The 54,477-nt window shown below is 37.7% G+C and overlaps 1 protein-coding gene across 6 annotated transcripts; it reads left to right on the forward strand.

Moving 5' to 3' along the window:
* The first annotated feature begins 8,197 nt into the window (after window positions 1–8,197).
* Window positions 8,198–35,975, forward strand: UBE2D3 (ubiquitin conjugating enzyme E2 D3). 6 transcript variants are annotated; one of them, XM_047798383.1, is made up of 9 exons: window positions 8,198–8,309; window positions 9,618–9,772; window positions 23,960–24,023; window positions 24,109–24,140; window positions 28,802–28,879; window positions 30,067–30,172; window positions 32,234–32,327; window positions 32,754–32,803; window positions 34,473–35,975. In XM_047798383.1, the coding sequence occupies exons 2-8, from the start codon at window positions 9,749–9,751 to the stop codon at window positions 32,800–32,802; spliced, it is 447 nt and encodes a 148-aa protein (XP_047654339.1). In that variant the 5' UTR covers window positions 8,198–8,309; window positions 9,618–9,748; the 3' UTR covers window position 32,803; window positions 34,473–35,975. The 6 variants fall into 6 exon arrangements, with proteins under 6 accessions (XP_047654339.1, XP_047654344.1, XP_047654340.1 ...); XM_047798384.1 differs by lacking the exon at window positions 8,198–8,309 and adding an exon at window positions 8,392–8,519; XM_047798382.1 differs by lacking the exon at window positions 8,198–8,309 and adding an exon at window positions 8,702–8,829.
* The last annotated feature ends 18,502 nt before the right edge of the window (window positions 35,976–54,477 follow it).

Genomic DNA, 54,477 nt, shown 5'->3' on the forward strand with positions numbered 1-54,477 from the left:
ATTAACTTTGAGATTTAACACACTTTGATGATGGAATCTCTGAAACTGCCATACTTCTTCAACACCAAATAAGCCAAGTTCTTTGGTTTTTTTAGATGTAATGGAATGTTTCTTAATAAGTTTCATTTTTTTTTTTATGGTGCCATGTGTTAAATCACTGTTTCCTTGCAATGTAAAAAAATCAACAAGTACCATATAGTTAGCTTTAAAAAGCCAGAGCTCCTGCTGTGGCGCAGTGGGTTAAGAATCTGACTGAGCTCAGGTCACTGCAGAGATGCAGGCTTGATCCCCAGTCTGGTGCAGTCGGATAAATGATCCAGCATTGCTGCAGCTGCAGCGGAGGTTGCAGTGGTGGCTTGGATTCAATCCCTGGCCCGGGAACTTCCGTATGCCATGGATGCAGCCATAAAATTTTTTAAAAAAAAAACACACACACACACACACACACAAAGCTTCATCTGATTTAGGACATTAGGAAACTATAGTCCATTCAATAAATGGTGCTGGGTAAACTGGATATTCACATGAAAAAATATTAATTTCTAATTGTACAAACATTTTCTAATGGTAAAATCATTCATGCTTTTAGAGAAAAATGTGCTGTGACGTCACTGAGGCTCAGATTCATATCCTGGCCTGGAAATTTCCATATCCCTCCGATGTGGCCATTTAAAAAAAAAAAGCCTCAAGTGAGTGGCTCCATTAAGCCACTTAGATACTATATAGATCTGACTCTTTAGAATCACTTTGTATGTACAACATTCCCATAATCACTAACTTAATGTTCTTTCATAGAATTTTATATTTATCATCACTATTTTACTGAAGATTTCTCATGTATATTTAAGTAATCAAACTCAATATGGGTAAAACTGATCATTTCTGGTATAAATCACTTTGTATCTCTTGTTTACTTTAGATTTATTAGACTATTATTGAAACAAGAAAGATCAGCATTATTGTGGGAAGTAATTTTAATTTGAATTCCTTACTTTTATTAGGTACTTTTAAAGTTAATTTGTCTACTGGGACCCAGCCCACCCCACAAGTCTAAATCTACGTCAGCCTACACTTATATGAAACATCTGTCAAGGAACCTAATATATACCAATCACAATCTTCTAAGTTAGCTTAGCTAGCTCACCTGCCTCTAGAAAACAGGACCTGCTGGCCTCGCAAGGAAATCCTTGACCTCTTAGGCAATCATGCCCTAGTACATCATTACAGCTTCTAGAGCACTCTATAAAACTCACTCTTTCTCAAAATCCTTCAGGAAGGGAAAGGGTGGTCCGCTGCTTATGAAGACACTTTACACCCTCAATCCATAGATTGTTTACCCTTGAATAATGGACATCAAACTCATTACTAAATGGTTTCAGTGTTGTCATTTGACAGCACCTAATCCTCAAATTTCTTACCTAGATGATCTACCTACAATTTTCTTTCTTTTTTTTTTAAAGGCCACACCTGTGGCATATGGAGGTTCCCAGGCTAGGGGTCAAATTTGAGCTGCTACCACAGCTCACAGCAATGCTGGATCTCTGACCCACTGAATGAGGGCAGGGATCTAACCCACATCCTCATGGATACTGGTTGGGTTCGTTACTGCTGAGCCACAACAGGAACTCCTCTTTTCCTTTTTTCTTAATGGCTACATCTGTGGCATTCGTTTCTGGGCCAGGGACTGAATCAAACCCATGCCTCCACAGTGGATTCTTAACCAACCATGCTGCAGCAGGAACTCCTCCAGTTTTCAAACTACTTGAATTTATTTGAAATTTTAAAGAAATTATTCTACATTTAGAACATCAAAATCATGTTTTCTATTTCTGATATAATTATGAACTTCAATTTTCAATAGAATACAATGCTATTAAAATTAATTTTTAATCATTGTTTTATAAAGCAAATAATATTGATGAAAACACCTCCAAATTTAACACTGACAGCACATTCTTATCATTATATTAAAACAATCTAAATTAAACTGTTGTTTGTATTGAAGGAAAACCCTCTTGCTGGCTTCTTTTAATTCTATAATGTAAATACCATATCTCATTTATCATCAGTAACCTGGAAAGTATGAGACATTTAGCAATAAAGTTCCAGACTGATCTCACATACTGGTTCTAATTCATTGGTTTTAAAAAAAATCTACATTGAGGAGTTCCCATCGTGGCGCAGTGGTTAACAAATCCGGCTAGGAACCATGAGGTTGCGGGTTCGGTCCCTGCCTTTGCTCAGTGGGTTAAGGATCCTGCGTTGCCGTGAGCTGTGGTGTAGGTTGCAGATGCAGCTTGGATCCCGCATTACTGTGGCTCTGGCGTAGGCCGGTGGCTACAGCTCCAATTCAACCCCTAGCCTGGGAACCTCCATGTGCCGCGGGAGTGGCCCAAAGAAATAGCAAAAAAAAGACCAAAAAAAAAATCTACATTGAGATAATTCACATACCATAAATATCCACTCTTTTAATTAAATACAATTAAATGGGTTTTAATATATTCACTGAATTATGTAATCATTACCATTATCTAACTTTAGAACATTTCATCACCTCCTCCTCAAAAGACCTCATACCCATTAGTAGTCCACACTGCATTCCCCCTGCCAACCAGTAATCTACTAGCCATTTCATACAAATGAAATCATACAATACATGGCCTTTGTGTCTGGCTTTTTTCACCTAGAAGAATATTTTCAAGCTTCAAGATACATGTTGTAGCAATATCAGTGTTTGGTTCTTATTAGCTAATACCATTCCATCATATAGATACCTCACACTTTATTTAGCCATTTATTAGCTGATGGACATTTGGGTCGTTTCCACTTTTTGGCTATTATGAATACTACTACACTGAACATTCATGTATATAAGTTTTTATGTGGGAAATGCGCAAATTTATTTTTAGCTTCATCATTTGTGCATGGTTTATTATGTGCCAAAAATCATCGTAATTTAAAGTCAAAATTATGTTCCTAGCATGAAATAAAGTAGTTTCCTAAACCACACTAACTTCTCATAAAAAATGAGATTCTAAACTGATAAGGTACAGAGACTAATTTGATTTTATGTAAACAATAGGAAATAACATTTGGTTGAGCTGGGCTCCGTATTACCTATTCCAAGCAGAAATCGTAAACATACATTCTGTGAATTCATAATTTTATATTAAATCTGAATTTGAATTGTAAGTGTTATGGTTACCAAAGGAGGGAGGGGTTGGGAGTTTGGGATAGCACAGGGAACTATATTTGATAGCCTGTAATAAACCATGATGGAAAAGAATATGTATACATATGTATAAGTGAATCACTAGAACCTAATACATCATTGTGGAGTTCCCATGTGGCTCAGCGAGTTAAGTAAGTATCTGGAATTTTCACGACAGTGGCTTGGGTCACTGCTGTGGTGCAAATTTGATCCCTGGCCTGGGAATTCCGTGTGCTGCAGGTGTGGCCAAAAATTTTAAAAAGGAAAAAGAAACGAACACAAGATGATAAATCGACTATTCTTTGGTAAGGAAAAAAAAATGCTGTGACAACGTTAGAAAGATTTAAAAATATAGATGCAATATTAACAATATATGTACTGATGTATGTTAACTACATTTATTCACAAGTACCTTTTAATTAACCCCTCTACTCACAATATTACAATAATGTAGCTTCACTGATGCATTCATATAACATTAGGACTTCATAATTTGGATTAGTTATTCCATTGTTACTTTTATGCTAATTTCTTCATTCTTTATATTTTTCTCATGTTTTATGTCAATTTATGCAAGAAAAACTGATCTACGATAATTATAGACTTCTATTCAATAAGGAATGGATTCGTTTTAGCTCCTATCGTCAACATTTTTGTTATCTTTAATTTCTGAATGTAAATGTTTCAATATATAAAACCATAACTTTTCAACATATTGCACACTTCAGTATTTAAAATGATTATTTTCCTACCTTTTTTCCAGATGGAGACATTTCTATCATCATAATTCAAACAGGTCAAATGCAACTGTAAAGTGGGTTCTCTATACTACCAGATATGTGAATAGTGTTTTAAAGTTTGAGATAATTCTAAACCGCCATCTAAAACATCAAAATACTCCAGGCCATGGTCCTTTTAATTTTAATCTTAGGAAAACTGAGTAGAAATGTAAGTTTGTCAGTGTAAATACAAACAAACAGAAAGTGTATCAACCAGTAAATTCACTTCAGTGCCAAATAAAAATGAATGTTCTTCCATTAAGTGTGGATAATCCAGAACTTCATATATTAGGATTTTACATGCAATAATTTCTTGTACATGACTTTGATAGTGGCCAATATAAAAAATAGCACCATTATAACACAAAGATTTAATTTCAGATATGAAAATATATTTGTAGGGCAAGGAAAGGCATGAGTGGATTTCTTCATCTTCTAAGCAAAACTCCATTACAACAAAAATTTCTGTAAAACAAACTATTTTCCATTCCCAACAGGTAGCCCACTTATTTTAAAGGCAGTGTTGGATATAAACAATACCACAGCAAAGGAAGAATTCAGAAAATTCCTTTTTAATACTGGGTAGGAATATTTTGAGGCAGCAAATATGTATTTGTTATACTAGTGGGCAAATTAATGTTGACTAATAGTTGAAGGGTAAAAAAACATCTTAGTAGTTAAAAGTCAGAGCTTTTCAACTATATCTTAATTTTTAAAAGAAGACAGCTTTGAGATCACATTACCTAGATTTAAATTCTGGCAACCTACTTAGTGACTGTATGACCTTGAATGTTTAATCTGTGTAATGGGGATTTGTTGAGAGAATTAAAGGGCCAGGAGTTCCCGTTGTGGCGCAGCAGATTATGAACCCGACTAGTATCCATGAAGATGTGGGTTTGATCCCTAGTCTCCCTCAGTGAGTGGGTCTGGGATCCAGAGTTGCTGAGAGATATGGCTTTGATACCATGCTGCTGTGGCTGTGACCAGCACCTATAGCTCTGATTCGAGCCTGAGAACTTCCACATGCTGTGGGTGCGACCCCGAAGAGAAAAGAAAAAAAAAAATTAAAGGGCCCAGCACACACAGATGATAATTACTACTTGTTATTAAGAATTTAAAATATACAGTATTTTAATTTTTCATTTTTGATTATAATTTTCAGTTCGCAACTCTCCCACCATTGTAAAGCTGTATAGTAAGAGTGATACCATAAAACCTAAGTTATTCAGAATGCTTGTGAAATGAATCATTCTGGGTAGGTAAATTTTCTATAGGGTACCTTCATAGGTACCCCAAAAAAAGGAAAGAAATCAACAAATGGGATAAATTTATTTCCTAAACCTATTACTCACTTCCATGCCTTCTTAATAAGACTATATTGGTGGTAAACTTTTTAATACATCACTATTATTATGAATATCAATTATATTTCTATGTCAAAATTTCACTATCCCTTCAAGGCTTACCAACAGGAATATGCCTACTTCATTCCACCCCAGATTTTTTAATGGTTTTATTTTTAACTTAATTAATTATATGGCTATACCTAAGGCCCGCAGAAGCTCCTGGGCCAGGGATCAAACCCACGCCACAGCAGTGACAATGTCAGATCCCTAACCATGAAGCCACTAGGGAACTCCTCACCCAAGATTTTTTAACATTAAGTCCATGGACAGGATTCGAGTGGTGTGTGAACTTGAATGGGAGATAAATTACATCTCTATTTTTACTAATCTCTACCTGAAAATTAACATTTCCTTCAGTTCTGAATGGAAAGCAACAAACAGCTGCACTTCTATCTGTATCTCCTGGGAGAATCACAGATTACTTTATATCACATTACAACTGTTGCAAACTCTGTAAATTATATATTCATCACTATTTCAAAAATTTGGTCTTTATTAGGCCCATACTAGATTTTACTATGTTAATAAAGCACATATATTCCTATATCAAAAATTTGCCTTTAATATTTTGAAATTCTATTTCAAATTTTTTTCTTTTGTAATGCTATGAATTTTATTTCAAACATTTAAAAGTATAATTCTGAGAAGAGTCCAAGGCTTCAACAGACTGCTAATGTGGTCTATGGCACAAAAAAAGTTAAGAACTCTGACCTCAAATTTGTCCCAGTCCTCTGTGCCCTGTTAATTCAGAGCATTAACATGGTCCATTACACTTTCATACTGAAGCTTGTTTAGATTAGGGGAGTACAAATCAGCTTCTCTGGCACTTTTCTTCATGGACCTCCTGGATATTGTGAATTCCCTTTGAGTAAGTAAAAATGTTTGCTACCTTGGCTTCTGAAAGAGAAAAGCAAATAGAGGTAGAAGTCAGTCAAGTAAAATAGTTTATACTTTCAGCATTGAAAGTAGAAATATAAAACATTCTACTCTCCTACTTTCTAAATTGAGACAATAAATATTCCATTCAGTAAATACTCTGACGTCAACTGCACGTATAGGCTCAAATTCTACTTCTGCTATTTATCAGCTCTGTGACCTTGGGATAGTAACTTAATCTCTCTGTGCATCAGTTTCTTTATTTGTAAAAGGAAGTTAATAAGCACTGTATCTGGTACACTATAACGTTCCATAAATACCACTTATATTTATTATTATTATTCTTATAGCTTTGTTTCACACTATGGCCAATTAATGTTTGGTTGCTTTAATAACTCACATTTATACAGCATTATAGTCTACAGTGCCCTTTCACATACATTATGACAGTTAAACCACATAATAATCCTGTGAGAAAGGTCAGCTATTATTACGCCTACTTTAGTGTTTGAAGAAACTAAGGAGATAAGTAACCACACCAATACCACACAAATGGGAAGAAATGGAGCAAAAACTCAAACCTGGATTTCTTCCTCCACTCCAACTGCCTAATCCTGTTTCTCCTAGAGTAGACTGGTTAAAAGAGAACAAAAGAAAGCGTATGGGGGATGGGGGACTGGGCAGAGGTGTCCAGTAGGCCACGAGGCGAGCACTTCCGCGCTGGGGTACCCAGAGAGTGGTCCTTTCAGTAATCTACATCACCTGGGAGCTTGTCAGAATTATAGACTCTCAGGCTCCAGCCATGGCCCAGTAAATCAAAAATCAGCATTTTGAACAAATCCCTAGGTGATTTGAAGGTGTTAGTTTAAGAAGCATTAGTTCACTAATTGCTCTAGTGATTCCATTATGGTCATTAATTGAACAACGCCTATTTTTCATAGGCCTAAAAAATTTGTATTAGGTAATACTTTCTTATAACTGCTGCTTTCCTTATTTAAAAGTTAAGTATATTTCAAAGAACATTTATATTTCCATTTAATTCTTAAAGATCTCCACTGTCTTGAGTAATTAAGGGGGGTAATTAAGGAACGTTAGAATACTTTAAGCAGGTCAGTGCTTACCTTTCAATTCCTTTAAAAAAAGTAATGCCTTACTACCCTTTACCTGAAAGATATACTAGAAAGCAAAATCACTTCTCCATTCTCTTCCCTAGGAGATTAAAAGAGGCAATCCTATCCTTATATTTACTCAAGTAAATACTGAGTTTTTCTGACCTCTTCAGTTTTGCAACTTTCTGGCTCTAGGGACTTTCAACAGGAAGAAAAAGGTATGAAGCCGATTCCTATACATAAACCTTGACGGATGGTGACTGTTGATTAGAGGCAGAAAAACAGCCCGCCCCAATCTCCCTATCCTCCACCCTAATCAATCCACAGCCGAGCTAGATCTCTAGGATGCTCTAACTCTGAGGGCTGGTCAATGGGCACTCTTTTCTTAGGGTTGACCCTCTAGGCCTCCAGCGTCCGAACAGCACTAGGTTTCCGCACGTGGGAGCGTTGATCAGCGGTCCGCCCGGTTCTATTTAAAATGAATGTTCCCATTTTGAAAGGCGCCTCCTCCCACTGGTTAACTAGCCCAGACCAGCAGGCGAGTTAATATCGCTCACCTGCTCCACCGGAAACTTCAAAAGCCGGAGTCAAACTAGACTAAAGGTATCTAGTAATTAACCCATGGTACCTCCCACCGCACATTCCTGATTGGCGCGTGAGAGACGGATGTGTCGGCGCGCGCCCTTACCAGACAGGGGAATTCCATTTCCTCTCCCTCCCACCTGCAGAAGCATTCAGGGGCGGTGCTTCCTCGACGACGTCCCGCCCCAGCTCGAGCCGGTGCCCCAGTGCATCTCGCGAGAATTTGTCGATTGGGGGCGGGCCCCCATCAGGAAGAGTGCACAAAACTGCCCTTAAGTCATTGCAGCGCTACAGCTCCGGCTGGCCAGCCACGAGACTCTCGCGAGATCCGCCTCCTCAATACCAAGTGAGGAAATTGGGGGACGCTTTCGGGAGGGGCGTGGGGCTCGACCGCGCAGCTGCCGCTTCCATTACCTTCCTCCCATGGTCTCCTTCCGGTTCTCGATGCTTCTCTGAGTCTAAGGGTTTCCGCCGCTCGTCTACCCTTCCCCCCAGCCCATGACCCGCCTCCGGCCCCCGCCCTCTCAGTCCAACCTCCGATCTGTTTAGTAAGAAGGTGCTGTTCCGAAAAGAAGGAAAAGGGTGTTGGCACAGATAGGCTCGGCTCTGAACGTGGGGAGCAAACCGCTTCCTTTTACCCTTAGATTCGTCCCGTGCTCGCGACGGCAGCGTTGGCGGACTGATACGCGGCGGTGAAGAGGCAGGAGGAGGGGGGAGGGGCGGAGCGTGGCAGCTGGCAGTAGTTCCGTCAGAGCGGACATCTTGTGGCTGTATCGTGCGCGTGAGCCCCGTAGGGCCGGGGAGGCACCAGCTGCCGCGCGGGGAGGAGGCCGAGGCCGCAGCTTGAGGGAGGCCCCGGCCCCTCTGTACGCGTGGGTGTGAACGGCTAGGGGAAGGGAAGGGAGGCCGGCCCTCTGGCCGGCCGGGTAAGAGGGGGAATACAGGCTCTGGATGGCTTGAGTGACCAGCCTGTTGGGTGGGGTGGGGTGAGAAGGCTGGAGAAGCCGGGGCCTCTTCTGCTTAGGGGGAGGGGGAATGGGCGCGTCCTCGCGTCTAAGCCGGAGCCTCAGGGGCTGCTCGGGCGCGTGGTGGCGGTGGCTGGGCGGGCGCGCGCGGGAGCGCGCTGGAAGGCGGAGTGTACGGTGGCGTCAGGGGCGATCCGGAGACTAGCTGAAGCTGCGGGGACAGCAGCCCACATCAAGCCTCTCTTTTATTTTCTTCCTCTCCCCGGCCGCACCTTTGAGCAGAAAGCGAAAGAAGCCCGGCGACGGTCCGGAGTCTCCTGTTCCCCCCTCCCCCCTTGCCTTTCTTTGCCCTAGTGACGCCGGCGTAGCGCCGACTAGGCCCCGGCTCCTCCTCTGCCGGGCCCCGGACCCTGCCCCGCACCCACCCCTTTCTCCTACGCCTCTTCCTCTCCCACCCGGGTCTCTTCCTTTTGAGAGGCCGGGAAGTCAAACTTGAAGCCACCCCCACCCCCACCCCCCGCTTTTCCCGTCACCCTCGTCCCCTGTTTGGGCCGAAGCGCGGCATAGAGGCTGTCGGTGGCTTTGCCACCCCACCCACCCCGGATCCGCGACCGTTTTTGAGGGACTTGGATTCATCAGGGTCTCTGCGGGGCCTGTGCGAGTGCTGATCTGCTCCGTTTTTGCAAAAGGCGCCTGTGTCTGGCAGAACCGGTGTGAGACGAAGAGACAATCCTTCCCAGCTGCCCGGATAATCAAGAGTTTTGGCCGGACCTTTGAGCACACACCGAGATAGTGAGGAGCCAGACGAAAAGCACAGACTATGGCGCTGAAACGGATTAATAAGGTAACCCGAGGGGCTGAAGAGAATGGAGTCGTGAGGCGAAAGGAAGGCTCAGCCCGCCGGAGAGCGTTGGGATGGGGGTGGTGTATTTAGGAAAATATTTTTTCTTGGGGTGACTTCTTTTGGGGAATGGGGAACGCGGGTATACTTAATGAAGAAATGCGGTTTAAAATGGGGAACAGAACATTTGTGGGAAAAGAGGTTTCCATGGAATCGGTGCAAATTAAGGATAGGGGAGAGTGATTGCAGGCGCCTCGTTTCTGCTTTTATGAGAGGGGTTAGTCCTGTTTGGAGTCAGAATTGCTGAGAGACGCTCCAGCAGATGTCATGGGGTTTTCTATTCTCGGTGCTTAAACTTCCCTTAGTTGCAAGACCAAGGTTCTGGGCCTTGTAGAGGAAGAAACGGGGGAAACGAAGAGGGGAGAAGATCTTCGAAGTCCCGCGGGTCCCGAACTTTGTTAGGGGTCGGGTTAGAAGTCAGACTTGCCTGCTGAGGAGCAGTGAATGAGTCTAGGCCGAAACTGTTCGTCGACTCGGGGCAGCTTGGGGTGGGGAGGAGACGGCCTGACACAATGTTGCCACTTCCTGTGTTTTTGTAATTGGGGCTTTTCACCCGAAGCTGTTTATCAGAGGCACACCGGGAACTGATGTAATTTACTTCTGGAAGCTCCCTTTTTCTTTGGCTGGTGGTGGGGATAAGGAGTGTGGTGGCCGCAAGAGAAGGCTAGGTGTACCTATTTTTGCCTCAATCCATCTAATAACACTCTCCGGGAAAATTGTTTTGCTATTTAAAATGAGGTTTGATGCTGAACTGTGGATCCAGGTTGAAAAAAATAGAATTTTTCAAGTCTCGGGGGGTGAGCGGAACCTCTACCTCCGGTGGTTTAGTCTCATTTTCTTGCTCTAACTTCTGTCCCGCATTTTAAGATGGCGCCTGCTTTAACTGGTTCAGGCTCTTTCCGGCATCTCCTTTCATAATTATGTGAAATAATAATATTTGTTCAGTGTTCATTTTTACGTCAGGTTGTACACTGCTCTGAGATCTCCTGCTCAAGACTTAACCTATATTCAAACGCTCAGGCCTTATTTTCCTTTTTTGTAACTTGTGTGTGTGATGTGTTTGGTTCTTGCACAATCGAGGAGGGTGGAGTATTTACAGCTAACTTGAAAAAAATGCCACAGAATAAATTCAGCCTTACTAAAACTAGGAGACAGAGTTTGGTGGGGTTGCAAACTTTGGTTTTGTGGGTTACTTTTTAAAAAGAGTTCATATGGAAGGAATGGCAAGGAATTGGCTTTTCTAAATCCTTAGTTTTATTAAGTGTGACTTAGGGATTTATTTGGCAGAACCGGTGTCTTAGCAAAAATAAAGGTATAGATCTTCATAATGGTGTTGAAATTGCAAATTTTGTTTTAGGCCATTGTTGTATTGTCTTTGTGGGTTTTGTAAAATAGAAACTTAGGTCTTTATAGTTTGGAGATGGAAGAGTTTAGGAACTAAAGTAAAATGGATTATTAAACATCTTTCTGTGACCACTTTGAAAGCAAGCAGCACATTGGAGAAACATGTTTTTCAGGGATAGTTAATACAAGGAACATGACGTTCAGCACAAATCAAAACCTTTTATCTGTGGAAATTAATTCAGGCCCCTAGGTGTGGAATAATTTCAAATCCATAGCTTTTTATGCCATTGGACTTTAAAGGAAGGTCTCATTGATTTTTTTTCTTTTACAGGTGGTACCCAGCTGCTGTGACACCACTTTAATGATTTAAAAGCTCTAGAGAGGCAGTGTCATAGTTAAGAGTGAGAACTTTGGAGCAAAAAGGCTTCAGTTAGAATTCTAGGATTAGGCGAGTTTATCTGTGTGCCTTTATAAAATGAGTATTTGTTACGTATGAGCTGTAAATAATTGAGTGCTTATTATGTATCAGGCACTATTCTACACCCTAGGGATGCAGCCTTGAGCAAAAAAAAATTTTAAATTAAATAAGTTAATACGTGTCTTTGAACAGGATCCCTAGCACATGGCACTTAAATTACTTCTGCAACTTTAATACTACTATTTTACTTTACTCATTTAGTACTCTTCATTAATACCAGATTGTCTCTTTTTGTAAATATGTTGAAGATCTGTAAATACAGAAACTTGACAGAACACTTTCCAAACTGCTAAAAAAAAAGTTTATGTGGTATATTATTAATTCAACCTATAGAAAAGTTTCATTGTCATGTGGTTAAGTCTCCAAGCAATTTTAGCAAATGGGCAATTAGGATGGTCTTCATTCTAGGCCACCTCTCTTTTAGAAACATGAGGTCAAGTAGGTATTGATGTTAGTATAGTAATTCTTGTGTCGTGTATGTATTTATTTTGAATTCTTACCTGCAGCCCCCCACATTCTAAATGTTAAGATATACATCTATTCTTCAGTGGTATTTTATTGAAATGTTTATTATTATTGGAATATTTTTAACCAATAGTAGTTCATTTGATTAAACCTTTTAATTTGTTTTTTTTCTAAAGCTTATATTCTTATGATTTTTTTTTGTTTGAGTGTTTCTTAGACCAAACAGCCTTATCAAACAACCCTATGGTTTGTTTTGTTTTGTTTTTCTCCCTCTGTTTTTTTATTTGGAAAAGCTTTCATCTTTTAAACAAGAATTAAAAAATGGGAACTCCCAATTTGGTTGGTGGTGTTAGGGGGCCATAGGCAATTTTACTACTCTCATTAAACAAAATGGCCACAGGTCATGTATTTTTGGGGAAGTTTAGAGAGAACTTTCGCTTTATATTTTATATAACCAGGCCTAAAAGAACAGCTCGTGCTCTGAGTGTTTGCATTGTTTCAGAACGGTTTGAAAGACTTGTATTAATTAATCTTATAACAACCCACGGAAGTGTAGGTCCAATTACTCCTCCATTCTTGAGATTAGGAACCTGAGGCACAGGTTTAAAAAAGAAAACCCAGGGTGATATGGCAGAATTGGTATTAAAATCTAGGCAGTCGAGCTCCACAGTGTGTGCTCTTAACCACTACATTGTCATGTCATCTTTTTAGGGTTTTGGTATTCAAAAAAATTTTCTTTTGCATGTTATTTACTAACAACCATAGATAGGACTTAACTTCTACTGTGTACCAAACACTTTCTAAGCCCTTTGTATCACCTCGTTTAATCTTCACAACAAGCATATGAAATGTATGTTTTCACTATTCCATTTTACATATAAGGAAATGGGCAAAGAGTAAGTTATTTGTGTTTGGTTAGATGGCTAGTAAGGGACTAAGATTCATATGGGATGGTCTGCCTGAAGAGCTCAAGCTCTTAAACTCCATGCTGCACTGCTATTTCGAACCATTTCAATTCCTAAATTTAATCTTGCTTCCTAAAATAAGCTTTTCTTTCCTCTCCCACCTCACGTTTGAGTAATCGGGATCTAACTTTATTCTTAGGTTATAGTTAGTTTGTGAGTTTAGCTAAAGTAAATTTTGAAAGTAGGAATGAATTTCTTTTTGGTTTGTCTTCAAAGACTGAGAACTATAGTGTGCCAGCTAATAACTAGGGGCATCCTAAAGTATGCTTGTTTCTCCTGTATGCACTATGTCTTACATGTTTCTTTTGAGAGCCTCAAGGCTTATCTTTAGCCAGCTAACTTAGTTTGTAGGATTGTTGTTGACTGAGAAATGTCAATCATATAATGACCTCAGTTTTTAATTCATTTGAGTAGGGGTGTCTTAGGCACTGTATACTTGGCTTTCATCAGAATTCTCTGCAGGGTTAATTCTAGTAGTTGTTTGTACAAGTGGAAAGTTGAGTATTCTTGTTAACATTGGAGAAAAAACTATCACTTGATACCTCTTCGTTATATTGTCTGTTGAGGATTTTTCAAAGCATTTCATTATAATCTCTTTATTAAAAAAGACACCAAGTTCCTAGTACTGAGATTAAAAAATGTTTCAGATTAAATTTTCAAATCCTAGATTAGCTTTTGCATTCTATTAGATAATGTGTGTGTGAGTTTTGACTTGGGTTACATTTATATACAAGAATGTTTATTTAATAGAGTTTTTAAAGAATATAGGTACACGGGATCTTACCAGACTTAGTGAATCATTTCTCTGGGAAGAGGCATAATTTTAAAACGTTCCCTAGGTGATTCTAAAGCCTCCCTCTGGCTAAGAACCTCAGACAAGGGGTAATCATTTAGTCGATACTTAGGAAGTCTTACTGTTTGGCACAGTAGTCTAGTCGCAGGGGATAAAAAAAATAGGGAAGGCTGTTATTACCCATGAGAATTTCTGCTTTGAGCATAGGAAACAAGCATATAAACACACAAATAGGTATTTGTCACCCTGTACAACTTTTCAGAATAATTAGAGATAAAGTAAGGGGAATATTTTAAATAAATTATATTATTCATGTATCAGATTTATTCATTGTTATTAAAGATAAGTTTTTTTCTGCACTGTATTTTGTAACTGTTAAAACTGTGGGTTTTCTCTTATACCTGCACTCTAGTTCTCTTGCCAAGAAAAACTAGTATAAACAAAAATTAGATTATTTTTATTTCACTGGAAATTTGCTTTTGATCTGGTTTTGCTACCATAACAATGATCTTATTTCAAAATTATATAGTGTAAGAATGAACAATTTAGTATCTTATTAGATAATCTGTTAAATACAAGATCTAGTCTCAAAACCATACCCTTGGCCTGTTTGTTGAATTTGTTTTATTTAACCTTTTAGGTCTTAATTGTAATTCACCAATTCTTGGTTTCTTCTTCATTTTTAGGATGGAATACTTAGATGAATCCTAGTAGCCTAGTTATAATTTCATGGGTAGTGTGTAATTGAATGTTTTCAATCACGGGACTGCTCTTAATTTGTTTTTCATATCTAAAATACCTCGTTTGCTTTCATGGATCAAAGCTTAGAAATGAAATTGGCTCTGTTTTTGCCGATTTAGAGATAGTGCTTACAAAAGAGCAGTTTTGAGTAATCTTAAGTGACTTATTTTTAATGGTGATCTAAAGAAAGAAAATTGCAGGATTATTCATTCAAGCCATTCTTTGTACCTTGTCTGAATGAACAGGCATGCATTTCTCACATAATTACTAAACAGGAAGTTACTATTTTGTCAGTGATGTAATGGGATACAGTGTGCAGCACCTACCTCTTAATCCTTAAGATAAAAGAAACTTTGAGGATTTCTTAGCAGAAATGACAAATTCCAAACTAAAATGATTTTTTAGACTATTCCTTCCCATTCTTTTTTTTTTTTTTGTCTTTTGTTGTTGTTGTTGCTATTTCTTGGGCCGCTCCCGCGGCATATGGAGGTTCCCAGGCTAGGGGTCTGATCGGAGCTGTAGCCACCGGCCTACACCAGAGCCACAGCAACTCGGGATCCGAGCCGCGTCTGCAACCTACACCACAGCTCACGGCAACGCCGGATCGTTAACCCACTGAGCAAGGGCAGGGACCGAACCCGCAACCTCATGGTTCCTAGTCGGATTCGTTAACCACTGCGCCACGACATATTCCTTCCCATTCTTAAGTCCACATACACAGTTGTTCAGATTCCAAGCTTTGCTGAGCTTCCTTCTTTTGAAACGACTTCCAGTAACAATGCATTTCTCAGATAATTGTTTCCTTCCTTTAAATTTGTATATACATACGGTATAATATTGAAGCTAAAATTTTTTATTTACTTCATAGTAAATTTGGTTGTTATAAGAACAGCTGGAGCAGTTTTTGGCTGCCTAGTTGGACAGTTAAAATTATGTTTTGACCCCTAAAATTATGTTTTGCCAGGTCATAAAGGTTTTCTGAAGGTGATTCTTAACTCAGAATTTCTTAAAAGGCACTTTTAAGAAATCTTATGCTTCCTACCTTATGCCCTCATCTCATCCTGATTCCAAAGTTGCATTTTCAGTATAGGTGTAAGAGGCAAGGGCTGTCTTTATAGTACTGATTTCCATGGTCATAACAATTCTTTGAAGTCATCAAGTAAAGGTTTTGAAATGGACTCGTGAATAAAATGTAAGAAATTAATTTATAATGGTAATGGAATGAACTTTTTTCCCAATATGTGATAGAAAACATACTGTGTTACGACTGATGATGCAAGATGAATGGCAGGGATTGAGATAGCAAATAATTGTGGAACATGGTGGTAATTATCATACTTTGGCTTTATTTTACCACAATAATCATCTGAGTTAAATTTAGCATAATGCTTAAATAATTGTGACCAGAGGTCTTAAATCTTACAAAAGGCTCATGTAATATGGCTGCTCTGTAGTTTCATTATTCAGAAATAGTTGTTTTATTTGTGGTTCATAAGCTCTTTGGAGGCAGGGATCATTTCTTATACTTCCCACTCATCCATCCAGGCCTTAAATATGTTTAATACCTTTGTTTCCTGTTCTTTGTACTGGGTGGTCAGTCATTTCACTTCATCGAATGAGGAAAATTAGAATAGAGAAGCAAGAACAAATATTTAGCAGTATATTTAGATGTCTGTTCTTGGCCAATGTCTCAGCCTTGTCATGTTGTATCTTCAGCAGTTAATTGTCAAAGATACTATGTCCCATAATGATCGAAGCAAAGATCTCCCTCGAAATAAACTAGGCTTTCTCTTTTGAGTCCCACGTAAAGAAACTCATTACTATTTAATCATGTACCTCCAGATGAGAACACTCACCGGCTTAAGCTATGCCTATTGTTGCCTTCTAGAGAAATTAGCCTTCGTTTCCTGTGAGTTTATTTCGGTTTTTAAAGGGGAGGGAGAAACATCCCAGTGGAATAAGGCCTGGATTCACACACTAGCCAGGTGTGCAGTAGGTTTCAGGGGAAGCAATTCAGAGGAAGATAATCCTAAAAGAGAAAAATTTCCCAAAAGAGCATTCCACGGCAAAGAAATGTCTAACTTTGAGTTTGTTTTTTTGTTTTTTTTTAATGGACCGTATGGTTTATGGTTTTTTAGCATTATACTCTAGATCTATGTCCTTGATCCATCTCAGTGTCCTTTCAAGATGAGTGGGAGTCTTTAGGAATTCCCACCATTTGCCAGCCTCCCCTGCCCACTATTTGCTTATTCAGTGGGCTTAATAGTTGGCAAAGAACCTACCTGAGTCACACTCTTCTCCTTGGTGGGGAGGTATGGTCAACAGAGTATGAAGACGAGTGGTACTATATGTGAACTGTTCTTTCTGATCCTTGCCACTGTTCTAACTACTGTACTAAGAAGCAGAGAGCTGACAATTTCAGTTCTTCATATAATTTTATCAGTTGTTTTTGTCTCTAAAGTCTATGAACCTTACAGCCTTTAAAGTCATGAGGTGAAAACCAAAGGCAAAATTGCTTTTGAAAATTCTTTTGAGGAGGTGCTATGTTGGAAATAGATCTCAAGTCCAATAAATACGGTTCCCTCTTGCAGTGCTACAGATGAGTGAAATGAGATGGAAACTAACAGTGAATAGTTATGGAGAAGTAAGGAAATGTCAGTTTTCCATATCTTGTTTAATCTGTGGCATTGGTTCCTTGAATAGAATGGAGAGTTGGGTTGGTGTGATTGAAATTGTTTTCTCCATTTTGCCAAATACTGCATCAAATTGTTTAACTTAATTACGTCTTTGACAGTCTTGAGCAAGCAGTCTTAAACCTATCCCTAGACTGATTGTTCAGGTTGTCTAGTAGATAAACTGCTCTCCTATCCATCCTAAAGCTCATCAGGTCCTATATTTGAGCTCAATCTTTCCTTTCTCCCTTTAAGGGGGCACTAATGTAAAAATGGAGGTAAGATCTATTTCCATAAGGTGATTGTAAAGGTAAAATGATCAGTTTAAAATCGTTTTTCATCCCTACTGACACCTTACCTGCATTAATTCTTCTCTCACTTGAATTATTGCTCTAGCTTATTAATGCAGTTCTCTACTCATCTGTCCTTTTTAGTAGGGATTGTACAATATGGAGGATGAAGAGGGTCTGTGTGACACCCTATAAATGAAGTAAAGTTTTGTGTGAGTGTGTGTGTTTGGGGGATAGAGGGTCAGTAATTCATAGATTCTTAGAAGTCCTTGTTGTCTTTGTCACAAATAGTGCTAAGAACCAATGTTCTGAATGATACGTATCATTTTAAACCATTTAAAAGTTTTAAAACCTTCAAAACAATGCAGTATACATGTCTAGTAATGTATTAACAAATGGGGAGATGCTGAAACCAAATTTAGACTGTTAACCTTTTCAGGAAAAGGATAGGACATCTGGGAAGTACAAGAGAGAGAGTTACATCTGCAATGCTTAAAATCTGAAGGAGGTATCATAAAGATGTCAAGCTTAACTATCAAGCTGGGTACACAGATACTTGGTTGCTTACTTTAAAAAGTTAATCACAGAGTTCTCTGGTGGTCTAGTTGTTAAGGATCCAGCTTGTCTCTGTTGGAGCTCAGGTTCAATCCCTGGCCTAGGAAATTCTGCACGCTGCAGACACAGCCCCCCAAAAGGTAATCACTAGTACTACTGATGGTACATTAAAAAAAATCCAAATCTGATACATCATGTTCATGCTTAAAAACTATCAGTGACTTCACATTACTTGTGGCATAGTCTTTAACATAACATTCAGGGCTCTCAAAAGATCTAGTCCTGATTAACTTTCTAGCCACACCTGCTACTCCCTTACCTGTATCTGGTTGTGTCTCTGGTATACCAAACTACAAACAAGTTTTTACAACCTGTTTTCTTTCATTCCCCCAGTTTTGGATTAGTTTTTCTACTTAGGACTGGTTATCTTTCAAGACCCAGCTCAAATGTCACTGTTTTAAACCCAGGCATGCTTAGTGATAACCTTTTCAGGATTCACGAAGCATTTGAATGTCTTTATCCTAAGCACTTAAGTTGTTGAAATGTAATTTGTTGTTTTTGTACTGTATCTATTTTGTATTAGCTCAGTCTGTTCAGGGAGGCACTTCATGTTCTGTTTTGGTATTTTTGGACCTAACATGCTAAGCACCAAAAAGGCAGTCTTCATATAAATGAATAAATGTTTTGTGGTGACACTTGAGCTATTATTATACTTTTTATTTCAGAAAAGGATTTAAATTAATCTTTAGTTTCTGTTCTAGTTTAACTCTGTATGATTTCCCCCTCCTTCCTCTAGTTTCACCTTGAGACTTTGCTTCATTTATATTTCTTAGATGTTTTTCAGCAAGACTCAGGCAATACATTGTGTTTTCATGGGGTAAAAAATGTATAATTGGTAACGGAGCCCAGGTAGCATTCTGTTTAGAATGGATCTCACCTCACTTTTTGCCCACCTACCCCACCCCGGATTTATTAGAAGGAAACTAGATGAGTTAACAATCAAAGCAGTAACTGTAGAAGCTACAACCTCAAGAACTGAAATTGCCTGTTTGTATGCCATGTTCTTTATCTCTACTGCCCAGTGTGGGCTCTTTTTCTTCAGATTGACCAATTTCATTTTCATTCAATTTTAGGAAATATGCCTGCCAGCAGCTCTGGGTCTCCTCCTAAGAGCTCCTGATTGGAAACGGAAGTATGCCTTCCAGCTTCAATTTGAAAATTTTGGGGTAGGGATGGATGAACAGATAGATAGGGTCAGGTTCCAGCTTAAGTTACCTTTCAACTTTTTTTGTCTTTTGTCTTTTTAGGGGCATAATACCTGTGGCATATGGAGGTTCCCAGGCTAAGGGTCTAATCAGAGCTGTAGCTGCTGGCCTGTGCCACAGCCAAGCAGGATCCAAGCCATGTCTGCAACCTACACGACAGCTTACGGCAACGCCGGATCTTTAACCAGGGGATCTTTAACCAGAGCAAGGCCAGGGATCGAACCCACAACCTCATGGTTGCTAGTCGGGTTGGTTAACCACTGAGCCACGATGGGAACTCCACTTTTCAACTCTTTTTAGAGCTAATTACTGAAGCTGAAAACACAAAATTCCCTGATTCTATGATTAGCCCTCTCTGGGTAATTGGTTAATGGTAGCTGACAACTACCCAACACTATAATTCTACCATTGGAGTAAGAGGAAAGCATTTCCAAGAAAGTAGGGGAAGATGGTTTGAGCAGACAAAATGCTGTATATAAGAGCATCTGAGGTAACTTATGCTTGTTTTCAAGTTTTTTTAGGTTTTTTTTTTTTAAGGGCTGCACCTGCTGCTTATTGGGAGTTCCCAGGTTAGGGGTTGAATCAGAGCTACAGCTGCCAGCCAACACCACAGCTACAGCAATTCAGGATCCAAGGCACACCACAGCTCACAGTAACACTGGATTCTTAACCCACTGAGCAAGGCCATCAATCAAACCTGCATCCTCATGGATACTAGTCTGGTGTTTAACCGGCTGAGCCACAACAGGAACTCCACTTTTAGGCCTTTTTTTGATGTTGACTTTAAAGTAAGTTTTGGTATGTAAGTTATTTAGATCTTTGAGTGTTATTTCAGAGATGGGTTAGTCATGGAGAACTTGGAAAATAAGGCATTAAGAAATTATATGAGAGGATTAAGAACCTGAACTATGAGTGTGAAGAGCTGAAATTCAGTGGTAACTGAAATTAGGCATTTACTCTAAAGGAGTTAAAAGTGTCAGCATATGATGGCTTAGTGATTCATAGATACCAGTGTGCAGGAAAACTCATTAAAAAGTATTTTCTTAGATTTGACTCAAAACGTGCAACTTTCAACTAAGATGTTGATACATTGTAGATCTTTATGAATACCTGAACTTTTGTTATGAAGTTGTTCTGACTAACCATCATTAAATTGCTTTTTATTTTAAAATAACTGATCAAGCAGGAGTTCCCTGGTGGTCTATTGGTTAGGATTTGGCACTCTTTTCACCACTGTGGCCAGGGTTCAATCCCTGGTCTGGGAACTGAGATCCCACGTCAAGCTGCTACATACTGTGGCCAGAATAATAATAATAACTGCTAGGTATTTTTAAGCCGTTCTACCAGATTATCACATTTAGAACAGTGTGTTTAAGTACACAGTTTGGGGTAGATCAGTGTAAGAAATTCATTTTAGTAATACTAGAATTCAGGTGTGTATTAGGCATTTTTAGGTAGAACCACGTGAAATTGCAGTTTCTATAGTTCAAAAATGGCCAAGTGTTAGTAATTTCATATGACTCAACCTAGTAACATGGTTTCTTGAAAACCCCATCATAAATACTCCATGAGTTGCTGACCTTGTGTTATTAATGTATAATGTGGGCTTTCATTTGCTTAAATGAACATGTTATAGACAACTAAGCATAAAATTTCATCACACAGCCAAAAGATTTAAATGAGCTAAGGCTAAAACATGTAGCCTGTTTCTAAAGCTGTTTTGCTTTTGTTTAATAAACAAATGGTAGGAGTGCTTATCCAGGAAATCTTGCATTCAAGATGGGTAGTCTGCTTGCTTTGAGTACCTAATAGATTGTAGGCCAGGTAGTGTGCCTACGTATTTTGTCTCATTCATCCTTTCAAAACTTCTGTAAAAAAGAGGATTTCCTATTTTAGAGGAGAGGAAAGAAGCCTAGGAAATAGTAGGTCCAAGTTGGATTAAAAATGAGACTCCAACCTGATTAAATTGAGGGAGGTGCCTATTCAGTGTCCTTAATTATTTCATGATGCCATATTTGAGTTCGAATTGTATGTGTTAGTTTGTGGTTGGGTTTTAATAGCCATCTTGAAAAGTCAGATCTTCATTGTTTTGTAGGAAAGCTGGGGAGGGTGGTTTGGAACAGGTAAGTTTTTAACCTTAAAATAACCTTTCTTGGACTCTTATGTTCCTTAAGAGGAAATTAGACTGTGTGTTAGCTTCTGGTTTATCTTTTTTTGGTGGGCCAATTAAACAACAGAACAAAAATTTATATGGTCTTTGAACATGGAAAAACTTAACATCAGAGACTACTTGATTTTTATCTACAATAAAGTACATATACGTTGAGAAGGTGTTAAAAGTAGCTTGCTATTATAAAGTGGCTGATCATGGAATGTAAATAAGTGCTTTACGAAAAGGTCATGTGGATAGTGATTAGTTTGAGGTGCCAGTGTATTTCTTTTTCTTTTTTTTATAATGGCCAAACCTGTGGCATATGGAAGTCCCCAGGCCAGGGATTGAATCTCAGCTGCAGCTGTGACCTATGCCTATGGCAGATATGGATCCTTTTAACTCACTGCACCAGGCAGGGGATTGAACCCCAGCTGCTGCATTCAGATTCTTAACCCACTTTGCCACAGAGGGAACTTGCATTTCTTTTTTTTTCTTTCAACTCAAAAAAACTGATTCAGTTCTGAAATACTTCTATGGGTTTTGTTTTTGTTTTTGTTTTTTTCTTCTTCTTCTTTTTTAAGATTCCTACTGATCAGAATCCAAAGTGTTTGGAATGATATATGTTGAACATATGAGGGTATATTTACATAGGCAGCCATAAAAGTCTGAGCTGATTTCCATCAACTTAATTAAGACTGAATCCTGGTATCTTTGGCTACCTTGGTAACCATTTAAGCAGTTGAAGTTTGAGTTCAGAAGCAAATTGGCAAAGGCAGTGTTTTGTCCCAGTTTTATTTTTGAGATACAACTGGTATATGGTGTAATAGATGTACAACATAATTATTTAGTATGTGTATATTACAAAATTATTACCCCAAGGACAATTCTTCTGTATTGGTTTTTATTTTTAATTTTATGGCTGCACCCATGGCATATGGAAGTTTCCCAGGCCAGGGACTGGCTGCAGCTGTGGCAGTGCTGGATCCTTTAACGTACTGCGCCAGACTGGAGATGGTACCCGAGCCACTACAGTTGGCTTCTTAATTAGCCCACCATACCACAGCAGGAACGCTGGATTTTTTTATTTATTTTTTATTTTCTTTGTGCAGAGAGTCTAGACTGATCATTTCTGAACAATTGGCTATTTTTTTGAAGTCCATTTTGTTGACTATGTTGTAAAAGCAAATATTTGCTCTAGTTACCTTCCTGCAATGTGTACTCTCTGCCTTTTTCTTAGTAAGTCCACTATTAAGGGTCTATGAATCACTGTATTGTCAAAGGTTCTGTATCAGTATCTATAGATAGAGCTGTATTGAGTAAGAAGAAACTTTAGTTTTCTTACTGTATTATCCATATGGGTTATGCACAAGTTATGGAAAGGCTAAATACATACTTGTTGGAAATGGTCAAAGGTCAAATGGAATTGTGGAAAACAGCATGTTCTGCTAAGAGCAGACTTTTTTCTACCTAAAGAGGTAGATTTTTCCAGAGTTTTATTTAACACTGAGTAAAAGACAAGACTGAGTTGAGGGAATAAGGAGATCAAACCAAGACGAGTACTTAACTAACCCAATGAGAGATTTTTTAAGTGGAAAATGGGGTAGTGTGGTTTAGAAAGAACAGAGTATTTAAAACAGTAGAAACAAGGGCCTCTGGGATAGTTTCAAAAATTCAGCAGTAACGTGAATGTTGAGAACTGCCCAAAATTCTTAAGCTAAAAAGTATCTGATTACAACTTTCCATTTTGTAGGAGAATAGCTTTTGTTTATGTGCAGGCATACCTTGAAGATACTGAGAGTTTGGTTCCAGACCACCAAATAGAGCAAGTAGTCACTTTGTTTCCCAATGCATATAAAAGTTATATTTACACTATACTGTAATCTATTACATGTGCAATAACATGTCTAAAAAATTTGCGTACTTTAAAAACACTATATTGCTAAAAAAAGGCTAATCTGAACCTTCAGCAAGCTTAAATTTTTTCCTGGTGGAGGGTTTGAAATATTGTAGGAATTATTAAAATAGACAAAGTGAGCAAATGCTGTTGGAAAAATGACATCAATAGACGAGCGTCTAGCAGGGTTGCCACAAACCCTCAATTTGTTAGATATAAATAAAAACTACTCCCCTGTGCAGTGTCGGTGAAGGACAATAAAGCAAGGTATGCCTGTGATGAAAATTCATATTGATGTGTATGCTTTTATGACCACCTAGCCCCAGTGTATGTTCGTAAATTGCTATACTTAGTATGTCCCAGGAAGTGGATGGGGTAGGCTACTTATGTTTTCTTTCCTAATAGAATGTATTGTTACTGTAAATTGTGATTATACGTCCCTTAAAGAATGACTCTCAACTCGGCTAGTGTTTTCTGTTATGGTTACATGACCCAGCATTTTCTATCTTGGTGTAGGAACTTAGTGATTTGGCCCGTGACCCTCCAGCACAATGTTCTGCAGGTCCAGTTGGGGATGATAGTAAGTAATTTTCAAATGATTTTTGTGGCTAGTTTCAAAAAAGTTTGTGCATTTATAGATAATAACGAGTGTTTTCTTTTTCTAGTGTTTCATTGGCAAGCCACAATTATGGGACCTGTAAGTACTGAAAATTATGTTCTTGTTTTTAATTAAAAATCCAGCATTGATCTAGTTAGAGATTACTACTTAGTTTTATTTTATCACATTGTAATTATATTTTGGATTTAACCATAGTTAATGGCTTTTGAAAGAAACAATCAGTCATTTGTTGAATACACTGTGTTTGTCCCTATGTCTGGGTTCTAAAGTATAGCATTTCTATGGCATATTAAATATCTCTTCTTGTCTAATTTTCTTTCATAGCAATGTAAACCATTGTCGCAGAGCTTCTGATTTATAGAGCCTGTTAATTTTCTGTCTATACCATGGTGTTGCTAGAAGACCTTAGCTTTGTGTAGCTGACCAAAAATCTAGCTTAAGTGTATTATTTGATATTTGATTTTTATAGAGCTTTAGCATCACACAAAATTTGAATATTTTTAGGTAGAAAGTGATATTTTGAATACAGCAAAATTCCTTTCTATCCTGGGTAGATAAGAAACTGTATATGCTGGATAATTGAATATTCAGAATTATGGATACCATCTAAGAATTTCACAGAATTAGAGCGCAGTAAAACATCCTGGGGTAAGACTGTATCTTGCACAATACTTAAACTTTTTTTTTTTTTTTTTTTGACTTGGAAGGTGCTTAAGGATTTCTATTCTACGTTATTGTGTTACTGAATTTTCTGTTTTCTTCCCCTTTTTTGCTATTCTAATCTCAGTATAAATATCAGTAATGTACTAGGTGAGAATAATGATCAGTAAGTAGGTACTTAGGATTCTAAAAGAGGAAATGCTCTTGGGGAAAAAAAGTTAACCAGTGGGTGGGTTGGATCAGGAGATTATTTAGCAGTTCTGATTATAAATCAAATTTGGGGGGGTGGGATTTAGTTTAGTAATTTGAGATATGTCTGATTATCTTAATGAAACCTACAGAGTTCAGTTAATGACCAACTTAATGAAACCTGTAAGTTCCCAGTTATCTCGGTCAATTTTAATGTTTTAAGTGCTTGGTTTTGTCTCATTCTGTGAAAAAATTGTGATTTTATTTATTTATTTATTTTTCTTTTACATGCACATAGTTTAACTCATGACTTACCCTGTTTGCCAACACGAATATTCTAAAAGTTGACAGTCTGCATAAAACTCTGACTTAGGCCCTCATTCCACAAGCAGTAATGGCTTGGGATGTGGTAGCAGCTGTCTCTTTTTCACATGGGGTGTGTATCTGCCACAGTTGCTACTAAAGCCCCTTAGACACTGGTATTTGCAATTTCTAGAATTTTCCCATTATAGATCACCAAGTTTCAAAGGAAAAGAATTGACTAAAATGCCTTACTATATCTACCAAGTAAAGCTTAATTTTTAATTCAGAGGATAATATAAGGTAGTGTGACCTTATACCATGGGTGTGGCCCTTAAAAAACCTTGATTTTGGTTTTTAAATATTCTGTTATTAACAAAGCAAAAAATATGTTTATACCATAACTGCATAGTTTTGCTTTAGTGACATTTTCTCTGAAATACACTTGTTTTCTCGGAGGTTAATTCTCACTGGATTTCAGGAATGAGTCAGACATAAAAACTCATTGAAAATGCAAATTTTAATTGTACTCTTCACAAATAAGCACCTAAGTTTAGATGCTAGCTTATAAGTAGTTAACAGCTATCGTACTTACCTATGAAATGTATCAGTGAAACAGCAATTTTATTTTGGCTTTTGACTGCACTTTTGACACACCATCACAGTTTGGATGGAATTTCATTAGTATACCTACCTTTACCCTAAGTGTCATGCAAATGTGACCCAAACAGTGGGGCTGGTGGTGGCGTAACAATCCATAAACTGCGGATTAGCTGAGACCACAGATGTTACCAAATTATACTTTTTTGCTTTGGAGCCCTTCTTAGGTCAAAGTGAAGGCAATATCACAGAACTAAAGATTTCTGGCTTTCTAAGGAGTGGAGCATCTACTTTAGATTTCAGTCAGGTTACTATTGGATTTTGGTGGGTTATCGTCAGGGTATGTTCTTGATCATTGAGCAAAAATGCTTGTTTCTTAAAACCTATGTGCTAGCTTATTTCTGAAGGTAAGATACTTCGGAAGCACAAATACTGCAAAAATAAACCTTTGAAAGAATTGGCAGAGCATTGCTAGTTATGTGCTTTTTAAACTTTGGCTGGTTTTTTAAGAGAAATTTCCATGAAGATTTGATGCAGTGAGGAGAAACTAACTTCCTTACCTATCGTTTCTGGTACATACATGTACGTGCTTGAGTTTTTTAATGGGAATGGAACGGGCAGAATTTTGAGGACCGCGCTCAGTTCTGCCTAATCTGTGTTAATGTAGAAGTAGTATATCTGTGAGTAATAATAACTTTCAACAGCCTGAGCAGAATCAACTACAAAAATCATCTGAAGTAAAATAATTGCTCTATAGGTATTGTTTTATTGGTCCATAGGGTTAACTTTTCAGTTTATATTTAAGTATATTGTGTTTTTCATACAAAGATGAAAACTCCTCTTCAGTACCATTCTCTTTACAGAGCTTTATAGTCTAGTGTAAGAAGGAAATACAATTAAATAAGTTCCAGTCATGTTGGGCAATAGTAATTGTGTACAGAATAAGGTGGTAAAAAGGGGCAGCCAGCAGTTTGGACCACAGGGAAGTCTGAATTGTAAGATATTTAAGCATAAGATGGACCCTACGGAATAAGTAGGGTCCTGCAGATAAAAGAATATTCCAAGAAATGGAAGACCACTTGAGCATTAGGGGGAGGCATAAATTGGAGGGAAAAGCCAGTGATGCCAGGAATAGCAGTAGTAAGCCATGGCCATAATATGGACAAAAGATAATAAGATCCTTGAACTTTGGCAGTGGGCATAAGGAGTCAAGAGACTTTATGGCTCTTTGGGATTTGTCAACTACTTTGAAGAGTTGGGGAAGAATCAGTGATGAGATCCTGGTTTGTAGCTTTATTCTTGTGGTTTGTGTTCACATGAGACATCTAAGTCGACAGTAGGGATTTGAGTATATGTCTTGGAATGATTAATAGAGGCAGATTCCAGAGTTACCAAAATAAGTGCGGGACAGGAGACAGAAGCAGAAGATGGATCTGTAGAAATACCAGTATATTATGGTTGCCTTAGGGGAAGAGTACAGACGCTGAGAGAGGAGCAGTTTTGACTGGAGGTAAACCAGGGTAGATGGTTTCTAAAGAAGAGATCCAATTCTGGATTTCTAAGATTTGGGTCAATTTGCTGGTTAAGTATTATTTTTCTTGATGAATTTTTTTTTGCTGTCAATTTATAGTAATTGGGTAAGGATTAAATGAACTATATTAAAGTGTCAGGTTGTGGTTATTTGCCTGACATCCACAGTGGGCATAGTGAAGGCTCCTGTAAGCACTGTATACACCGTCCCTCTAAAGGAGAGCAATAGGTGCAGATTACTGCACATTTTCAAATACATCTAAACGTTGGCTCTTTGCATATCCAGAGGCAATTGGGCAACTCCACATATTTTTTTTTGGTAGCACCCAGAGCCTATGAAAGTTCTCCAGGCCAGGGGTCAGACCTCCATCAGAGCCACAGCAGTGACCATGCTGGATCCTTAACCCACAGAATCACAAGGGAACTCCATTTTAAAACAGGAAACTTTGACCTTAAAATCCGTGACGAGGTCACTGACATCTTCTGGCAGCATTCTGTGGTCAGTCATTTCAGTGGTCTTGCTAAGACCTGGGTTTGAATCTTTGTTCTGTCATATCCCAGTTGCATACTTGACTAAGTTAAAGTCCCATTTTACTCACTGGTAAAAGTGATTATCTTTTTCCTGGTACTGGTTAAATTAAATATAAAATCCTAGCAAGTTGCTCCCAAATGTTACTTCATACTAACATTGTATTATATTTATTTCTAAAGAGATCTTCATACTCAAAATTATGAGCAAAACAGTTAAGGAGAAAATGTACTGTCCTGCTCGAGCTTGAAATTTCTATATTTTCTGTTAAACTGGACCAAAAAACCCCCAAAACATCCCATATTTTTCCAAATCTAGTAATCCCCTGTGTTGATTTGTTGCACAGAATTTGGTAGTATGCTTTTTGAAGAAAAAACTTTGATGGTTTTAAATGAGAATTTGGAGGAGCCATTTGGGAACTAAACTTTCTTTAAAAATATATTTTGTTTTTGTTCTACTTCTTTTGAAGGGAGTTATGTTGCCTGTAAGAGGTAACTTTTTGGTTCGCCAGTGGCCAGAATAGCCTGTTGAAGTAAAAAGCCATTTGGGTATATTTGGTATGATTAGAAGAAATATACAAGTGTAAGATTTTTTTCAAATTGTAGTTTGCTACACCATACTATATGTAGACTTTATTGCCAAGTATACTGTGTAAGAGTCAGGATCTGGAACCTTGGGTTTCTGAATCATTTTCTCTAAAACTGGTGACTTGTGTGAAACAGGATCTAAATAGAATCCTTTATTTCATTATCTATAGTAAATATTGTGTCTTTTCATTAATGGGAACTTCATTGTGGGATAATTTTGACTATTGCAGTGTAAATAGGTAATTTTGGTTCATATTAGAAAAATGCTTAGAAATTAGAAACGTGAATTATTTAGCAGTAGTATTGTAAATAGCATAATTAAGCTTTTTTTTTTCTCTCCACAGAATGACAGCCCATATCAAGGTGGTGTATTCTTTTTGACAATTCATTTTCCTACAGACTACCCCTTCAAACCACCTAAGGCAAGTGTTTTCCCCCAAAATCTGTTAATATAAACTTGTGTTTTATTTCAGAGAAATAGAACATGCTTAGGATTTAGAGTTCTGCTTAAATTAGGACTAAATTGTTGTGCATGGATGGTGAATAAGAATAATTAAGTCTGATTGTATGTATTGAATTGAGCTGCTGATAATTGGATGCTGACTTTTAACCTTTAATTGAAGGAGTAGGCAAGCCTGAATTTTAACTTTGTGAATGGAGATAAGAACTCCCTTATCCTTAATGTTGCAAAGCTCAAATATATCACGTGAAGCTTTTTTTCCTTTGTTGTGCTTACATAGATTTGGTCTGTTAACCCTAGTGTCTTATATTATTAGGCTTCCATATATTCAACTTGAGTATGCATTTTCACATGTGGCTGCAAATAATGCCATATTTGTATTTGGGTTTAGACAGACTATAATACGTTTGGGGCTTTGAGTTTGCACGCATAAATGAAAGAAATTTATCAAAATGCACTGGGGTGACTGGTTTATAGGTATTAAAACCATGTTGTCCTTAACTTTTCAGAGCCATTAAGATAAGCTCAACCTGTGGGAGTAACTATGAAAATAATTTATAGAGAGAACATTGGCACTTAACTCCTATCTTCACAATTATAGGTGCAATATGAGAGTTTAAATGAGATAGATGTGTGATGTTCAGATTTGCGTTTTGTGTACAGTGGAAATGGAGACTCAAATACATGCCTTTGTAACTCAATACTTTAAATGATATGGTCTGTATATTTTGGTTTATGTTGGGAAGTTCCTTATTTTTTAGTGATTAATAAATACCCTTCAGATTGCTCTTTGATACTCATGCATGGTAGGGCCAAAGTAAACACAGGGAAGCAAAGATTTTGCTTCCCTGTGTTTATTTTTTAGATTAAAAAAACCTTTAAAAAAATTCTTTAGTTGTTGTATGAACATGATAGGTTGTTCCTACTGTATCATTGATAATAAATTTTTTTGCTCCAAAAAGAGGGAGCCCCTGAGGGATCTTGGTCAGAATATAATATTTCTGTAATATTTGGTCATTTTATGTGCATAAGTTAGATTTTAGCCATTTGATTCTTTTTAGTTTGTGACTGAAGTCTTCTGCTAAAACTTAGGATGCTTGTTCTTATTTGGGAAAAATACTTAAAGTTGTTTTTGATAATTTATTTTAGGTTGCATTTACAACAAGAATTTATCATCCAAATATTAACAGTAATGGCAGCATTTGTCTCGATATTCTAAGATCACAGTGGTCTCCTGCTTTAACTATTTCTAAAGGTAAAATCCTTGTAAAGAAGTAGTCTTTTGAACTGCTCTGATTGTATAATAGTTAAAGGAGTTTCAGTTTTGAGCCTACTTGTCTGAGTATTTTTATGCCAGCTTTTTTTTTTTTATAAAGGTGGTGGGGAAAGGAGTAAGGAGTTATATCAGTTTTGCTCTTTTAGCAGTATTGATAAAAGAAATTTCATGGGAAGAAATTAACATTCAGTTAAGTGTGGGAGGCATTCATAATTGGCAAATAACAATTTATTTTAATAGAATTCTATATTAAGTATTTTTGAATCTCAAGGCCAGTTGCACATCTCTCACTTAACTGCCTTTTAACTAAAATATGGTATACGAGATTTCTTGTAGGAAAATTCTCATTTTGCTTTCCTGTGTTTATTACTTTTTAGGTAAAAAACCTTTTAAAACCTTTACTTAGTTGTTGTATGAACATGGTAGGTTGTTTCTCAGTAGTAATTGCCTAAAATTTATCATGTCAAAAGTCTAGATCATTTCTGCTCTTGTGCTTTAACAAACATCCATTGTGGGACATGTCTATAGATTGTCCAGTCTCCAGATCAAAATCCCAGATGGAGATGGAGTATCTCTCCATCTCTCTTGAATGACTCTGGTCACTTTTAACCCACAAGTAAAAGCACCTACCAGAAAACAACTTAATGGGAAAGAAGTCTGCCTTTTAGTAATTTTCAGTTTTTGGTATTTTGGCTTCACATTCCTTAAGTGTGCAAAATTAGTTTTTAATGCTACTAATTATGATAATGTTTTGGCTATTTGAGGATAGCAGAGAACTTAAAGCAATCTGCTGAATACTTGGTGCAGCATTCTTCAGATTGTTTCTTGAAATAGTGTTTTAGTTTTATTTTTATGAGTATGATAAATGCAAAGCGAAACGGATTCATTTCTTAAGGCAGGTCTTCATAAAGGTATGCTTGTACAGTGCATTTGAATCTATGTTCAAAATTTCATTTGATTGGAAACAACTTTGGTGAGAGAGAAAAATAATTTGAGTGAATTCTTTGGAAGTACACTATGATTTTAGACCTGTTTTTCACCCTTATGGGTGTATTCCAGTTTCTTTTCAGATCAGGCTCTCTTAACACCTGATACCTGGTATTAAGAATGCCTTAATACTAGATTCCAAGTTTTTTTGTTTTTTGTTTTTTTTTTTTAACCGTCATTAGGAATGCACTGGAATACTGAACACTGTTTCTGTAAATGTGGGTTGAGGTTTATATCTGCCCCCCCACACACTTGGGTTTAAAATTATATTTGCTGTAATAATAGTACATTAATGTTGTCTTTTTTATGGTATTGCCTTTTATCTTCAAGGGTTGTCATAACCACTTGAAGCTTTTATATCTTAAACTTTTAAAATCTTGCACAGTGTCTGGCTACATACAGGCATTCAAAATGAATTAGATAAATGTTCCATGATGATTGGCATCCCGACGTTGATATTTTGAACAGATCAGGGTAACAGCTAGAGGTGAAGACTCACTTGGTAATAGATCTTGACATTAATTTAACCAGTACTCTTGGGGATATGGTCTCTACATTAAATTCAAGGAGACAAAACGTAGTAAGTGGGACATTTGGAAGTTTTTGTGAAACTCTCCAACAGCAGGACAGAAAACAGATTTTTTTTTTTTTAATCATGACAAACAGCTAATAGTAATATTGTGCAGATGTTCCTCGGGTATTCTTATTCAAGCCTGCCCCTCCCCCCAGTACTGAGAAACTACTTTCTCAAATTCTTATGTCATTTAACTTTTAAAAGGAGGTATAAAATAATATGGCATCATTTGACTATCAGAACTGAATTTGGAAGATTTTTATAGACAGTAAACTTGATGCCAACAAAGTTTACTATTTTTAGTATTTATTTACCGGGAACTTGTCCCCTATGAAGCAGAATCCTTGTAAAGCTTTTTCCTGTGGAGATTAAGATGTAAACTAATGAAATCTTTGATTGAGGTTTATAATACAAGTTTTTTAATACTTTTATTTATCCAGATTCCCTATGATGAGTAACAGACATTTGTTTTCTTCCAGTTCTTTTATCCATTTGTTCACTGCTATGTGATCCAAACCCAGATGACCCCCTAGTGCCAGAGATTGCACGGATCTATAAAACAGACAGAGATAAGTAAGTATGTGGTCATTTAAAGAAACAGTGTAAAAAGTGGCTTTTGTTGATAAGTTAGGCTTATACTCTGCTGTAAATTGTGGCAGTGCCAGGAAGACTGCTTATTTCTGGTAAGATTGTTGAAATGTGCAGAAAGCTGGTTATTGAAATGTGAATGTTTTTAAAAATAACTAGGTTTTTGGTTTATGTGGCAGTAAATAAATAGCCCCTCTAAAATGTTTTGTTTTTCTAATATGTTCAACACTTTGTCACTTTAAGTTTTGGGGAAGAAGGCTATTTTTTCTTCATCCCAATTATGTTTTTAGAAAAAAAAATTGGTAATGTTGTAAAGATTTGGTCTAAAATTTTCATATATTGAATTCTTATGTACAACTTTACCATTATAACTTACGTATGTAATAATGCTAAGTATACTTGTTCAATTAGGTACAATAGGTTAGCAAGAGAGTGGACAGAGAAATACGCTATGTTGTAGGGTAAGAGGATCTGCACTCTATGGTGCGCTTATTCATGGTACTGCCAGCACTTGAGTGCTGCATGCGTTAAGACACTGTATTAACTAACAAAAGGTAACAGGTGTGGCAGTTTTTTGAAAACTGTAGTGCTTGGTGTCTGTTTAGCGTGAAAGTATACCCAGTAGTCATTATTGCTTGAGAGTACTTTTGCATGGCAAAGCAGTTATATAGCACTAGAAAGAATGGAAATTTTAGTATCTTTTTCAAACTACTGTAGTATTTAAATTTTAACTTTAAAATTGGTATTATTTTTAAACCTCAATACTATATGGAATGTGGTGACTTAGATTTTGCCAAGAGATAATAATGTAAAGGAGAAACACTTTTAAACCTAAGCGTCTAAACTAAATGTTCATTACTGACAAGCATGCTTTAGTGTCAACTGTACTTTGTGGCTCCCTGTATGCTAAATGAAACCTTTGTTTTAAAGTGCTGGCTTTATGAGATGTATACTTAAATGAGGTAAACATGAATTGGTAGGAAGAATTTCTGTATGTTAAAGTTTAGAAAAGTGGTTGGACTGTGTTTAGTTCTCAGTTTGAAATGAAGTTAGTATTTTATAGAGCTCAAATTATCAATATAAATCAAAAAGTTCCCCTATGCCTTTTGATATATATTCATTTCTTAAGGTTATTTACTATATTTTTTTTTGCGGGTAAGTATCCTATGGCACGGTTGTAATACATGGAGAAATTGATAGAATTTATCAATATTGATGATTTTCCTCGGTAATAAATAACCTTACTTGTGTGTGAATTACCTGTTGATCTTTTAAAGATGCCTCCAGTTGTACAGAGTCCCATTCATCAGGTCTCAACTGGGGCTTGTTACTGCTAATCACCACACTTTAAAAGTAACACGTGGTTTTAATTAACACATCAGTCAAACCCACTTGAAAACTACTGCTCCCACCTCTTAATCTACCTGTGCCAAAGTCTCTAAGGCATTTTCTCTTCTGGTAATATCCAGGGTCAAATAACTTCTCAAAGTCTAGGATTCAGATAAAAATGTTCAGTTCACTGTTTGGACTGGTTTTAATGAAAATTTCTATAAGTGTATACAGTGTGTGTGCTGTACTGATATAGGTCTGTGATGAATTGTAGTAATTGTGATAATTTTTTAAATGTTAAAGTTTTATGGAATGGATACTAATTGTACAGTTTCTAATAGAACATGAGCTCAGTGGCAGGGGAGAAGAAAGGTCTTTTTAATTTTTTTATTATAGTAGATTTACAGTGTCCTGTCAATTTCTGCTATACAGCAAAGTGACCCAATTATATATACATACACATTCTTTTCCTCACATTATCTTCCATCACGTTCCATCACAAGTGATTAGATAGAGTTTCCTGTGCTGTACATCAGGAAGGTCTTTGATTTTTGTTAGCTTCCCCATTCTCAGTACTTCATATGTTTATAAAAATTGTAGAACATTGTCTTTAAAAAGTTGTCATTTCCTACATTGTTTTGAGTACCAGTGCCTTTTCTTCCTTGTTGGCTTTATTCTAATCACAGCCATTAAAGACGACTCCATGTTAGGTCTAGAAATAAAATAGATTCTTTCCTTCCTTTTTAAGTATTAGGAATTACTTGCTTTAACTTTTTAAATAACATCTTTTTTTATTTACAGGTACAACAGAATATCTCGGGAATGGACTCAGAAGTATGCCATGTGATGCTACCTTAAAGTCAGAATAACCTGCATTATAGCTGGAATAAACTTTAAATTACTGTTCCTTTTTTGATTTTCTTATCCGGCTGCTCCCCTATCAGACCTCATCTTTTTTAATTTTATTTTTTGTTTACCTCCCTCCATTCATTCACATGCTCATCTGAGAAGACTTAAGTTCTTCCAGCTTTGGACAATAACTGCTTTTAGAAACTGTAAAGTAGTTACAAGAGAACAGTTGCCCAAGATTCAGAATTTTTTAAAAAATGGAGCATGTGTATTATGTGGCCAATGTCTTCATTCTAACTTGGTTATGAGACTAAAACCATTCCTCACTGCTCTAACATGCTGAAGAATCATCTGAGGGGGAGGGAGGTGGATGCTCAGTTGTCACATCAAAGGAAGCAGCATTATTCTAGCAGCATCCATTCTTGTTTAAACCTTCCACTGTTAGAGATTTGAGGTTACATGATATACTTTATGCTCATAACTGATGTGGCTGGAGAATTGGTATTGAATTTATAGCATCAGCAGAACAGAAAATGTGATGTATTTTATGCATGTCAATAAAGGAATGACCTGTTCTTGTTCTACAGAGAATGGAAATTGGAAGTCAAACAACCCTTTGTATTCCAAAATAGGGTCTCAAACATTTTGTAATTTTCATTTAAATTGTTAGGAGGCTTGGAGCTATTAGTTAATCTATCTTCCAATACACTGTTTAATATAGCACTGAATAAATGATGCAAGTTGTCAATGGATGAGTGATCAACTAATAGCTCTGCTAGTAATTGATTTATTTTTCTTCAATAAAGTTGCATAAACCAATGAGTTAGCTGCCTGGATTAATCAGTATGGGAAACAATCTTTTGTAAATGCAAAGCTGTTTTTTGTATATACTGTTGGGATTTGCCTCATTGTTTGACATCAAATGATGATGTAAAGTTCAAAAGAGTGAATATTTTGCCATGTTCAGTTAAAAGTGCACAGTCTGTTACAGGTTGACACATTGATTGACCTGATTTATGCAGAATTAATAAGCTATTCAGATAGTGTAGCTTTAGTATGCTGCACAAGATATTGGCAGCCTGGGAGTTCATAGGTGGACTTGGGACCCAGCAGTTTTGAAACATGTATATGGAGTTTAAGAAATTTATTTTCCAGGTGCAACCCCCATCTAACTAAATTTTTTCTTCACCTTGTACACTTGACAGTTGAAAAGACCATAATACGGGAGTAATAATGGGTCAAAATTTACAAAATAAAGTACTGTTTTGGTGTGGGAGTTGTCATGAGGCTGTGTTGAAGTGACTTAACTATGTGGGATATTGAGTTTTTTAATGGATTGAGTATCCATTGAAATGGATTTGTTCAGCCATTTACATTAATGAGCATTTAAATGCAACAGATATCATTTCAGGTGACTTAACATGAATGAATAAAAGTCAATGCTATTGGATTGTTTTTTGTTTGACAAGTGCTATCTGTGCCACTTACTAACTTCTGTAGTAACAAGGGCATTATCATTCTTCAACCCTTTCTAATTCTGACCGTATAGTTTTATTACTGTTTTCTTAGTTATTTTGGTTTGTCCTTTGCTTTCTTAAACAGTCCTATAATTGAGTTTCTAGTACATCTGTGACTTTTCTCCACTTCCACATTTTTGCACTGCTTACACTTATGTGCAATCTTTTTCCTTGTCTGCACACGGATGTGGAAAGCTAGATATAAAATAAATGTTAAAGCTTGATTTTTATAAACATTTTAATATGTAGTTTGGACATGATTTATTGACTTAAGCTGAAAGTGAAATGCATGCCTTCTGAAGATGTTTTGGCTTTGTTAATTCTGTAATAAGCATTTCATTGAGAAATATCAATCCAGTTATACACTTTTCCAATGAGTGAATTTTTCATTTTATCTTTTGCTTTAAAATAATTTGAGTAGATGTACTATTAAAACTATGTTGGTTTCAAAGTACAAATGAGAAATTAGCGTACCTCTCCACAAGGTAAGAAACCCCTTTTTGGCTCTGTTTTTAGAATAATTCTGAGATTCCTGTACTCCCTCAAAACAACAGCTTTAGTAGTCACTTCATTTCTTGAAAGCCAGCCACAAATAACACCTGTAGAGCTTCTGGTTTCCTAACTTGGCTTTCGAATTGAACTTTTTAGCCATAGACAACCTTTAAGTATTTAAAGAGATGACTTCCTTAAACTATTGTCATAGTGGTTAGTGGATGTGTCCAGTTTTATGTATCCTTGATGCTTTCTATATTTCTTCTATCACTGCTAAGGGAATAAGCCATAACGGCCTCTCCAGGTTTAAGAGAACAGTAAAGTACCTGGAAAACCACCATTTTTGAATGTATGGACACTGGACTTGATACCATCTGCGATGAAACCTAAAGAATTAATTTGTTCTTTTCCCCCCATATATATTACTAGTGCCATGTATAGGACTGAAGTAAATAATAGATTAAAAACAGATTTTGGTTCTGTTTCCTCTGTCTTTAAATGCATAACTCAAATTTTAAGTACTTGAAGTTCCTTCTAACTCACGAGAATTAATAGTAAAGTTGACCTGTCAATGGTAAATTATATTTTAAGTGACTTATTCCGAGGCAGGCTTGCAATGTGATAATCAGATTTAAAAGAACAACTTACTAGTTTGCTTTCTTGTGTGGGTGTACTCACGATTTTTTAAAGTATGAACCACAGTTAACTAGTGGTCTCAGGGGTAGTGAAAACACTCACTTTTTTTTTTCTTTCTTTTTTTTTTAATGGCGTAGTTGACATGCTTCCGACACTGATCATGCTGTGTTAGTGATTTTGGAAGTGATTCAAGTTAGCCGTGTTTTGTGTTGGCATAACAAAACTGTTAAATGATTGTTGATTCACTTTTAAGTGAGTTTGTCTTCTATTTTATGAGGAACCCAATGCAAGTCACTATTGTCTAATAGTGACATCTGCATAACACTTGTAATAGCTAAGGTTAATTGAGCTTAAAGAATTGTAATCATTAAAAGTCTGTGTTTAAAGACACTCTGGTCTTACTCAGTAATTCCAGCTAACATAAATCCACAGTTTACTACCATGTGTAAGTTCTGTTTTGAACTTCTTAAAATAGCCATTTCAACAAAAACTGGTCTATAAAGAATTTAGAACAGTGATTCAAAATGTGACACTATGACAAGCAATATCAGTATCATTTGGGAAGTTGTTTAAACTGGAAAAGCTCAGACCTCACTCCAGGCCTACCAATTCAGCCATCCGGGTGAATCTGAAGTCTGTTTGTAGCTCTCCCTTGTAGTAGATGACAGCAGTAATGCTTTGAGTCTATGATTCTTGCTGCTGTCCGTGAGAGAATATATGCCCAAGTATCACATAGCTAACATCTGACAAATTCATAGTATTTTGAATTATACTCTAGATTGATTTATATGTTTACCTAAGATACATTAACATAATTAACATTTGAATAACAGTCTAGCCCACTGATGTTCAAATTTATAGTAGCTAAGCTCTAACTTTATTTTGGGTATATAATTCAGCCAGTGGCCAAGTAGTATTTAGAAAGTGTAATGAGGTCCAAAGGTTTCCTGCTAGGTGCTGGTTAGATAGCTGAACAAAGATTTTTGCTCTGGTCTCATTCTGTGGCCTAAGCAACTTTTTAGGGGTGTGGGGGGAGTTGAAAACAGGATGTCATGTTAAGGGTGTGTTCCCTGAATTTAACATGTTAAACCTAATGTAATGAAAAAATTAGTGGTAAATGTACTTGGACCAGGATTTTATAACTTGACAGCACCCCCGCTGCAAAGTGTCAGGGAGGAAATACGTTAAAGGTCGAAAAGTTCTAGAAAGGCTGAAGTTTAGCTCAGTGTTTTGTTGAGGTCCCCAGTAAATAACCACTGTTTTACTTTTCTACCCAGTTAACTACTAGTTCCTTTCCTCATTTTGAATAATTTTTTTTATGACTAACTCTGGTACACGGTGTTGTTTCTGATAGTTGCTTTTTTACATGGAATATGCTATTTTAGTTAACATCCGTTGTCAATTATCTCATCCCAAGTTGTACAATTTCTGGATGAAATTATGTATTTTAAAAAATTTGAGCCCTCGATTTATTTCTGTATTGTAGAAAATGGTTTTATCAAATAACTACTTTTCATTCTTACATACTATTGTCTGAGCCTCTATGTAACCCTAATTCCTTGTTTATCAGTTTTGAATATTGTCAGGTAAGGCGGAGCAATGAAGTACATTTCATGCCCTAGTTGCTTAAGAACACAGCCATTGGCATTCTGACCTACCAGCCATCTCTCATGAGTTCTTTGTGTAGCCTCCTATTCATTATTCACTGGCCACTTAGAGGATGACAGCCAGTTTCTACACACAGACATACACCCCTACCTAATATTTTTTTCCCTCAATTTATCTGTTCACCATATTCACTGCTGCCACAATGGTCTGAATTTCCGTTGTCTCTTGGATTATTGCAATAACCTGAGTGGTTTCCCTGCTCTTTACTTTGCAGCAGTCTATCCCACACACAACACTCAGCATACTACTTTTAAACTGTGTCAGATCATGTCATTTCTTTATTCCAAACCTAATCTTTTCCTGTTTGATTCAGAGCAAAAGCCAAAATTCTAAAAGCAATTTACAGGCTGGAATGACTTTTCCCACCACCTCTACTCATTCCTAATCACCCTTGTTTGCCCCTACCAGCTTCCTCAGCTCATTCGCATAGGCCTCTGCTATGGCTTTTGTTTGTTTTTTTAGGCTCAGGATGTTTGCCCTTGTTCTTCCCTGGAATTAGATCTTACCTCAGAGTATGGCTACTTTTCAAATGTTAAAAGTGGTTTTTCTAAACCATTCTATATAAAATACCAACACAGCACTATAACTTAAAAGAGTACCATAACATAATCAGTAATGTCTACCTTACATTTATTTTTATCTCCAACCTCACCCCAGAATGTAAGCTCTGTAAGAACAAGGATTTTTGTGCACATTTCCTTAATGACTAGATGACTGCCTGGCACATTGTTAGGTGGTAAAATGTTTAGACGACTATAAGCTAAATGGTAGGATTTGCCAAAAGTATTCTTTGCTTTATTTTTAACTCCAAAAATGCAAAAAAAAAAAAACCAAAAAAAACTTCAATATGGTATAGAAAAATAATTGAACTTTCATGATTGAAATACCTCAGTGAGTGGATAGACTGTTCGGTTTCTATTGCTGTAGACAATTATACTGACGAATTCTGTGAAAAGAGCAACTAAACTGCTTTTAGTTTAGTGCTGGGAAAAAAACACTTAAAAACTTACTGTTAATTTGCCAAGAAAGAAAGTATTCTTATGCCAAAACCAAGTTGAAACTAGGACCCCCAAAAGGAAGCAGACTATAACCAGAAATCAGCTTTCATCTTGAAAACACTTGAACCAAATGAGATGTACTTTAATTTCCATGACCCTGGCAAAGGCCAGAATGCATCCAAGGAGTGGTGTCAGATGGGATAAACCCATCCCTACTACATACATGAAGAATTTACATACCTTTGCGGCAAGAGTATTTTCTCGAATACATTATACTTGTTAGACCTTCACAAAGATTTGTAGTCTTAAATCTTACATAGATATTCTGAGTAAACTGACACAAAAGATTTATTTTTTAAAGTTCCAAATCAGAGCAACCTGGTGCTGGCAGAAGCAAACAAATACTCTGCAGGAACTCAATAATACCTCATTGTTAAAAACCAAAAAGACAAAATGTGCCAAGGAACATTGTACCATCAGTAGGGATGGATTTATGAAAACTTCAGACATTAAAAGCATCAGCTCATCCAACCTGAAAAGAAGTAAAACTATCTGCAGGTGGTATGATACAGGAAATCTTAGTAATTACTACAGCTAATAATTTAGTGAAGTTGCAGGATACAAAAATCAGTTGTATTTCTGTAAGTAGTGTTGAACCATCCTAAAAATGAAATTAAGAAATCCCATTTAGAATAAGAATAAAATACTTAAAGTGGTAAAATTTGTATACTGAAAATAAGTCTTAAATAAAGACATCCTGTGTTCATAGATTCAAAGATTTATTAAATGGCAATAAAATCAATCTACAGATTCAGTGCAATCCATATCAAAATTCCAGTGATTTTGCAGAAATGGAAGATTTAAAAATTCATATGAATTGCAAAGGAGCACAAAGAGCTAGACAATCTTGCAAAACAAAGTTAGAGAATTGCTACTTCCTGATTTCAAAATTTACTGCAAACTGCAGTAATCAAAACAGTATAGTACTGGGAGTCATCTGTTGGATTGGCAGGTTAAGGATCAGTGGTTCACATTGCTACTGTTCAATCCCCAGCTTGGGAACTTTCACATGCTGCTGGTGTGGCAAAAGAAAAAAAAATCAGTATGGTACTAGCCTAAAGATAAACTTATAGACCAATGGAATGTAGTTGAGAGTCCAGAAATGAACTCATATACATCTTGTGGTCAACAGGGTGTCAAGACCACTCAACAGGGCATGAATAGTTTCTTCAACAAATGGTGCTGAGACAACTGGATATTAACATGCAAAAAAATGAATTTGGGCCCCTACCTCACATTATATACAAAAATTAACTCAAAATGTATAAAAGCCCTTAATGTAAGATCTAAAACTATAAAACTCTTAGAAGAGGAGTAGATTTTTGTGACTTCGGATTTGGCAATAAATTCTTATGATGCCAAAAGCACAAGAAATGAAAGATAAATTGGACTCCCTTAAAAATTGTATACTTCTGTATATCAAAGGACACTATCAAAGTGAAAAAACAACAAGAATAGGAGAAGATATTTGCAAATCACATTTCTGGTAAGGGTCTAGTATCCAGCATATATAAAGAACCCATAACACTCAATGAAATATAAGTAACCCAATTTAAAAATGGGCGAAATATTTGAATAAATATTTCTCAAAAAAATGTACACATGCCAGCAAGCATATGAAAAATGTTCAACATCATTATTTATTAGAGGAATGCAAATCAAAACCACAATAAGACACCACCTCACTCTCACTAGGATAGCTATAATTTTTTAAAATGGGAACTAAGTATTTGTAAAGATTTGGAGAATCTGGAGGATTGTAAAATGCTGCAGCTTCTTTGGAAAGCACTTTGGTTATTTCTCACAAAATTAAACATAAAATTACCATATGACCCAGCAATTTCATTCCTAGATACATACCCAAGGTAATTTTTTAAATGTTTTTATTAATGTATGTGGATTTACAATGTGTCAATTTCTGCAGTATAGCGAAGTGACATATATATATATATATATATTCCTTTTCTTACATTATCTCCCATCATGTTTTATCACATTTGATATAATTCCCTGTGTTATATACAGTAGGACTTTATTCCTTATCCATTCTAAATGTAATAGCTTGCATTCTACCAACCCCAAACTCCTTGTCCATCTCACTCCCTCCCCCTCGGCAACCACAAATCTGTTCTCCATGTTTGTGAGTTTGTTTCTGTTCTGTTGATAGATTCATTTGCGCCCTATCTTCCCTTCCATGTATAAGTGACATCATAAGGTATTTGTCTTTCTCTTTCTGACTTATTTCACTTAGTATAAGAATCTCTAGTTATATTCATGTTGCTGCAAATGGCATTATTTTGTTCTTTTTGTGTCTGAGTAGTAAGTATTCCATTGTGTATATGTACCACATCTTAATCCATTTATCTGTCAGTGGACATTTAGGTTGTTTCAGTGTCTTTGCTATTGTGAAGAGGGCTGCTCTAAACATATGGGCACATGTGCCTTTTTGTTTGTTTGTTTTACATTGTTTTGTCTTTATAGGGCCACACTCATGGCAAATGGAAGATCCCAGGCTAGGAGTTGAATCAGAGCTGCATCTGCTGGCCTATAGCAAGCCATAGCAAGGCCAGAATCCCAGTCATGTCTGTGGTCTATAGCACAGCTCATGGCAATGCTGGATCCTTAACTCACTGAATGAGGCCAGGGATTGAACCCACATCCTCATGCATATTAGTCAGGTTCGTTACCACTGAGCAACAACAGGAACTCTGCATGTGTCTTTTTGAATTATAGTTTTGTCCTAATATATGCCCAGGAGTGGGATTGCTGGATCACATGGTAGTTTAGTTTTCTGAGGAACCTCCGTACTGTTTTCCATAGTGGTTGTACCAATTTACATTCCCTCTAAAAGGAGGGCTCCCTTTTCTCCACACCCTGTCCAGCATTTGTTATTTGTAGACTTATTAGTGATAGCCATTCTGACTGGTGTGAGGTGGTACTTCACTGTAGTTGTGATTTACATTTCTCTAATAATTGGTGATGCTGAACATTCTTTCATGTGCCTTCTGGCCATCCATATGTCTTCTGTGGAGAAATGTCTATTCAGGTCTTCTGCCCATTTTTCAATTGGGTTTTTTGTTGTTGTTGTATGAGTTGTTTGTATATTTTGCCCTTGCATCATTTGCAACTATTTTCAATTGCATCATTTGCAACTATTTTCTCCCATTCCATAGGTTGTCTTTTTTTTTTTTTTTATGGTTTCCTTTGCTGTGCAAAAGCTCATAGGTTTGATTAGGTCTCATTGGTTTATTTTTTTTATTTTTATTTTTTTGTCTTTTGTTGCTGTTATTGTTGTTGTTGTTGTTGCTATTTCTTGGGCCGCTCCCGCGGCACATGGAGGTTCCCAGGCTAGGGGTCTGATCGGAGCTGTAGCCACCGGCCTACGGCAGAGCCACAGCAACACGGGATCCGAGCCGCGTCTGCAACCTACACCACAGCTCACGGCAACGCCGGATCGTTAACCCACTGAGCAAGGGCAGGGACCGAACCCGCAACCTCATGGTTCCTAGTCGGATTCGTTAACCACTGCGCCACGACGGGAACTCCTCATTGGTTTATTTTTGTTTTTATTTCTACTACCTTGGACGACTGACCTAAGAAAATATTTTTATGGTTGATGTCAGAGAATGTTTTGCCTGTGTTCTAGGAGTTTGATGGTGTCTTGTCTTACATTTAAGTCTTTAAGCCATTTTGAGTTAATTTTGTGCATGGTGTGAGGATGTGTTCTACTTTCATTGATTTACATGCAGCAGTCCAGTTTTGCCAGTACCACTTGCTTGAAGAGACTCTCTTTTTCCCATTTTATATTCTTGCCTCCTTGTTGAAGATTAACTGACCATAGGTGCCTGGGTTTATTTCTGGGCTCTATATTCTGTTCCATTGGTCTGTATGTCTGTTTTTGTACCACTACCATACTATCTTGATGACCGTAACTTTGTAAAATTGTCTGAAGTCTGGGAAAGTTATGCCTCCTGCTTGTTTTACTTCCCTCAGGGTTGCTTTGGCAATTCTGAGTCATTTATGATTCCATATAAATTTTTAGATTGTTTGTTCTAGTTCTGTGAAAAATTTCATAGGTAATTTGATAGGAATAGATTAAATCTCTATATTGCTTTGGGTAGTATGGCCATTTTAATGATACTAATTCTTTCAATCCAGGAGCATGGGTTGTCTTTCCGTTTCTTTAAATCCTCTCTAATGTCCTTGATTATTGTTTTATTGTTCTCAGCATATAAGTCTTTCACCTCCTTAGGTTTACTCCTGGGTATTTAATTTTTTTGGTGTGATACCAAAATAATTAAAAACAGATATTCAAACAAATATTTGTACGTGAACAATGGGTGAATGAATTAAAAAAATGTGATATATCTACATCATGGAATATTATTTAGCCATGAAAAGGAATATGGTACTTTTTTTTTTTTTTGTCTTTTTAGGGCTGCTCTTGCAGCATATGGAGGTTCCCAGGCTAGGGGTCAAATTGGAGCCGTAGCTCCTGGCCACAGCCACAGCCACAGCAATGCTAGAACAAAGCTGCATCTGCAGCCTACACCACAGCTCACAGCAATGCAGGATCCTTAACCCACTGAACAAGGCCAGGGATCGAACCTGTATCCTCATGGCTGGTACTCAGATTTGTTTCTGCTAAGCCACGATGGGAACTCCAGAATGTGGTACTTCTATATACTACAATGTAGATGAATCTTGAAAACATTTTTCTAAGTGAAAGAAGCCCAAAATAAAACATTACATATTGTATGATTCCATTTATATGAATATACAGAATACTTAAATTTAAAGCAGACTGAGGTGTGGCAGGAACAGGGAGGAAAAGAGAAAAAGGGGTTGACCGCTTAATGGGTATGATATCTCCCTTGTGAGTGAAAAAATACTTTGGAACTAGATAGAGGTGGTGGTTGTACAACATTGTGAACATACTAAATGCCACTGAATTGTATATTCTTAGATGGTTAATTTCATGTTATATGAATTTTACTTAAAAAAACATCAGCCACAAAAAGCAGTAGCCAACAATTATATAATACTTTTAGGTATCAAGCTCTGTTCTAAATTCTTTACTTATATTAACTCAATTCTCATAACAAACATATATATGTACATTATCAACAAACACATACTTATTAACAAACATATGTGATTATCCCTGAGGAAATTTAGGAACAAAGAGGACAAATGACTTGCCCAAAGTTATTCAGTTAATGGCAGAGGTTGGAATTTAAATCCAGGTAATGAAATTCCAGATTCTTACCTCTTAACCATTATTCCAGAAATAAAAGAAGTGTCAAATATGAATAAAGAGCAAGAGATTATAAAAACAACAAATCGGGAGTTGGCCTAGCAGTTAAGGATCCGGCATTATCGCTGCTGTGTCATGGGTTTGATCCCTGGCCCAGGAACTTCCATGTGTCATGGGCACAAACAAAAAAAGAAAAACTGAAAATGACAAATAAGATTTGAAATATAATCAAAAACAGTACTTCCAGAAATTAAAAAAAAAAAGAATAACTGAATTTTAAACTCGGAAGACACGACGTAGAGTACTAGCCATTATATGATCACAGCCAGGTTTAATAGCCCAGCAAATACGACTGAATGAAGAATTAGAGCAGTGGAAGCTATGAAGAAGTTCTGAATGTAGTACAGAGAGATGTAAAGCATCTAAGACACATACCCATGTGAGTCAGTCAAAAACGTATATAATGGGAACTGAATTCAATTTATTGCCTCTAGGCTCTAAATGCACCTTTCGATTAATCTATTCTCTGTGATAACTGAATTTCTTTAAGATTTCCCTTTAAAATGAACGCAATGTTAGGGTTTCTCAGTAGAGGGCATTGGAGGGATATTGCAGGAAGAAGGAGGTTCTCCAGCTGTTCCTGGTGTGGCCCAGGGCTTGTGGATGGTGTGGATATGAAGACATCTAATAAATTTCCACAAGCCTGGAACACAATTCATCTGTGACCTTGCAGCGTTGGCCAGGTGATAATCTTTTTGCAGCCCCTTTGACATGGAAACCAAATTTCCTACATGGCCTGCACACAGCTTCTTGTGGCCTGGAGGGTTACACATCTGAACAGCCTATGTGCAGCTCATTTGTAGTCCAGAGGTCCACACAGGACTGCCAGTTCCTCTGCAAATAAGATAGATTTCCTGCACAAAAACAAAAGGTCGATTGACTGAAGAGCAGGAGTGAAAACTTTTTCAACAACAGAGGAAAGAAGATAGTGGAATATTAACTTCAATACACTGAGAAGAAATAGCTATAATTCTATACTAAGGAAAATATCTTTCAAGAATAAGGATGAATGACATGAACAACTTTGAAAAACATGATATTGAACAAAAGAAGTAAAAAAAAACCATAGTGCGTGATTCTATGATTCTATTTGCATGACATCCAAGAAGAGACAAAATTACACTATGATGCTAGAAATCAGAACAGTGATTACCTGGAATGGAAGCAATCTGATTATAGAGAAGCACACAAGGGAACTTTCTAGGATGAAATGTTCTCTGTCTTAACAGGGGTATGATTACACAAGTATATATTTGCCAAAACTCACTGAACTGTGCACTCTGATGGTTGATTTTATGTATTAACTTGACTGGGCCAAAGGATGCTCAGATAACTGTTGAAACATTATTTCTGGGTGTGTTGGTGAGGGTCTTTTCAAAGGAGATCAGCATTTGAATCTGTAAACTAAGTGAATCAAATTGTCCTCTCTAATGTGAGTCAGCATCACCCAATCCATTGAAGGCCTAAAAAAGAATGAAAATGCAAAGGAAGAAATAATTTGCTCTCTGCCTCATTACACAACTTTGAACTTGGGTGTTCTTTCAAAGCTGTTTGATATACAAGCATCCTTTAAAAGATAATCTGGAACAAAAGAATCCAGTGCCTTTGCTCACAAGATGTTCAGAAATATCAGAGAATTGTCTCCCAATATTTCAGAATAAATTGGGTATATGAATTTCTTTACTGCAAAATTTATGAAACTGAATACATATCAAAAGGTATCATGCAAATTGAGATTGAACTAAGTACAAAATTTGCAATAGATTTTGAAGATTTAGTATGAAAAAAAGAATGTAAAAATCTCAATAATTATATTGATACATGTTAAAATGATGATATTTTGAATTTATTGGTTTAAATAAAATATATTAAAATGAATTTCACCTGTTTCTTTTTGCTTTTTAAAATGTGACTACTAGAAATTTTAAAATTACTTATGAGTCTTATATTTATATTGAACTGCTCTGGGTGTCTAATTTTTTTGGACAATCCTAGAATGATTGAGTAGCCTAATGCATAGAAATTGAGAGAGAGTACTGTCTTTGCCTGAGTTCCCTAGCAAACAGTGACTAAGGCAAAGCTTAATTGCTAAGTGTGTGTGTGTGTGTGTGTGTGTGTGTGTGTGTGTGTGTGTGTGTGTGTGGTAAAATCCCAGAATAGTGAGAGTGTAGGAAAAAGGAAGTAGGACAAAGGAAGTGAGAAGGCACCTTTGTGCAGTTGCTGGGGAAGCATGATGCTGTGTTCTGTGGCATGGTGCCTCATCTGAGATTAGAAGTGATGATAGAATCCAGAATCACCATGGGCCAGGTGGTTTAAGACTGAGTGCTGGGGCTACTGAGGATTTTGCCTTGAGGGTTTCTTGTCTCTGTTAGGTTATGTCATTCCCCATTGACAGTTAACACTGAGGTCGAAAGTAAGAAGAGATGTTCCACTGACTCCTCTGTATTCCAGACTTAATCCTCTCTGCTTTCACTGAGTTGTAGCAACTCCAGCCTAACTTGGTAATTAGAGTTCATTGCCCCAGTCAGTATATTAGATCATTCTTTACCTGCTTGTCCACTAGAATAAAAAACCCAAAGTGACTTCACAGTATTAGTCACAACTTCCAAAAGGGTGGAAACTTGTACCTTCCCTAACCCTGGAACCAAGACTTCTGACCTAACAGTCAACAGTTTCAGGAACAGGAAACAAATTCTATTAGTGAGTCACTGAGGATGGTGAGAGAGGCTACTCTTGCTTCTATATTCTAGTTTTTATACCTGTGTATTCTAGCTTGGGGAGACACAGCACCAAATACTGACCATAGTTCAGTGTGTATACCACATCCTGAAGCAAAGTGCTCTGTCCTTAGGCTGAGATATGCACTGACCATTCCACTGGGTTTTGCTTGTTTGTTTGGAGTGGAAGCTGGCTGCTCCTGTAATAGGTGCTTGGTAAAATACCTGATTTTCAAAGTCATGAGTCCATTTTCACATTTCCTTTTACATCAGGTGGGTCTGTTTTCTAAGGCAATGTGGTTCGGGATACCAACTTAAGAGATAAAGAATCCTGTAAACTCTCAGATGGTGCTAGTAGACACATTGCAGTCAGGGAAGGCAGAGCATATTCAGAATCTATATTAATTCCAGTAAATCAATCTGATCCCTAATCAAGGAGGAAGGGGTCCAATGTAATCAGTGGGCCAACGGGCTGGTCTTCCGGAGGAATGGCACCTTCATCTAGGGCTTAGCATCAGTCTCTGCTGCTGAGTGGTTGGGCCTCAGCAGAGGCAGTAAGATATCCTTGGTGAGAGAAAGCCCATGGTGTTGGGTCCATGCATGGCCTTCATCCCTGCTACCATGGCCCCTCTCTTCATGTGCCCAACATCAAGTACTTGAATGGTACATAGAGGGGCCAGCTAAATTCCATAGGATCGCTTTTCTGTGTACTTGGTTGTCAAGAGCCTCTTGACATGTCTGCTTGTGAGCATTAATGTGAGATACAAAGAAACGGCAATGCCTCTGCCTAGTGTCCATCCACCTATTATCTACCCAGACCTTCGCATCACCTGTCTTCCAGTTTTATTTCTTTTAAGGCCCTAATCAGCCAAACAAGATTTGTGGCTCTGCCCATGCATCAATATATAACTGTAACTCAGGTCACCTTTCCTTTCGCATGAAGTGAAAAGCAAACATAAATCTCACAAGTCAGTGCACTGGGAAGATTTCTCTTTACCAATGTCATTCAGGGTCACTCCTGCATAAGGCTGTAATGTGGCAGAAGTCCTTTTATGGTCAGTTTCAATACACATTGCACCAGCCCAGGTATGAGTCAGGCCTCTGTCTGTCAGTCAGGCATAAGAAACTCCTCATGAGGTCATCAATGTCCTCGTCATTAATGCAGCAGAGATGAGTGACATGGAAGGCTAGCCCAGCAATTCATGTAATTTTCTTGGAATTCTGTTTTAGTCTGAGTGTATCTCCTACATACAGTGGAATATTGCTTCCCCTGCCCTACTTTATGACTTAGTTGATTTGAAAATCCTTAGTTCAGAAGTTCCCATCGTGGCTCAGTGAGTTAAGAACCCCACATAGTACTCATGAGGCTGTGGGTTCAATCCCTGGCCTTGCTCAGTGGATTAAGGATTCAGTGTTGCTGTGGGCTGCAGTATAGGTTGAAGATGTGGCTTGGATCAGGTGTTGTCGTAGCTGTGGCATGGGCTTGCAGCTCCGATTCTACCCCTAGCCTGAGAACTTCCATAAGCTGAAGGTGTGGCAATATAAAGGAAGGGAGGGAGGGAGGGAGGGAGGGAGGAAGGAATGAAGAAAGAATATCCTCGGGTCAGGCTGAGGTGAATCACTTGGTGAATCATGGTCAGATGCTTGGTCTCTACTGAGACACAATAAGTACACTATGACCAATTTTTCAAGCAGAGTAGCTCTCTATGGTGTAGTGCAAAGCCTTGCTCTACAATATAAGTGTCTTCACTGTGACTCTTCCCTTAGAGCTTGCCCCAAACTCCATATATCCTCCGTGAATATCTCCAGCACCATCAAATCTGTTGGATCACGTGACTTTTTCAGGACAGACCATAGGCAATTTCAAAGGCTTTTTCCAACAGGCTTGGTGAAGGAAAGCTGTCCTCCCCAACCAGACTTGGTACATAGTTGAGTGTTACAATCACTAAAGGGAGTTGGAGTAAAGGACCTATTATTATTGCCCTCCTACTGTTCATGCTCTTCACATATTTACATTCCTAGTTCTGGTGCCTTTATCCCTAGTTCTCTTTTTCTGAGGCCTTGGCCAGAGGTCTTCTTCAGGTGACTCTGCTGAGATCTCCTAATTGGGGAGGAAAAGTAGGAAACCTTGAATATATTTATTCCTACGCAGTCTCAGTACCCAGCAATTTTCCATGTCTATCCCTTCCTCTTCATTCTCCTCCCCTACCTCAGGGCCTAAGGAAATATCCAGAGCCTTTTGTTCAGGCTTCCCTCTATGTGAGGCAACCCCCACATCTGTGCTGATCCACCTGACCCCTGACTGGTCGTGTGCCATTTCACAGGGAATGAAACGGGGGAGTTGGCGTCTTCTCCAGTTTTAGCCTCTAGCTTTATACCATCACTGCAAGTGTTTAAAGGCTTAGTTTCTGTTACTTTCGGTTTGGTGCCTTGTTGCTTCACTTGGCTGCTCTGATGACTTGACAGCTCAGGTCTTTCTTTCAGTTTAGCTGAGCTCCCGATAGGTAGCATCAATTCTCCAACTTTGTCCTTTGTCCAATTCTTCAATATTGTATTGGTTATTCTGGGTCTTTGGCCTCTCATACAAACTTTATTTTTTTAAAAATTTATTTTTTGTTTATTTATTTTTAATACGGCTGCACCCATGGCATATGGAAGTTCCTAGGCTAGGGGGTCAAATCAGAGCTGGATCTACGAACTATACCACAGCCTGTGGCAATGCTGGATCCTTAACCCACTGAGTGAGGGTTCAGGGTTCGAGCCCACACTCTCACAGACACTATGTCAGGTTCTTAACCTGCTGAGCCACAATGGGACTCCTTTCATATAAACTTTAGAATCAGTCTGTCAAAATCCACAAAATAACTGGCTGGGATTTTGATTGCGATTGCACTGAATCTATAGATCAAATTGGGAAGAACTGACATCTTGATGATATTGAGTCTTCCTATTCATGAATAAGGAGTGTCTCTCCATTTATTTAGTTCTTCTTTGATTACTTTTGCCAGAGTTTTGTAGTTTCCCTCGTATAGATTTAAACATTTAAAAAATTATATTTATACTTATTTTGGGAGTGTTAATATAAATGGTGTTGTGTTTTTTATTTCAAATTCCAACTGTTCATTGCTGGTATATAGGAAAATGATAGTGGTTGTATATTAACCTAGTAGCCTATAAAATTGCTATAAACTGCTTATTCCCATTTTTTTGTTGATTCTTTCGGTTTTTCCACATAAGCAAACATGTCATCTGCAAATAAAGATAGTTTTATATCTTTCTTCCTAATATGTATGCTATTTATTTCCTTCTCTTACTACTAGGACTTCCAGTATGATGTTGAAAAGGAATAATAAGAGGAGACATCCTTGCCTTATTCGTGATCTTAGGAGAAAAATATCTCATTTCTCACTATTTAGTACAATGTTATGTGTGGATTTTTTTGTGGAATTTTTTTCTTTTTTGTCTTTTTGCCTTTTGAGGGCCCCTCCTGTGGCATATGGAGGTTCCCCGGCTAGGGGTCGAATCAGAGCTGTAGCCGCCGGCCTACGCCAGAGCCACAGCAATGCGGGATCCGAGCCGTGTCTGCAAGCTACACCACAGCAATGCCGGATCCTTAACCCACTGAGCAAGGCCAGGGATTGAACCCGCAACCTCATGGTTCCTAGTCGGATTCGTTAACCACTGAGCCACAATGGGAACTCCAGTGTGGATGTTTTTTATCAAGGTGAGGAAGTTCCCTCTATTCCTAGTGTGTAAAGTTTTTTGTTTTTTTTTTTAATTCATGAATGGATGTTGGAATTTGTCAATTTTTTTCCTGTATCTATTGATGTGATAATGTGATTTTTATTTTTTAACCCATTGTGATAAATTACATTAATTGATTTTTTGAATGTTGAACCAGCCTTGCATACCTGCAATAAATCCCACTTGGTTATGGTGTGTAATTCTTTTAATATATTGTTGGATTCAATCTGCTAATGTTTTGTTAGAGATGTTTCCATTTATGTGCAGGAGAGATACTGGTCTGCAGTTCTAGCTTACTGTAATGTCTTTGTTTGATAGTGGTAGTAGGTCAATACTAGCCTAATATTTTAAATTCTTGTCCTGAAAATCCAAGATCTCTGCCAGATCTAAGTCTGGTTCAAGGGCTTGCTCTATCTATTTTTGCCTTGTAATTTTTTGTTGAAAGTCATACATGACATATAGGGTGAAAGAACAGTGGCAAGGGGGCCTTTAGTGATATAGTGGGAGTGTGTGAGGAGAGGGAAAGCTTTCTAGAGACCTATGATTAGGGCTTAATCTTTTAGTGAGCTTGCACCCGGGACTGTGAATTTCATAAGTGCTTCCAATTTTTTTCACCCTTTTAGGTAGGGCAGGAAGACAAGAGGGTATTTCCTTTCTCCCAGGTTAGGCTCTGATAAAACTCCAGGAGGTAAGGCTCTGATAAAATAGTTCCTCTTGAAGTTCCCATTGTGGTGCAGCAGAAACAAATCTGACTAGGAACCATGAGGTTGCAAATTCTATCCCTGGCTTTGCTCAGTGGGTTAAGGATCCCCGGCGGCTGTGAGCTGCTATGTATGTAGCAGACAGCAGCACAGGTCTGGCGTTGCTGTGGCTGTGATGTAGGCTGGCAGCCGTAGCTCCGATTTAACCCCTAGCCTGGGAAGCTCCACATGCCCCTAAGGCCTTAAAAAAAAGTTCCTCTTGGAGTTCCCACTATGGCACAATGGGATTGGCAGCCTCTTGGGAGCACTGGGACGCAGGTTTTATCCCTGGCACAGCACAGTGGGTCAAGGATCTGGCGTTGCCGCATGTGCAGCTTAGGACGCATCTGTGGCTCGGATCTAATCTCTGGCTCAGGAACTCCATAGACCGTGGGGTGGGGAGGGTGGGAGGCAAAAAGGGAAAAAAAAAGTTCTTGAATACAGTCCTTCAGAATGCTATCATGTATTTCAATACGGTTCTTTTCCTTGTCCCCCTGCTGGAAGTATGAGGGAATGGTTCTCCAATTTTCAGTGTGAGTGAGAACTGGTAATCTCATGGAAACAGAACACAAAACTGTGGGTAACCCATTAAAACTGAGTTCCCGTATAGTTTTTAACTCTCAGATTTGTCCAAACCTAGCCTCCGGTAACTTAGCAATTAGAGTTTCAATTTTCCTTCCCTGGCACTGGTTTCTGCAGAGCTTTCTGCTCATGGGTTTCTGCTTTGGTAAGGTGTGATTCTCTGTATCCACTTGTCCTTAGAATTTTGGAGGCAGCATTTTGCCCTCTCTCCTCAGTTCTCTAACAAATCTAACAAAAGCTGTTGATTTTCAGTTTGTTTAGCTTTTTACTTGTTTTTAGGGTGTGGTAATGATTTCCAAGTTCCTCACATGACAAAACAGTAACTGAAAGTCTTTTGTTTCTTTGACCCTTGGTGATATACATTTTTATACATGCACACACACACACATACATTCCAATACATATGTGTAGACATACACATATTTATATATGTATAGATGTTATATATATGTATTTAATATATACACTTTATTTTTTTGGAGCAATTTAATTTTATTTTTTGTATTTTATGTTTTTCTTTGGCCATGCCCACAGCATGTGGAAGTTCCCGGGCCAGAGATCGAACCAGCACCACAGGAGCCACCCCAGCCACTGCAGTGACAATGCTGGATCCTTAACCCACTGCACCACAGGGGAACTCCAAGAGCAATTTTAGAATAGCAAAATTAAAGAGAAAATACAGAAGTCCCATATACTTCTTGCTCCCACACATGCACAGCCTCCCTATCAAGAGCCTCCACTAGGATGGTACATTTGTTATCATCGATGAACCTATCTTGACAGGTCATTATCACTCAAAGTCTATAGCTTACATTACAGTTCACTCGTGGTGGTGCATGTTCTATGAAGTTGAACAAATTCTATTTTCAAAGTGAAGTAATTCAAATGATGTCATACTTGTGTCCTGGAATATGAGAAATGGTAAGTGTCTATTCTTGTTTTTTTTAAAAAAAGCAGATTTCTGAGGAGTTCCTACTGTGGCGAAATGGGACTGGTGGCCTCTCTGCATGTATCAGGTTTGATCCCAGTTGGCCAGGTGGGTTAAAGCATTGCTGTAGCTGCAGCACAGGCCACAACTCTGGTTTAGATCTGATCCCTGGCCTGGGAACTCCATATGTTGTGGGGTGGCCAAAAAAGAGAAAAAAAAAAAAAAGGTTCCTGAAAATATTTCTTTTTTTTTTTTTGTCTTTTTCCCTTTTCTTGAGCCGCTCTCACGGCATATGGAGGTTCCCAGGCTAGGGGTCTAATCAGAGCTGTAGCCTCTGGCCTGCGACACAGCCACAGCCATAGCCATGCCAGATCTGAGCCTCATCTGCAACCCACACCACAGCTCACGACAATGCTGGATACTTAACCCACTGAGCAAGGCCAGGGATCAAACCTGCAACCTCATGGTTCCTAGTTGGATTCGTTAACCATTGCGCCACGACGGGAACTCCTGAAAATATTTCTTAATAGAATAACAGAATATATCCAAACATATTTG

The sequence above is a fragment of the Phacochoerus africanus genome, chromosome 10, assembly GCF_016906955.1.
Source record: "Phacochoerus africanus isolate WHEZ1 chromosome 10, ROS_Pafr_v1, whole genome shotgun sequence".
NCBI classification, from domain to species: Eukaryota; Metazoa; Chordata; class Mammalia; order Artiodactyla; family Suidae; genus Phacochoerus; species Phacochoerus africanus.

Coding starts and splice junctions, on each gene's coding strand:
- UBE2D3 (XM_047798383.1), top strand. CDS start 9,749: ATGGCGCTGAAACGGATTAATAAG. Junction 24,024..24,108: donor AGGTCCAGTTGGGGATGATA/GTAAGTAATTTT, acceptor TTCTTTTTCTAG/TGTTTCATTGGCAAGCCACA. Junction 30,173..32,233: donor TGCTTTAACTATTTCTAAAG/GTAAAATCCTTG, acceptor GTTTTCTTCCAG/TTCTTTTATCCATTTGTTCA.